At 44.1% G+C, this 70,965-nt stretch overlaps 2 protein-coding genes across 3 annotated transcripts; one reads left to right on the top strand and one right to left on the bottom strand.

Annotated features, from left to right (window-relative positions):
• Positions 1 to 19,777: 19,777 nt before the first annotated feature.
• On the bottom strand, positions 19,778 to 32,887 carry DIPK1C (divergent protein kinase domain 1C). Its single transcript, XM_010118646.2, has 4 exons — positions 32,600 to 32,887; positions 26,568 to 27,245; positions 21,716 to 21,880; positions 19,778 to 21,006 (listed from the first exon to the last, which is right to left on the bottom strand). Exons 1-4 carry the CDS (start codon positions 32,792 to 32,794, stop codon positions 20,791 to 20,793), a joined length of 1,254 nt encoding a protein of 417 aa, XP_010116948.2. The 5' UTR covers positions 32,795 to 32,887; the 3' UTR covers positions 19,778 to 20,790.
• Positions 32,888 to 49,950: 17,063 nt separating this feature from the next.
• Positions 49,951 to 66,854, top strand: CNDP2 (carnosine dipeptidase 2). Of its 2 annotated transcripts, none has more exons than XM_086740548.1 (12): positions 49,951 to 49,995; positions 52,670 to 52,759; positions 53,709 to 53,852; positions 57,481 to 57,643; positions 59,213 to 59,301; positions 60,217 to 60,417; positions 60,930 to 61,014; positions 61,585 to 61,745; positions 64,152 to 64,316; positions 64,847 to 64,988; positions 65,586 to 65,733; positions 66,164 to 66,854. In XM_086740548.1, the coding sequence occupies exons 2-12, from the start codon at positions 52,700 to 52,702 to the stop codon at positions 66,231 to 66,233; spliced, it is 1,428 nt and encodes a 475-aa protein (XP_086596674.1). In that variant the 5' UTR covers positions 49,951 to 49,995; positions 52,670 to 52,699; the 3' UTR covers positions 66,234 to 66,854. The 2 variants fall into 2 exon arrangements, with proteins under 2 accessions (XP_086596674.1, XP_086596675.1); XM_086740549.1 differs by lacking the exon at positions 49,951 to 49,995 and adding an exon at positions 50,655 to 50,673.
• The last annotated feature ends 4,111 nt before the right edge of the window (positions 66,855 to 70,965 follow it).

Genomic DNA, 70,965 nt, shown 5'->3' with positions numbered 1-70,965 from the left:
TAAGTTCTCATGCCCCTTCATCTCCCCCTTATCAGCATGGCTGCATTGAAATTAAAATAAATGACCTTAGAGAGGAGAACTTTATGTTACAAAAATACTCTTACAGCATGTATGGGAAGCATGTGAATATTCCTGAAATATGATCAAAACAAAACCCAGATGACTCAAAGAGATTGAAGTAACATTATCTTTGCTTTATTCAACCCAAGCAGAATTTAAATTGGCTGCAGGCAGTCTCTAGAAATAGCACTTAATGCAAGGCCAGAGTATCCTGCAGAAAAGATGCAGCACATTAAAGTACGTGGATTGTCTTTGGGTTCCTTTAGCCGTGTGGAAGGGCATAATCGGGTAACTGCACCGATGGTGATTGTGTAATGGAGTCATTCACAACAATTAGTTAAGTGCAGTGGTGTTCCTCCATGGTGGAGATCAACAACAAGAAGTTAGACCATTGTCTCAATTATTAAAACAAATCTTAGCTAGTTTGTTTTGTAGGAGTCTACTTTGAAACTCATATTAGAAAGATGACAGTAACTCTATAGAGTAGTAGTTTGCAGATTGTTTTGGGTTCTTTAATATGTATTTTTACTTTTCCTGCCTTTGCCCCTGGGCTCTCTCCCTGATTTTACATCTCTGTGGGCTTCGATGTTGGTGGATTTGCAAAACATTCTTGTTCTTTTCTTGGGTTTTCAGTATGGTGCCATTCATCTAAACCCAGCCTGTAACCAGAGAGCAGATGGACCCAGCCTGGTGTGCTGACATTAACATGGGGAGCAACCTTAACAGTTATTGAATCTGACAGGGCTGTGCAGAAGAAATATTTCAGTCAAAGCAGTAAAGCGTACGTTACCATTGAGAGCAAAATTTCCATTGGTTTCAATGGATGCAGACCCAGCGTTTTTCCTTCTCTCTGCTCTGTTTTCTTCATTTTACTTCTGGGCATCTGAAGCCTCAGTTTCTCTGTGCATCTTGATTTCAGGGTAGAGTTAGAATCATAGAATCAGAGAATCATAGAATAGTTAGGGTTGGAAGGGACCTTCAAAGGTCATCTAGTCCAACCCCCCTGCAAGGAGCAGGGACATCTCCAACCAGATCAGGTTGTTCAGAGCCTCATCCAGCCTGGCCTTGAATGTTTCCAGGGATGGGGCATCCACCACCTCTCTGGGGAACCTCTTCCAGTGCTCTACAAGTCACATTGTAAAAAATTTTTTCCTAATATCCAATCTAAATCTACCTCCCTCTATTTTAAAACTATTACCCCTCGTCCTATCACAACAGGCCCTACTAAACAGCCTCTCCCCATCTTTCTTGTAGGCCCCCTGGAGGTACTGGAAGACCACTATCAGGTCTCCCCAGAGCCTCCTCTTCTCCAGCCCCAACTCTCTTAGGTGTCCTCATAGGAAAGGTGCTCCAGCCCTCTTATCACCTTCATGGCCCTCCTCTGGACCTTCTCCAACATGTCCATGTCCTTCTTATGTTGGGGGCTCCAGAACTGGACACAGTACTCCAGGTGGGGTCTCACCAGGGCAGAGTAGAGGGGCAGAATCACCTCCCTTGACCTGCTGGCCACACTCCTCTTGATGCAGCCCAGGATAAAGTTGGCCTTCTGGGCCGCAAGGGCGCATTGCCGGCTCATGTTGAACTTCTCATCCACCAGCACTCCCAAGTCCATCTTCTCAGGACTGCTCTCAATCCATTCTCCGCTCAGCCTGTATTTCTGCCTGGATTGCCATGACCCAGGTGCAGGACCTTGCACTTGGCCTCGTTGAACTTCATGAGGTTGGCATGGGCCCACCTCTTCAGCCTGTCAAGGTCTTTCTGGATGGCATCCCTCCCTTCCAGAGTGTCAACGGCACCACACAGCTTAGTGTCGTCGGCGAACTTGCTGAGGGTGCACTCTATCCCACTGTCCATGTCATTGACAAAGATGTTGAACAGGGCCGGGCCCAACATGGACCCCTGAGGGACCACTCATGACAGGTCTCCACTTGGACATTGAGCTGTTGACCACCACTCTCTGAGTGCGGCCATCCAGCCAACTCCTTATCCACCGAGTGGTCCATCCATCAAACCCATGTCTCTCTAGTTTAGAGAGAAGGATGTCGTGTGGGACAGTGTCAAAAGCTTTGCACAAGTCCAGGTAGATGATGTCAGTTGCTCGTCCCTTGTCCACTGATGCTGTCACCCCATCATAGAAGGCCACCAGATTGGTCAAGCACGATCTGCCCTTGGTGAAGCCATGTTGGCTGTCACCAACCACCTCCTTGCTCTCCATGTGCCTTAGCGTGGTTTCCAGAAGAATCTGCTCCATGACCTTGCCAGGCACAGAGGTGAGGCTGACCGGCCTATAGTTGCCCGGGTCTTCCTTGTTACCTTGTTGGCAGAGAAGAAACAGCTTTCTAATGAAAATACAGCTTTTGAATGCCTTAGTTGGGTCTCTGAGGTTTTACCCTATGAGTTTCGTCAGCGGCAGGTAAAGCTTTGAGTTTTATTTCACTCTTTTCACTCTTCTTAGTCAGCCAGACTGTTGGCTGGTATTTCTTCTGAGTTTCCAGTGCTGTTCTGGCCTGCTCCTTAGGCAGTGGATTTCTCTAACTTCATAAACAGACACTTGAGGTGGACAAGAATGCAGATGTTCATTATACAAAGCAGAAGAACAAATATGTATTTTTTTTTTATTTTGCCAGTTCTCAATAATACTTGCCTAGAGAAATATTAAAATAAAACCATATGCTCATATAGTGCTCAATGCCTTTTAAAATACTATATAAAACACTAATTCAATGTGTTTTTTAATTTCAGTTTCTTTAAATAAGTATATAAGAAGTTTATAATTAAAAATGCTAACAACCATTCTTGCAGAGTTTTTTGCTTGAGCGGATGTAGCTTGCCAGTGCCTGACCCTGACTTACCCAAAGCTGTCTTACTTCATGAGAAAGACATTGTAAGAATAGATGGCTGGAAGCCAGCATCAGACAGATTTAATTGAGAAACAAGTGAGAGTGATTAGCTATTGGAACAAAGTACGAAAAGAAATGGAGGGCTTCCCATGTCTGGATGTCTTCAAATCAACAATCAAATCTCACATGGAAGAAATGAGTAATCAAACAAATGTTTTTCGGGCCTCAACAAAGGGTAACTGTATGAAAGTCAATGGCCTGTGATCTACAGATGATTACAATATTTAATGATTCCTTCTGGGCTTAAGTCTGAGTTCAGGGCAAATTAAAATACTGGTAACACAAGTGTGACTTTCTGAACCCTGAATTCCCTTGCAGTTCTTTTTCTCCAAGTCTGCCAAACTCCAAACGTCCAACTATTGAGTGAACATGGAAATGATTTTGAAAAAGCCCGGTTTTGAAAAGTTGTCAAGAAAATCATGGGCCCACGTGTCACAGGAGACATCTGTAGGTGGAAAACTTCTCACAGAGGGGAGAAGCTTGTTTTATCGTGATGGGCTATCAAGGAGCCCCACTGGAGATGGTCTGCCCGCTGCTGGCACTCTTTGGCCCAGAAAACCCCTTGGTGACTCCAAGTGTCAGGCTGAGATAATTCCTTGACTCAGTCAGTTATTTTAGACGGACATCAAATGGAAATGATGCCAGGATTTGACTGTCTTCGTGCTTGACAAGTCCAAGGACAGAACAGAACAGATTGACCAAACTGACTTGTAACTCATCACCAGTTCTCCCAAAGCACATTTTCCATCGAAGTATTGGCTCATGCGATAAAACATTTTAACATTTGATAAAACTGAGCTGTCAGGGGTTAAGGTACAAGAACAGGCTATTACATGGGAAATAAATCACTACAAGCACTTAGTGCATCACACGTTTGTGGTGATAGGGTCTCCACTCTGAGACCAGGAGACAGGCATTGCTCAGGACTGCTTGGGGTGGGCTCCAGCGAGTGCTGGCAGCATGTGTAACCCACTGCAACCTCCCCTCCACGGCAATAACTTCACTAGCAAGCATAGAGTTGATAATCGGTCAGGATTTAAAATACCCATATGAACAGTGGCACATCTTCTCTCCATACGTACCAAATTAATAGTAATTAAGGGAGGAACAACTCAGTAGCTTTTCTCTTCACTGTAAATTATTGTTTGTGAGCTATTAAAAGAGCTGCAGCTCTTTCAACCCATTTTTATAATGTTTCTCTTGCAAACTAAGCAGATATGTGTTTTAATTTCAGGCTAGCACTCTAACCAGTGGGTTTTTTTTTTTCAAAATTAGAAAGAAAACTTGGTTCCTTTGCTTAGTGGATTCCTGTGACCTACAGCCGCAGTGAGCCATTTCCCCTGCTATCAGTATGCAGCTGCTTGCTTTAAATCACTAACTTCTGAAACACTTTTTCAAACGTGCCTGCAATGGAATATTTCATGTGGAAATAAATGAGTTTGTGAAACCTTTTAATTATTTTACTTCTGTGAAAAGATTAAAATCTAAGTCGCTCTCACTCCACTTCCATGTTGTAACTTAAAAGAATATAGAAGAGATTAATCATTTTCATGCCAAAGACAGAACAAAGTCTGTTTTTCCCTTTCCCCTGCACAAATCTGAAAAGCTGTCAAATTCCCCTGCCCACCTGCTGTGGGTATGAGTTGAACGTTGTCAAGTACAAATTAAGGATCTGATCTGGCAATTGCCTCTGAACGCAGCCTTATGAAGCCATGCCGGCTGCGGTGGGGAATCACAGGCTTGATTCAAAGTCTGCAGACCGCTTCCCTAGTACACTGGGGATCAAGCACGTCAGAGAAATAAAAAGGCTCTGAATCTGCAAATATGGCCTATATCTAACTGTAACTGTAAAGAATCTGTTACTGACTCAGTTTTAGAAAAATTTAACACCATTTAACAATATAATGGTTTTGGATGGGAGGATGCACACATCATGAGGGGCTCTTTGGGAATCAGGTCAATGAGGAACTAGACCTCAGGATTTGGGTCTTTTTGTGTTCCTATGGTCTTGTAGTGCCGTTTGCTCTCAGCGAACATCCTAAGCCTTCTACCCCGCTCCCAGGGAAGCCGGTTGCTGGGAATAAATGAAAGAATGAGGGCTTAAACATAGCCCACTGGCCCCTGGGCTACAGCTGGTGAATACCACACCACCCTCTGCAGAGCTGTGAAAATGGTGATTGCGGTTGAGTTGGCTGTAATTTGTACTTTGTATTTGTGCTACGCATTTTAAATCAGGTTCACATTAATGCATCAATTATCCAGAATGAGTAGCAGAGTGTTGAGCTTTTCCTAGAGACTTGTTCAAGGCTAGCTGATCTTTAATGTGTGTGTTTAGTTGCCACTGAAATTACAGTAATCAAAATAAAATTATATACAAAACAGAATAGGAAGCTTTTACATAAGAATGGGACAAATGATACAACAAATGCCAGATTTTTTTCTAATGCTGGCTCAAATAAAATATTTATAAGAGTCACTTATGCTTTGATCTCAGTACTGAAAAATGTGAAGATTTTGTTTATTAAAAAATCCTTGAAAGCTATTAAACTCTTTGTTAATGTAGGGCATGCCCATATTTGTAAGTGCTCTAAAGAGTAACACTAAAATTGGGAGTTTTATGCCACATAGTGAGCATCATTCGCAGCAACAAAGGCATCCCAAATGTTGTGGGGAGTTCTGTATCTCAAGGTCCCCCTTCACTCAAAGTCTCCAGTTCCCAAATGGTGAATCTGTTCTCTGAAAAACCATCATTTGAGTGGGGCTTCTACAATGCCAGTTTTGGAAACAGGTTCTGGAAACTGTGGGGTCATATGCGTTCAGGCAGGCAACAAATTAGGGCTGGGCTGCTCCTAGGTATGAAAATATCGACATCTTGCAGGACCACCCCTTTTGCTGCGCAGTCATGGAACAAAAGATCCCAGACATTAAGTCTACTAGATAACTTTGCAAAAAAAGAGAAAACCACAGTAGTTCAGTGCCATTTTTTTTTGTTCCTGTGGATATTTCTCACAAGAGATATAATTTTTTTTCAAAATATTTGCTTTGCTTAATTGGTATTTCTCATTCTTTAAAAAGTTGCTGAAAAAAATTCCCAAGCAGCTGACTGTGGAGGCTTTACACAAGAAATAATACTTAAGTACCCTGGAATCCAATCCTAAGAAGCACTGCACTTCTTTAGAGCAATTTATCCCCAGAATCTTCTGTAATGTCTGCTCGATGGTGGTCTGTTTTCTCTGGCTCTGGTCCCTGCCTTTGAGTAGTTTTTCTCACCACCTCACTCAGTGGCTTCACCGGGAACAGATTTCCTGCTAAGCGTCAAATTTTTCCTGTGCCCCTCAGGTATTCTGGGTTTCCTAACGGAATTAGTTTGGGCCCCTCAGCTGTGATTTGACTGACAGCAAACAGAGTGTCTGTTCCCTAGATTCTATATTTGATGTTTATTCACCTGATTCCCCGTTTGTGCCCGCTGCGTGCATGTTTCCACCCGTTTCATCACCTCCTTTCCTCTGAAACACTGCCAAATGCCGCTTCACCTTTATAGTCTGCAACGGAAAGTAAATGATCTTGCACCAAACTTGGTTTTGACCCCGGGGAGGCCAACTTCAGCGTCTGAGCTAACCTGCCTGCCTTACCTCCAGTCTCTGCAGCTGTAGGGGAGGCACTGCTGCAACTCCTCTCCTCCCTCCTGAAAGGACTGAAGGAGAAAGCCACAGAGATCTCCACAGAGATCCCACCACCTGACTTTTTTCTAGTGCTGCAGGCCACGGAGGTGGCTGGTGCTTTAGAGACACCAAACCTGGCACTGCTTTTGGCTCTAGGGTGCTTTTCCGGGCAGGTAGGATGCCAGCCCAGGGTGGTCGTGCAAGGCATGCACAGGGGCTCGAGGTTTCAGGCTGAAAATGCTGGCCCAAAGGTCAGGGTTTCACTCTTACCTTTCCTCTAAGCATCTAGAATCATAGAATGGTCTGGGTTGGAAGGGACCTTTAAAGATCATCTAGTCCAATACCCCTTGCAAGGAGCAGGGACATCTTCAAATAGATCAGAACCCCATCCAACCTGGCCTTGAATGTTTCCAGGGGTGGGGCATCTACCACCTCTCTGGGCAACCTGTTCCAGTGTTTCACCACCCTCAGTGTAAAAAATGTTTTCCTTATGTCCAGTCTGAATCTACCTCCCTCTATTTTAAAACCATTACCCCTCATCGTAGCACAACAGGCCCTGCTAGAGAGTCTTGTCTCCTTCAGCTTGGCAGTTCAGGCAAGGCTTAAAAGATACTTGGGCAGGAGATGCATACTGGAGTATCTGCTTGGAGTATCTACCAGATCCCTATGACCATTAATAATGCAAATAGCAGTCTAGCTACTCCTTTTTCTCATTAAAAGTCATTACAAATGAGAGCTGTTTGAGATCCATGGAACAGTAGCAGAGCCCTGTTCCGCAGAGGTGTTGCTTAAGGATAAATGCATTCATGCTCAAGGGGTTCTCAGCCTCTGTGTCCAGGGAGCTCTAACAGTGACAGATGAAGTTGGCAATTCAAGCATGGGAAAATTCTAAAACAGGAAAAAAAAATCCAAATCAATAGGTTGCCTTCATGTAATTTGGAGGCAGGATATTTGTCACATCTTTTAGAAATGGGCTGTGAACTTGCTTATTGTGGTGGCCCAGCCTGTAACACAGTGAACCCTTTGCACGGCTCTAGACCCAGCTGTGGCATGGGGTTGGCCCTTGGGCTGTAGGTGATACAGAAATGACCCTGTGCTTAGTAAGAACTGAGTGTGTAAAAATTTCCCTGGGCCATAGGAATCAGGTTTTTAACTGCTGAGGCTGATTAAAGCTCGAAATGTGTAATTTTGGTAGGCTATTTTGGTTTTGTTTTTTAAGGAAGGACAAACCCTCATGAAGGTTGCTGTTAGATGTTACCTTCTTATTTCTCATTGTTACAAATAAATTTATTTCTCTGCCTTGAGGTAACAAGTAACAAATATGAGGTAGTGCATAGCAAATGCAAATGTCAGAGCACAACTTGACTGTAATTTCACTTGCGACGCTAGACGAGATGTGAGTCTGTCACTAGGATGATGCCAGATTGCAGCCAGTGAGGATCTGACTGCTAATTTTCCTCTCCCAATGGTCTGTACCATTTTGAATAGAAGTTTTCTTTCGTGAAAATTCCACTATCATTCTTCCCTTTCACTGCCATTAGCTGAGACGGTTCCGCTTACTTTATTAAAAAATCATTTTAAAAATAAATTTATTCTGAGGTTTTCTTGTTCTGATGATGAGAAAGTCTCTGAATAATGCTACAGGAATAAAAATGTGCTGCCCTTTTTTTTTTTTTTCCTATCGCAAAAGATGCTTACCAGCTCCACCAAAACTGTTTTTGTGAGAGCATTTGTGGCTTTCCTGATTGCAGGGCTGTTAGACAACTATTTTGTCTGCCTCTGAGTGGCCCTCTGACATGTCCCATTTGGTAACTGATGAGACTGCAGAGCTAGCTTAAAATGTTCAGTGCCAGATCTTTGGACTGTGTAAAAAGCCCCAGCTCCTTTAACTTCACTGGAGATGTATCCATTTACATCGGCTGGCACAGTGTGAGATGCAGCTCTTGTCTGTGGAGGGAAGAGGATATGAAATGTCCGAGAGGCAGCCACTGACAACTAGATTATGTTTGACAGCAGAAGAGGAGCAGAATGAAAGAGGACTCTTCTAAGGCAACTCTCAACTGAAGGTAAATCTCAGGTATTTGCAGGTTGCAACGAATTTAGGCCGAGATCCTCAAGTATTCATCCCAGATGTTAAAAAGCCCAAATGCTGCTGTCAGTGGTAACTAAACAGATAGTAGTCAAATTCCTGGGAAGGCTGTGCACGTACTGAGGAGTGTTTAATTGGCTTCTTTGTGTGGCCACACCATGTTCTGGTCCAAGATGGGCACACCACAGATGCAGCAATCCATGCCAGTGATTTCCAGCTGCTTACTCGGTGGATGACAATATCCCTAATTCCCAGCAGCAAGCCTTTTCTCTCTCTCTGAGCTCACTGTCTCAGAGGGCTGGTTTTGTTTTCTTTTCAGCAGGTGCCATTCTCTGTTTCTTCTGTGTTGGCACCTGCTGAAAAGAAACAGCAACATTCTGCCATGCAGCAAAGAACACATTGCTGATGAGGAAATAAAGGTTTTTACTGCCTCCTCTGCAAATGTAATAAGGTATGACAAGGTATATGTTACTTTTATCCTTTCTGGCATTCTAAGGAACTGCCTCTGTTTTTTGGCAGTCCAAGCTGCCCCCTCACTGCAATGGAAGTGGAAGGAGAGGCAGGAGCATCCGTGGCTGCAGTGGGCTAGATGCCATTGCAGCTGCAAGCAGAGGAGGAATCCCAACCTGCCTCAGCTCGTTCCTACCTAGAGACCCAGGGGACACATTCAGTCCTCTCCTTCACCTGATACGGGTAAGATTTGTGAAGAATTACTTTTTTGCAACATTGCAAGGGGTCAATTTTAAGGTCTCCAGCACTGTTTTATTAGTGAAAATGAAATGGTTGAAAACTGTGCTAATTAGGAGATCTTAACAGCCTTTGACTTAATCTTCAGATCTGTTGTAGGTCGTATATGGGGGAATATGGTTTCAGACAATTATAAATTAATGAGGAGTGTGTTATTAGTGACAATGAACTCTTTGTGGTTTACGGTTTACTGAAGAATATTTTTTAAAAGAAGACTTTGTGCTCTCAGGGAGATTTATGTTGGAACAAGAACGTCTGTAAACTGCAGGTGTCTCATTAAATTCTGCTGGGGATTAGAAGAAGCAGCCATGTGCGGAGATGTTCATCAGGGATTCCATGATTTGTGTTGTCATGCTCGGTTTTTCCCTAATAGCTACACACTGCTTGGCATTGATGCTCAGCTGCCGCGAGTGGAACTCTGCAGAAGTGGTCGGTTTCCATTCAGAAGCGAATGGCATCGAGCCAGCTATTGATTGACAGACTGACACATACTCCTTTATAATGACCGTGAGAATGTTTGCTCCTTACCTGATACCTTTCTTCAGGAGTACATTAAAAATAATTTTCCACTTGATAAATGGAAGCATGCAGCGTGGTGATTTTATGGGTCATTTTCATAGAGAGAGCTGCAAAGGGCTGCTTTATACCACTGCACTGGAGAGAGAGAGGTTGAGAAAGTTTGTCAGTATTCCCAGTTCTGGTTAAATGGTTTGGCCTGAGGGCAAGATGGATACATGCCCATTTCCATTTCTTCCCAGCATCGACATTTGTTTGAAAAAAACTTGGCATAATGCTTAAAAAAAAAAAAAAACCTAAACACAAAACAAGAACTGTTTTGTATCTGCCACATATACTACTTCTTTGGGGAGAAAAAGCAATAATATTCAAGCTTCTAACAATAGTGATACATTATTTAGAATCTCCCTATGTCTTATTCATCTGAACAACTGAAAGTCACTTATTTTTATATTTCTGCAGAATTTATTTTATAATTCTCTGATAGATGACAGCTACCTTTTAAAATCTTTATACCTTCAGGGCCTGGCTGGTCTCTTTTAGTCCTTAATCTTGCAGTTGTGCCTAAGGTAAAGGAGAAGCAGTGGGCTTTTCTCAGCACTGAGTTTCTGTTTGGGAGGAAGAATCTAGGTCACACCAAAAGGCACCCAGCTATCGGGCTTGATTCAGATTTTTTCACATGTTGAGGTCTTGCAGTGGACATAGATTATACTGATGTCCACTGTTGCCCCTGAAGGTCTTTTACAGAGCTGGGTTGAGTGGTTCAAATGTGAATTTAAACTCAGGCATTGTTTATTACTCTGGTCTCATACAGCACCTCGCACAATGAGGCCCTTATCCACTTAGACTGAGAGAGACAACAAAACGTTTAAACCATGATCCTATGGTCTTAGACCTTCAGATGGAGATGAAGTTTTGGGATTCAAGAATTTTGCAGAGGATTCATACTGTTTGCAATGCAACCTTGCAGTTCCTTGGCATTCATGAAACTCTTGAATGAACTCTTCCTCAGCTTCCTCGAAGCCTGAGTTGGCTTTGGCTAGGTCAGAGCATGAAATCTGTACTTCTACTAGAGTAGAAGATGCCTGCAAACAACTGGATGGGGAACTTGTTAGATAGAGACCAAATATATGCTTTTGGCTCCTTCACATAAAGAATATTCACAGCTACATTTGGGTATTTTGTGTAATAATAGAAAGACCATCTTGTTGCTCTGATCTTTAAACTGTGGTTGACATTTTTGAAAGGCTGCATGCTGGCAGCAAGACATGGAGGTCACCTACTCCAGCCCCCTGCTCAAAGCAGGCCCAGCTACAACAGATTTCTCAGGAGCTTGTCCTGTCAAGCTTGAATATCTCCAAGGATAAAGACTCAACAACCTCTCTGGGACCCTGTTCCAGTGCTTGATCCTCTTCACAGTATACAACTTTTTCTTAATATTGAGTTGGAATTTCTCATCTTCCAGCTTGTACCTGTTGCCTCTCTTCCTGCCACTGCACACTTCTGAGAAGAGTTTGGCTCCATCTTCTTTAGACGCTGTACACACAGTCACTTCTCAAGGCTAAACAAGCCCAGTTCTCTTTAGCCTGTTCTTGTAATAATCTTCTCCATTCTTATGCAGGAGAGAGGCTGTGTTCTTTGGTATGGCTTTCCTCTTCTACTGAAAAGACCATTATCTTCTGTTTTCAATAGCACTTCATAGTACCAGAAGTGTCCACAGAGATACATGCAAGAACCCTTTAGAAGCCCATACCTATTGATCTGGCCTTGCTCCAGCTTTGCTCTGCACTCCAGCATCCTTCCGGCTTGAGAACACGCACTCGGAGCAGCTACTTTAAATATTTATAGCCATGTAGCTGCACACTTCAGCTACCAGACTTTTATCCAAATGCCCTAGCAGATATGTGTGCGTGCCTGCAGTGAAATCCCTGTTGCTTCCAGAGACGGCATCTGACCTGGCTGATGGCTTTGTGAACCTCCTGGACCAACAAATGAGACACAGCCTTGCCATGCTTTTCTGTCTGTAATATGAAAGGATGGAGCTGAAAAAATTCCTTCTCTTCCTTTATGCTTTCCAGAAAAGCTGCCTTATTTTCTAGTGATTATTCAGACAATTCTTATCTGTTTCCCACACGGAGAAGAAGATAGTATTAAATTCACCCCTGCAATCTTTTTTTGCAGCAGCCTACACTATAAGAGTAGGTCTTTCTCAGCAAAGCTTGTGTCAGGCTGTCAAAATCCTGGAGCTGTGGGAACGGGGTGAAATCAATAAACGAGGAACTTCCAATGGTGCCGCATTTGTTTTGTGTTCTTTCACTGCCCTCCTTGACATGAATGCGGCGCTCCTCCCAGGCGCCAGTCTTGGCGTGGGAAAAGCTCTGGCAGCCCGCGCTGGAGGAGCTGAACGGTGAGCAGTGGGGCGAGTTCCCCCCTCAGCACCCCACCGTTGTGCCGGGACTGGGAAGGGTCCCAGTTAAGGAGAAAGACTTCCCTGGAGGAGACACCTCTGCACTGGGAACGGTGCTAGGGACTCACCCTCCAGCACCCTATGAAGATCCATTAGAGAAGTGGCTTTTATCTCCCAGTGAGCTTGCACTGAAGGGCTGGGAGAGTGAACGCTCCTAACTCGTTGCCTAATGATCAGTGCTGTTGGAGGAGAGGGGCCAAGCTACAGCCTTCAACCAGGGGGTTGGCCTGATCCCTCTGCTCATCGTCCAAGTACAGGAGAGAAGGAGAACCCAAGCTCCCTGCTCTGCCCTAGAGCCAAGAGGAGGTGGCTGAGGTGCAAGCGGATCCGCAGCCCCGTCTCCAGTATGTCAGATGCCATGGCTGAGCCAGCATCTGTGGAGTGATGGCGACAGGCAGTGCCGTGGTCCTTGAGGAGCATCCCTGGGTCGCTTCTGAGACAGAGCAGCAATGCGTTGCCCTTTCCACAGAGATTTCAGCTAGGGAAAGAAAAAGGCTCTGGGCTATAGCAAAACTCCTGTATTTTCACATTTGTTAAACGAGCTTGTTGCTCGTATTACTCCTACCTCTGCCTATTTAAAATGCAAGGAGCTCCTGCTCTCCTGCTGACGTAAATCAAGAGCGCACACCGAAATGGCAGTGAGCTAAGCTGGTGTAAATCTGACTTGAGCCTTAAAACATGCCAATATCAGATGTGAATTCATGCAAGTGTGTATGCAAGGGAAAACAAATGCAGAAAGGACGAGGTGGGACTGAAGATCTGTCCCTGCTATTTAATGCAGAGTTCCTTTGTGTTTCAGTGGTGCTTATCACTGTCCTGTCCTCTTGGCTTCATTTCTTCGCTTTTGAGAGATATCTACCAAAACGGCAATGGAAATTCATGCAGGGTACTTGCATTATCTAACGCCTCTTCAGCGATATGGCTTTGGCTAATATAATACTGTTCATCTGGTGTTTTCCAAGAGCTGGAGACTAGAATGTGATCCAACAAATTTAACTCTTTAATCGCTTAAGAAAGCTGAGTGAAATAAATGGGTAAAAATGCAGAATTTGGTTAAGCATTCAGTTAATTTTTCTTTATTTCTCTGTGCTCATGTTGCTAATTACTTTTGCATTTTCCCAATTTATATAGACTATAATAGGAAAAATAAAAATACCGGGCATTTGTGGACTATTCACTGAGCATTTGTTGCATGAAGTTGCAATTCAACAAACAGATACATGAGTATCTGTGTGCACACACACTGCCTTTACTCCACAAACAATTTAATATGATGACTAAAGACTGGATATAAGTTTGTAAGGGTTATTCTTTGTTCCTCTCGGCTGCAGTCCAGATATGCAGTTTTGCCAAAAGTGAGCTGTAGTCTGAAAGCGTATGTGAATACAAGTTTGGCAAAGCATTTACTTGCACATATGTAATCTAGAATCAGATAGGATAACACTGGTATCATTCAATTAATAGCGAAATTCTGAACACTGGCGTAATTACATGGATATTTATTTAGTTATTGTTACACATAGGTCCATTAATCAGGCCCTGGTTTCATGTAATAAATATTTAACCATTGATAATTCTCTGCAAGATTAGACTGATGCTTAATAACCCTTGAACAAGATAAAAATAAATTTTTTAAACTGTATTTTTCCAGATATTGACGTTATTGGGGTAATGGAAAAAAAATCCATTCCTAAGGATAAAGATGCAACCTGAAATGTCTGACATAGAAATGGGAAAGGAATAATCAGCATATCTGTGGAATTTGGAGTAGAAAATACATTTTGCTTTTTAAATGTTCTTTCTAATGGGAAAGGAACAGAGGGCTTTAGATTATGCAAATACAAACAAATGTTAATTCATAAATGTACATGGGATGTTGGTTGAAACATCTATTTTTATTCAGCTACTTAAATTTAGCCAGAAAACATCTTCTTTAGAAATAAAAATTAACATCTGCTCTTTCCTGAAGCTTTGCATGTTGTACCTTTAAGGGAATGAACCCATTCTGAACTCGTTCGAGCTTGGTCTTTTCCTGCTGTAGCACAAATCTTGGAGAGATTATAACCAATTTAAGCAGGATGGGGGATTCTGTTTCTAACTAGCTACAACCAAACTAGTAAGGAACCAGCAAGTGAAAATGAGAGGTATTCACAATGGTCTCCAGCTCGGATTACATGTATCTTGAAAGCACTGGCAGCAGATGCTTGTGGAAGTGATTATGCACTGGATCATATGCGCATCCTCCTGGCTGCTGCCACCGCTCAGGCACATCTGTAGTGCAGGAAAAAGCCCCTTCAGCCTGCAGAAAAAAGGAGCTCGAGGTATAGTGCAGAAGGCACCGATAATCGTGGAGTTTAAAGGGGCTCAGCAATTGCTCTGCTGCTTCGAGGAAGCCTGCAGGATCAGATTTTTCAACAAAGCACAGGATTATGGATCATGGCCTTCCAGGGATTTCAACATTTGGCCATACTTCAATTTATAGACATAACAACACTTTTATTGAGAAAAGCACTCTTTTCTTCTTTTTTGGCTGACATAGGCTGTTACTAATTAGCTCAGTTTTCTTTGTTTATGTAAAATAGCAGTTCTAAAAGCTTTTGCTAAGTTATTTTATTTTCTCTAGCCTTTAGGCTGCAGATGTTCTTATACAGCTCCGCAGTCTGCTTGACAGATCTTTAGACACATGCAACAAATGGCTTTGGAGATGCCTCTACTATATCCCCTGTGCTGTTGTTCTTTTATTTTAAAAAACTACAATAGAAGTGTTTGGGATTTTTTTTTTCCCCCCAAGTAATTTATTGACATTCTCTGATTTTTCAGTACAGGTTCTCTTATTAGCTTCAGTTCTGAGTTCAGTTGTTCTGGATTTTCATTCTTCCAAGCAACTCATTCTTTCCCTCTCTACTGTTGCTGCCTTTTTCTGCCTCTCAAAGCCTCGTAGCCTTTCTCTTAATTTCACTGAGGATCCTGGAAAGTGGCAGCGACTAAGACTCCTGCAGAGCGACTCTGCCTATTGCGTGGACTCACCGCAGGTCAGCCCCCACAGAGGGATTTCACCACTCGTCTGTACAAGGCTTCTGAGAGCATCTGCCAACATGCCTAATCTGATTGTATGCTTCCACCGCTACCAGTCATGGGTTTTGTTACAGTTGATTGTCCAGATGTGTAAACCGATAGTATAACCACAAGGCTCTGATGTTGCAGCCTGACACTTGTTAAAAGCTGCAATTTATCACCTTCCTGCCCACTACATGCAACAATACGATCTGCTGAAAAACAGAAAACATGGTATGTAGCTTCTTTCATTATTTTTTTTAATCTACATAAAAAAAAATAATAGACCAGCTTGGGTCTACACTTTTTAACCAAAGTTAAAAAAAAAAAAATCAGTGAGGATTCTCTAACTCCTTCAAGTTCCTGATCCCATTTTTCACCAGTAGGAAATGTTTTCTTCAGTCAATGTGTCTAATTAAAAGAAGACACACTCTTCCCTTTCTTCTCTCTGTACGAATTATCTGTTGTTGTATCTATTTGCTGACTTCAGCAATGTATCTGAATGGTCTCAGTGGACAGGGGGTCAGTGAATTCACACTAGAGAGTCGCTCTGTATGAAAAACTGTGGCTGTAGCAATGCTGTTCTGGGTTAGTCACCATTAAGTTAAACTCAAAACACAAGGGAGACCATGTAAATCCTTTAGGACAAGGAGTTTTGCTCTGTTTCATATCACTCTAGCGCAGGACTATTGCTTGCAGATATTTTTGCAAAGCATACAATGCCAATTGGACAACAATCTGTATTTAAGAAGTAGTTGTTCTGTGAAAATCTTGAGCAAAGGGTTGAGTTTATCTTACCTAAAGATTATGAAGTAGACCTCCAGCTGGACTCACCTCTTGTAAAATGTGGGAACAGATAGTGCATTTAGATTATTGCAGAGGTGAAGCACGTGCTGCTAACTGGGATGCAAAGAAGCGACAAACAATGCTATTAGTGACCCTACATAAAAGAAGCCATCTTTTATACGGAGGGGAAAAACAGTGTGAAGGATCTTATGTAGTCTACGATTCCTCAAAGCTGTGATGAACTAGATACCAAACAGGGATGCCAGCAGGCAGGAACCTTAGAGATACCTGAAAGCGAGAGAAATGGAGCAGAAACCATTGCAGCCCAAGTTAAGATCACAAATAGTGCGCAGAAATTAACTGGGAAGCACAGATGACTTCAAAAGCTCTATGTGGCCTCTTTTCCTGATCTGACCACTGGGGTTGGGTGAAAAAGTCTCTGCAGAAGATTTTGAGCTTTCACGAGATCTCTCATCTGAATCTGCATGAAAAGTAAACACCAGAAAGCGATGAGGGTACTAACAAGCTTCACTGCGTAGACCAGACAAAACACAGGTTTTAAGATTGTGATTAATTTCAATCTTCATCTTTTTATTTTTCAAACCTTTTCATGAATTAACTAAAATTGGGGAAAAAAACTTGCAGATTTTTCCATATAGAAACTGTCAAAACTGAGTATGATAGACATTTTCAAAATTGACTTAAAAGCATTTTAAATCAAGAGTTTTGGTATCTTGGGTTTTATTTTAATTAGAATCTTGTAACGCATGATACAGTTTTTGACAACTTTTGATTTTATGACCATGCCCCAGGACGATTTCACTGCAGAGTTCCCCAGCTATCACCGATGGCTGCTGTATTGCAACAGACTGTGCCAACAGCCCAGGTTCACCAGCACACAGGACCCCCATTCAGTACCCATCTGACCCGGCCGTGCCCTCTGAAGTACGTGCCAGCTGGGCATCGCTTGACGCCAGTGCTATTTTTGGTGGGCAGTGCTGCCAAGGTGGTATGAAAAGGGCTTTGTCAGGAGGGATATGTGAGCCTGGTTCTTCATTGTCAAAAACCTGTATAGGTATTTCCACCGTAAAACGTATGTAAATTAACGCCGTTTGCGCTTGCCTCATTAAGGTATAATGGCAACTAAACCAGCGTCTTCATTTTCTTTTCTTTCTGTCCCAGGGAGATAAAGGCATGGCTACTGTTTTATTCCTGTTTTGGTCACTGGTGTCTGTGCTAAATTAGTTGGAATATTTTATTTGCTTCACCGGTAGTATTTTTCTCTCTCGTTTCCCAGGCTTGAGTGACTTTACAAGGTGGACATGGGGCAGTGAAGAACCAAGCCCTGTGTTCACACATCCTGTCCGATTCTCCGCATCTTCCCGCTCACTGGTGCAGGCGTATCAAAGCCAGCCGGAGCTGTCTCCATCAGTGATATGCAATCTCACAGCCCAGCCAGGTACAAATAACCCATTTGTTTGGCTCTTGAGAGGTTTCTGAGGATTTTTCTCTACATCCTGAAAAGAAGTGGTGAAACCTAATGACCTGGGAAAGTGTGTGGTGTGGGGGGAGGAGGTCCCTGCCAGGTGGAGGTGGCTGCAGCCAGGCGCTGGGGGGTTTGTAGAAATCTGTTAAAGGCAGCTTCCCTTCCTAAATCCTGCCAAGAAGAACCTTCTGAGCAAGGCCACCCACATTTGGCTGCCACTGGGTTTCATTTTGCTATTTTTTTCCATCTGTTTTAAAACTGAAATATCACATCCAACAGAAATCTAACCTGACCGTTTGAAACGCAAACCTGAAACTGGGAAGAAGGACCCTGCCACGGTAGAGCGTGACACTGCTGCAAAGCACCGAGTGCCTGCAGGATACCTGGTTTTCGCTGATGGCACCCTCGGGGACTGGGAAGGAGGAAAGAATTAATGGCACCAGGGAAACAGGAGAATGATAATGTAGAAGACCTTCAGGATCCCCAGCAGTGTTTGGGGTGTACACTGAGTCACTCCTGACCTAGCAAGGATCAGTGCCTTCAGTAGGGAGGTCACATGGAGAACCCTGACCACACCAACTGGAGATCCCTGTGCCTTCCCTTCCTGGGGGAGCCCATGGATTTGCACATACGAGGTAAAGGAGACTTATCTATCTCCATGTCTCAGAAGGGTGGATTTTGTTGTGAGGGAGCAGCAAGAGCGCAAACATAAGCAGCTAATAAGAGAATCACAGGACTAGGGGATAAAAGGCTACCTCAAGGCAGGATCATCAGCATTACTGCGCATGTATCATTCCTGAGAAGCACTCACTCTGGCCTGTAGTTAAAAATCATGACTTATGAAGTCTGAAGTTTTCCCAAATGATCTATTCCATAGCTCCACTGTTCCTTACCATTAGAAAGCCTGTAACAAATGTCTAACCTGAATTTTCCTTGCTACAGTTTAAGCTCATTGCTTGTCACATCCACCAAGGAAATCTGGATGGGGCAGTTCACTCCTATTCTCTTTTCATCAGCTACTTTCTGATTCTGAAGAGTGTTATCATGCTTCTCTTCAGTTTCTCCTTCCTCAGACTAAATGCCAGTTTATTCAGTCTTACATCATAAATCAAGTTTTCACAAACTGGACCACATTTTACTGCATTTTTCCTATTTCTCCTTCACCTCTTTTTCCTCTTCTTTTCTCTACCTGAAACTTTATTTGCCCCCAACTCTTTACCATAATCTGATTCTATCCTTAATTATTTTCTCCTCTCTCAATTTCACAACTTTGCAACAGGACTTGTTCTGGAATTTGGGCTTCTTCTGATTCTGTTTTGCCTTCCTGCTTTTGCAAAGGATGATCTTAAAGTATTGAAACATATTGTCTCCCTGGTTAGAGGAGAAGCATGGACTGAGCACAACTTCACCAGTCAGGAGCTCCTGAGCTGTAGCTCTGGCTTAGCAGCAGCTGGTCTTCAGCAAAGCCCCAGGCAAGGAAGCTCACCTTCCCCTCCCTTTGAGCTTCTTGAGGGCCTGTGTTATTTTTTAAATTACAGTGGTTTATTGCAAGAAATAGAGAAAAAGTAGCACTAGTCTGAATATTGGAGCTAGTTTGGGGTAAGCGTCAAGGTTTCCTAAGCAGTTCACATTTTTCTTGTCACAGGCAGTCTTTAACATCACTTTAAAGAACCACTCCAGAAATGGAAATTTAATTTATAATTAGTGCGCACAGACTTCAGGGCTGGCACAAGACTGAGTGATATAAAGACAAAAAAGACTAGGTGCTGTTATGTGTCTCACACCCACAAACCAGTATTGTCAGTCTTCATATTGAAGAGTCTTTCTGACCTGAGGGCTGTCACAGGCTGTTGGTTTATTTTTGTTTGTGGGGTTTTAACATCTTCATGCTGAAAACATCTCATGGGTATATCGCCCAGTATTGGACCTAAATACAGGCAATGTCTTCTGAACCCATGCATTAAGATTCTCCAGCCATAGCTTCACACAATTGAAAGGAAAGTTAATGACTTTAAGTTAGTCTATGGATCTTTATTTATGTAACTGATTGCAAGATAATGAATTCTTACGGAAAATTTCCTTTTGTTCATTAAAAAAAATACCATGTAAGAAAACTCCGGGTCTGGATATTGTTCTGTTCAGCGCAAAGGACAGATTGTTGGCGCTCCTGGGTAAATCTGCTCTCTGGCAAAGGAGTGCTTCTTATCAAGCGCTCTGATGTTCAAGTGCCTGAGGGCTTGTTCACAGGGGAAAATTCATTGGCATTATTCATACCTCTCCACTGCAGAATATGAGTACCCACATGGGAACTCAATAAGGATAGAATTATTTCACTCCAGAAAAGTCCTAAGCACCTTCATACAATTTCTCCCCAGAAAGTTAGCTATGGCACAGGTAATGTAAAACACCAGAGAAAATGCGTTTGGGGACATCAGAGAGGACTGCTTTGTACAAAGGCAACTCTTCACTTGTGTGACAATACATTTCCCTATTTGAGGTTTTAAACTATCCCTAGTTTAAAAACCCTCATTCTACAGAGAAATTAAAACAAACATCATGCATGTACTTATCTGCACTCACCCACTCGCTATTTTAATTATTGATATTAGTTTTGCTGCACTTACACTTCTTGTCTTCAAAGCATTATCCAAATGTAAATGCATCCTCACTCTGAGCACCGCACTCGGACAGATGCTATCTAAGCAGCAACTACAGCTCTTGGTAAGGCAACGATGTGCTGAATGCTGATGGAGAACGCTAGTGCTAGCTCAGGAAAATAAGCAAGAACAGAATCCAGGTAATGTAAAACAATTTCACACATCAAAGGACATTAACAGGATATGCTGCACCTGCAGCCATGAATTTCATTTGCATAGGAGAAAAACAATCTCTGTGCTGTAAATGTAGTACAGTGGGCAGGAGGGATGAAAGAGTGAGAGAGAGAAGGAAAACACAGGCTGCCTTGTGTACAGCAACCCTTAGCAGGGGCTGGGATGTGGCCTTTACAATCCTGCCTTTCGTGTCTACTCTGCCCTTTGCAGTTCTCGCTGAGTCACCCGCAGCAGGTGGTACAACTCAGAGAGAGATTTCAGAGTCCTCTGGTGCCCACCAGCATCCACATACCCCGGCTCCGCGCACTCCTCCACAGCCTTCTGCAGCTGCAGCTGCAGGGGGAAGAAATCTGACGGTCCTCTGAGATTTAGTGAAAACCAGCGACGGAATATTTTGTCACAAATTACCTGAGGAAAGAGAAAAGAGCAGATTGTTGTCGTTCAGGAGCCACAACTAATGCCCTGCTGCTTCTCTGGCGCTGTAGCAAAATGTCATCTGAATCCAAAACGCCTCCAGCCATTCAAAGAGGGAGGGATAGAAAAGGAGCATCCGTAAGGGCTACACGCCAGCTGAGAAGCCCACTTTTTCAGACTGCTCTTGCGCTGCTGCGTAACAACTGGTGAGGGTGAGGGGGTGGCAGAAGCAGGCAAAAAGGCTGCCGAGCTACATCTGTGCTCCCCCAGCTCGTGCCTCGCCCCAGCACAGGCTGGGTGAGCTGTAAGACACCTTATCCCAGGGCCAAGGACCTCATGGACTCCTTTCTCTGTGATATCTGCACAGCACATCTGTAGCGGGGGGCATCGCAGCTGTAACTCTTACTTGTGGACAACCACGACTACCGTTAGCACTGGCAGCAATGCCCCTGCCTCTCCTTCCTTCACTCTCTTGTCTAAGGCACTGGGAAAACAGCTATGTGAAAACACAGCAAATAAGCTGTAAACATAAAGATGTGTTTGCGTGCCCCAAGGTGGGATTTCTGAACAGGACTGGCACTTACATGGCCATGTTTAAGAACCTGACTGCCTTCATCTCACAGCCTTCTAGTAGATACCACGCATTTTATAGTCAATGTTATTTTAAAAGAAATGGATGCATAAAGCAGCTGTGTCTACTCACTTGCAAGTTGTTATTGGCTCTCTGTGCTCCACATTTTCCGATTTTCAGATTGCATTTTGAAAAGCAATCAAAAAAATTGCAGTCTTCGTCTCCTGTACAGTTCTGTTCGAGGATGTCCCTCATTTTGGGTTCAAAAAAGGCCATATCCACATCGATGGCCACCACCTGTGGATCAAAGCAACCCATCAGAACCGGCACAGCACAGCCTGCGGGACAGGGCTGAGGAAGTGTTCCTTGCTGCTGACTTTTGGAAATGCTGTGCTGAGAGCATCTGCCAGTGGGGAACTGGAATTGCAATGAAAGGGTTTTGTTTCACTTAACTAAGATGCAGTGGTCTTACGAATACCACTTCTTAAACAAAAACAGCCAATGCTTACAACACCAGGAAAGGGAAAATTATTTGTGGACAATATGCGTCCCTGGGGTCAATTGGATTGATTTGCCTTACTAGGACTATCCACTTTGAAGATTGATCTGCTTGTTGCTGCAGCTTATGCAGATGGCATCTCCACCTTTTAATTATATGATGGTGCAAAATGATCCAGAGGCCAGACAGTATCACTTCAAATTCACCATTCAGACTAAACCCCTGACTTTATCCCCTCTACTCTGCTCTTGTGAGACCAGACCTGGAGTACTGCGTCCAGCTCTGGAGCCCCCAACATAAAAAGGACATGGACCTGTTGGAGCAAGTCCAGAGGGGGGCCACGAAGATGATCAGAGGGCTGCAGCACCTCTCTTATGAGGACAGGCTGAGAGAGTTGGGGCTGCTCAGCCTGCAGAAGAGGAGGCTCCGGGGAGACCTTATAGCAGCCTTCCAGTACCTCAAGGGGCTTATAAGAAGGGGAGAAACTCCTCAGCACGGCCTGTTGCAATAGGATGAGGACTAATGGTTTTAAAATAGGTGGAGCCAGATTCAGACTTGATATAAGGAAGACATTTTTCACAATGAGGGTGGTGGAACACTGGAATGGGTTGCCCAGAGAGGTGGTGGATGCCCCATCTACGGAAACATTCAAGGCCAGGTTGGACAGGGCTCTGAGCAACCTGATTTGGCTGGAGATGTCCCTGCTCCTTGCAGGGGGGTTGGACTAGATGGCCTTTGAAGGTCCCTTCCAACCCTAACCGTTCTATGATTCTATGATCATCAGGGAGAGGACCAATGGGATGCACAGAAGTGCCTGCACCTGGTACAGCTCCTGCAAACCTGACATTGCATTCAGGGTGTTGGAGTCTGTTCAGCTGTAGAAAGAGATCCCTGAGGTTGCTGAAAGTCAGGACTGGATTTGCCCAGTCCTGTTTGCTATGGTTTGACTCACTTATGGTTCTTGTCCTGCTTGTCCAGAAATATGGGTCCATAGCAGCATCCAGCCAGCAGCTGGTCTCAGCAGAAAAAGCAAGGACTGAAGGAATCAATCCATTTTCTTTCCCTGACACAAGGCTTTCAAAATAGTGAATATGCAGCACAAAGAGGTCTGCAGAGCTGCTGCCCACGCTAGGTTTGAGACCATTCTGGGAGTGAAGGGCTGTAGTCTCAGTTTCTACCAGTGTCACCCCACCCATGAACACTTCACTTAAAAAAATCACAGCAATAAACAGGGAAAGAACGGAAGCCAGTAGTGGGATGGCAGCTGCTTGACATGAGACAAACTGGGTGACCACAGTGAACGCAGCCCATCTTCAGCGCCGTGGGTGCAGCCACCAGCGTACATCCAGAGCTGCGCTTAACACTTGACAGCCGGGGTCAGAGACTCTGCCTGGCAGCGGCTAACATGCATTGGCACAGAGGGAAACGCCACAGACCTGGGTGAAGCAGAGTTACTCAGGCTCAAACAATAGTTCCATTTTTAAGATTCGACCTCCCAAATAACAGGGGAAGCTGAGCTGTGAGGCTGGAGCAGCAGCTGGATCAACCCCAGGAACTAAAGATGTCTGGTCTGGTATAAGGCCAAATAAACCTTCCACAGGCAAAAGAAAAAACAAGGTCTAATCTTCATTTTATTCTACTCCTTTTTCTCCAGGGAACATCTTAAAGAGTTGAGGCATAGCTTAAAAACTCAAGTATTTTTAAGCTTCTTGGAGAGCTTGATCATGATGATGTAGCCTAAGGAAATTCACACGTTTGGACAGGCAAATTTTTTTTTTCTTTCCTTCTTTACTTCCTTAAGCTCTCTGCAGTTTTGCAGTTCACTTCTTTGGAGAAGCGGCAGTAAAAGCAATGCAGGATTTCCCCAGTCCTTGGGCCGCTGCATCAGCTCCCAGGTGGGGTCTCTGCCAGCACCGAGCACTTTTTACAATCCGATCAATTGCTCTGCCTGGAAAAACAGCCCTGGTTCCCAAAACGTGCGGCTGCCAAAGGATTCAGTGGTTTCACTGAAGTTCACCTGTCACAAAAATGTGTGAGCATCCAGCCAGACTCTGTGAAGATAGATCTGGGTGATGCTCTACCTATAAATTCTACCTTGGTGGGGTTTGTTATGGCTGTAATTGATGATGAAGGTACCCAAGGAAATGCAGGAAGGACCCAACTTGGCTCCTGACCTGATTTAAAGTCACGTTTAAGGTGCTGTAATCTTTCTAGTTCTCTCTGAGGTGCTGGTTCCATAGGAAGCTCTCCCAGGGCACTGTATATTCACGCAGACCTCCTTCCAACTCTGCACCACGGGTAGCTCCACAGCAGCTTAAAGTTCCCCTGGATGATCTACCAGGCGGTGATCTCTGCCCTCTGTGCCGCAGGAACAGCACGTGAAGGCTGGTGTGAGGGCTGGAGGCTTATCCCCACCTTTTAAAAATAATCCCCAAAGTAGAGCTATTGCACTCCAGGCACATTTCTTTGGGCATAAGCAGTCTCGTTGCCGGGATGGGGAACAATGATACTGTTACGGGTGTTTGTTATTATCCTACACAGAGCACAAGAAACAAGCAAGTGAAAAAATTACTTAAAACAAACATGGGGGACAAAATAAGAGGGTGCCTTGCTGTGTCCCTGTTCTGACACTGGTTGATAAAACCACCTACAGTTTCTGCTTCTCACTCTCCTGCCTTCGTCACTGATTGGAAGCTCTCTCTGTTCCTCAACACCCTGCAGCTTTCTGACTGTGTGTATCTCCTGTCTCCCAGCCCAGTGGGCGATACCAACAGGCCGTAAGTAATGTACAACTGGGAGAGCCACATCTGCGCAGCAACTCACTTTAAAAAAAAAAAAAATAATTCTCCTAGTACTTTCCTATACCAGAAGGTGACTGCTGTCTCTTTGGACCCCAGAAGTCACAGGAGGATCTGGGAGAAGCAAGCCTCACCAAAAGAACTTGTAAAGAAAAACACATCCAATATTCGTTCTGTTCCTAAATTAAACCTCTTTCCCTGTAAGTAGGCTATAAACCAGACAGTCACAGGCCTGCATAACTGAAAAAGATGGGCAAAGCCTCCCTGGAGGAAACCCTGCCATACCTCACTTTGCTTAAATACTGGTACGCTTGTTTGAGTTTCTTGCCACAGCTCCTCACCCATTCCCTGTTCAGCTGCTGTATTGCACCTGAATAAACAATGGGAGGGGAGGGAAGGGTGACCGGGAAGCACTCTAATTGCTCTTGATGGCTATATGTTTAGGCAATGTTTGCCCAGTACTCTGAAATGAGAAGGTTATATTAACACTTGGTGAGTACTGAAAACGGCATTCAAGTCCCTGAAAACGCTTTACGTTCACTCAAGAGTGCAGAAACTTCCCGATGTCACTGTAAATTGTAAGCCTAGTTCAAACACACACTTACTGCACAGTGCCTCCAGTCCACACACACAATTCCCACCGCAAGCAGTGGAATTTCTGCTCGCAGAATGAATGCAAGAAACATTCAGCAACGTGGTGCTGAGCTACATCACTACTTAGAAAACATGTGTAGCTATGCAGGTCTGAGTTACAGCTGCATAATGAAAACTCAAAGAGTAAGAGTACCAGGGAGTCTCATGTCACTGTCCTTGGATCATTTCCAGACCAGATAAGCTGAACACTGAAGCACAAAGACGTACATGTTTGGATGTGGGAACCTCCCCTTTTGTCAGGCCAGAGAATTCAGCCTTCGCTTTCAAACTCAAACGTTTTTTTCCTTTCAGCATCACTACCAGAAATAGTTGCTGTGACTCAAATTACAGCTTCATTTACAGCTTTTGAGATCTCCTTGCCTTCAGGAGGTAGCCCTCACCACATCCAAGGGACACTGTCATGGGTGCACATATTACAAAGAGGAAAAGCAGTAGAGAAGGTCCCCTTTCACTTGCAAACTCATCTGTTTTGTAAAAACTTGGCCATAAAGATGATCAGAGGGCTGGAGCACCTCTCTTATGATGAAAGGCTGAGAGACCTGGGGCTGTTCAGCCTGGAGAAGAGAAGTCTCCAGGGAGACCTTATAGCGGCCTTCCAGTACCTAAAAGGGGTCTACAGGAAAGACGGGGAAAAACTCTTTAGCAGGGTCTGTTTTGATAGGACAAGGGGTAATGGTTTTAAAATAGGAGGAAGCAGATTCAGACTTCATATAAGGAAGATATTTTTTATGATGAGGGTGGTGGAACACTGGAACAGGTTACCCAGAGAGGTGGTGGATGCCCCATCCCTGGAAACATTCAAGGTCAGGCTGGACGGGGCTCTGAGCAACCTGATCTGGTTGGAGATGTTTCTGCTCCTTGCAGGGGGGTTGGACTAGATGACTTTTAAAAGTCCCTTCCAACCCAAACCATTCCATGATTCCATGATTTTATAAAAGCTATACGAAGAGGGAAGTGTCATTTTTACACAGCCACTTTCAGAGCAGAATTTGACCTCAAATTGCTGCACCACCACCCCAAAGACCCAACTTACAGTGAGATCGTGCCTGATAGCGAAGTTTTCTGGTTTGATGTCACACAGGTGAAGTCGGTGAGAGAAATCATTATCAAAATGCTGCACCATGTCCAGAAAGCTGAGTGCAATGTCAATGATGGCTCTCACTCTGCTTCTGTGGCCAGCAAGGGAGGGACCAACTACATTTTCCAAGGGAAAAAGAGTTTTGTGCCAGGCATGTCCAGCTGTGAGATACTCCACAGCATAAAAGTGTCCACAAGAGCCAATAATTCGTAGCACATGTTTGCTGAAGTCCTGCAGCAAACTGAAGTAAATGTATTCTTCTTGCTGGAGCAAGGACCACATGCTGGCCACCTGTGCTTTCCAACGTGGTCCCTTCTTCCTTGTCCACAAAGGCCCCATGGTATTATTGGACAATTCTAGCCCCAGGGCATTCTTGACCTCCAAGGCTACCATCAGCAGAAGCTCTGTTTCTGGAATATCCTGTGTTTCCACCTCCTCCAGCATACTGAGATGCTCGTAGCTGGAGAAGACTTCCTTTTTGGATTTCAGGATGATGGGCTGGCCTCTCCAGTCAGCCTGGATGACCTTCTTACCTCTGTCATAGTAAAGGCAGTGTTTGTACACCAGCTTCTGTTCCACACACAGGTCTTCACAGAGGTCGCCAGTCAGGGCTCCACTGCTGTAGTCAAGACACTGGAGTGAAAGAGCAGAATATTCATAGCACGACCATACACCCATGGACCACTTAGAAGAAAGGCAAAGAATCAGCAACAGTCCTAAGCTCAAGAGGCTTGCAGCAGTCGTGGTACCGCAAGCACACACCTTCTCCAACCGTTGAGTTATTCAACAGTTTTTCAGAAGTCTCTAGAGACCTTTCACTAGTGGGGAGCCTTGCTTCAAAACAGGGATTCTTGGGATGGTGAAGGACAGGCTTTTGTGGGGCAAGGAAATGGACTAGATGACCTGTTACTCTGCAGTTCTTGCCACATATTAATTCAGTGAGACAAGCTTTGAAAACACTTGGCTGCACTATGTGAGATTCTGGGCTGTAACACCTTGAGGCATAGGAGGTAACTTCCAGTGTAACGCAAGGCTTCTCTGTAAGATTCAGGGCAGCGTAACTGAGACGTCCCCACTTAAACTACAGGAAAATCCATGGGCGGCTGAATTGCTGGGACCTTCCACAGCCCTGCATGTTTCAACCTTGCACTCAACATGCCCTGAATGAAGCTTTACGAACCTCCTTCTGCACTACCAGGAAACAAAGATTTGCACTCAAAGCCTCTTGGACCAAGAACTTTCAGAATTTTTAGATATGTAAATGCTGTAGGACAAAATTACTTTTCCAGTTTTTATATGTAATTATCAGAAATGACATTTTAATATGAATTGCGTAAATACTTAAAAAAAAATTGAAAAAAAATCAGCCTGTGGAAACATGGGAACTGCTGCTTGATAGTTAAGTGGTCACTGCAAATTCATATAAGAATTGCAAGGATTCCCTCACCAGTCCTTCCCTCCACCCATAATCTTTTCCATACCATCATTTCCAAAAGTGTAGGCAGTTGATATATTCCTATGGGCCTTCAGAAGTGCAGCTGCAGGGACTGCTTTGGGCAAATCAACAGAAGGGATGATCAGAGGTCTCTGGTGAAATGGGAACAGACTGTGGTGGTGCAGAAAGCCAAACATCTGGGAGGCGGCTTGACAGTGTCAGCCTTCCTCATTGCTTTCTGGCATTTGACCCTTCATTTACACAAGTTGGCAGCTCCCCCTGCATGTGGAGTACTTGCAACGCTGCCTGACCCCCACCTCATTTGTGACTTCGTTACATACACAAGAAACATGATCATAAAATTTGAGTGATGCATTTTCTTAGGACAATCTCTGAGGTGTGCACCAGAGGAATATGTTCTGATGCTAGGCAATGTTCAGAGTCCAGCCTTAAACAACACACTGGGGAATGGATAGAGGATTAAGTCTGATATCCAGAAATTGTGATAATTTGGCTAAACTAGTTCACTGAGGGCAGTTCAGACAAGCCTAAAATTTATTTATACTCTAGTGTTCTCACAGCCCAAATGAGAACATTCAATGCCAGCAAGGAAAGCCAGGTAGGCAAACTCTGGCATGAATGTCCTGACCCTGAGTCCAGGGTGATGTACCTGTGTGAAACACACACGTCTGCATCTGCATCCCCATCAGGACGGCCAACCAGGCTCACTGGGTTGCGCTCACTCTGGGTTGCGCTCACTCTGAGCGCACAGATCAATGCTCTTGCTTTTGAAAATCTGCTCCAATGAATGTAATACAAATTTATTTTCTCTTTTTAAGTAGGAAATGTAATTTTCTCAACAGAAGTAGTTTAGCAGTTCCTACCATCTGGAACTCGAAGCAATTTTAGACAGAAGATTACAAACAGAAGGAATGTGGGGGGTTTTCCTTGGAGTATAAGTATAATCACATTTAAAATCATTGCTCTCCTACTGAGAAGACCACAACCTAACTCTTCTTCCATTACAGTAAAAGAATATAGGACTTAGTTCTGTAATTGGGTCCACATGGGTGAACACTTGCCCCTGTGGACAATTTTACTGTGGTCCACCAAGTTCACTCTTAGATGGTCCATATGCATGGTTCTCTTGCATCTAGAAGAACACATCGCAGAAGACCTGCAGTCAAACATGTCAACATGCAGTTTGTTTTCTTGTGTTGCCATCAAGTCATTCTGAATGGCACTAATGAGAAAAAGTAGCTGTGGAAAAAGCAGACTCACACTTCCCAGACATAGGAGGTGAATCATTTTTGTACCTGGCTGCTGTTTAGGACTTCTCTGCTGTTCCAGTTGAACCCATAAATCTTTGATTATTAACCTAGTATCTGACAGTGTCTGAACTGGATTCTTCTTACACTGAACTTGCGCAGTGTCTTGCAAACTGGGGTCTGTGAAAGGGGACTTGACCAAGGAGCTCCTGGTCTCACAGTGATGAAACACAGATCAACCTTCCAGAAGTACCATTCTCTGCTGGTCACCAATGCAAGCAATAATTTTAAAAAGGCTTCCTCAAATAGGCAATCAAGAAATTTGAACAATTTTGAAGGTGTCTCTCTGTACTCACAGAATGTAGTGAGTTGTGAATCACTCAACAGCTTTTAAAATCTCCTCAGTTTCCTGTTCATTATAACCTAGAACATCAGCAAAGACTGACTGCACCTTTACATCCTCACTACCCACCTCCCCATTTTTCCGACTTTTAGTGTTTCATGTTTTGCCATAAGCATAGTACACTAAGTAAGTTTAGTTCCCCAGCCCTCCCTCTATAATCCTTATATTTTCAGCCCCTGGATGATTTTGTGTTTTTACTCTCTCCCTGTTTCTTTTCTCCATTTTTCCCTCCACCAGCCTTAGAAGGACAGACATCAGAACTGAATGCTGTTGTCCAGTGCCGCAAAGACAGCCAACAGCCCTTCCCTCATTCTCCTTTCTGGAGACATCCAGAGATTATATCAGCCTTTTAGACACAGTCTGCACTGGTAGTTCATGCTGAAGCAATTATTTGACCGCTACATCCTTTCCAAGGTCATACAGAGAAGACAAGAGAGTCTTCCATCTTAGTGGTATCACTTGTACTCTTGTGCTCCCCAGTGCACTAGTTTGCATTTTATTCTATTAAAATGCTTTTTGGTGGACTGAAAACATTTAACCACGTGATTCAGATTACCCTGCAATGAAAAGATGGTCTGTTTATTATTTACCAACCCAGGAACCTTCGCACCAACTGCAAACTTCACCATATGAGATTTTATATCATCACGACGACTGCTGATATAAAGAAGAATCGATTCCCCAGAGTAATCTTCCAGAAAAGGTCCTCCACACTGCCACCCCTGTCTTAATGACTGCATTTTGAGATTTGTCGATAAGACAGTTTTAAATCTACCTAACCTAATGTGCGTCCCTTGAATGCCAATAAGTGCCAGATTCTTAAAATTAAATATGAAAGTGATACTAAGCCGAAAGCCTTACAGAAAAGCAGCTGTACTGCACAAAAATGCAAACACAAGCACAGTTCGGACTCACTCATCTGTTTCTGTTTAAAACTGGTTACATAATTTTTAATATCCTTAGTACACTTATCAAGATAAGTTTAAAAAGCTGGGTTTAAATTCATATAAGAGATTAAATTAGTGTAAACCCCACTAAGGATTTATATAAATTTAAATAACTTGCTGTACCACCATCACTTTTGTGCAGATCAGGCCTGAGGCTGAGTCCTGCCTCGTTACCGAGTACTTCTCTTATGTAAATGCAATACTGAGCAAGGTTTTGGAAGGCATCAGAATGAATTCATTTCTCCAGAGAAAACAGAATTGATCACTGTGATTTAGTGCCTTCAGTGTAAATGAAGATGAGACTGGCATTAGGAAAGAGTAAGTGGTTTTTTGGACAGTTAAAATTGGTCTCTGCAAAACGCCCAGTGCTACTTCAGCCTTCCCAGAGCAGTGCACATCTCCGCACATTTACATCTCACTCAGTAGAAGGAAATAAACCTTCAGAGATACCACTTGCAAGGGTACACAACCATGCACTTCTCACCTACTTGCTTAAAATAGCTCATCTTATCTCCTACTGAAAATATAACAGGTGACTAGTAAAACAGTTTTTCTTGGAAGTCACATTTTGCTCAATAAAAGGCGTGAGACTCAAGCAATCAGATTATTTGTTTCATAGATCAGTGGCACTTTCTGTAACTGCGAAACTCATGTCGTGCTCAGAAGATGTATAAAGACTTATTTTGGGGCTGATGAAGATAAGCTGGTTTTCTAATTGTTCCCCTGGAAGGACGATCCCTTTCTAACATCATCCGGGAAAACAATCGCTTACAAACCTTGACGATACTAGGGAAGACTCACCTATGGAAACAGATGAGCACAGCAACCTCCACTACTCTTCCTCTGGAAGAAGGTTCTGAAACCGCACCATCACACAGCGACAGAGACAACTTTCCAAGCTCGCCCCTGAAATCTGACCCCTGCCTGGGCTTTTGAAGCAGTGCCTAATGCTCTCCAAGCTGAAGAACAGCAACAAGCCTCCGTCCATCTGTCCAGTGGTGAGTGTGATGGCAGGGGCCTGGACCTCCCTGAGTGCGGTGGCTCCTTGCAGCTCCGCACATCTCAGCTCTTCCCAGCCGCGAAAGGAGTGGGCAGGATTCGCTCTTTCCGCTGCAATCCCCAGCTCAGCTGTACTTCAAGCTGACTGCTGGAGTAAAGAAACCGCATCTCACTGCCGTTAGAAACACGCTGTCAGGACCGATGCCTAGAGTTTCTCTTCCTTTATTATAGAGGATTTAGGGAAAATTTATGATCAGGTTTTGCTTGCTGCAGTAATAGATTATTTAGTTGCCATTAGTATTCCTCCCTTCCCACCTAGCCATTGGTGCTACAAATACTTAAAGAAACAAAATTAAACTCATCTTTTCGAGGTGTTTCCTCCACAAAACCCTAAATCTGCTTCTTTTTCTTTTCTTTTTTTTTTTTTTTTCTCGGGAAGAGCTTTAGGAATACTCGCAAATCCTTTCTTCAGTTCCGAACAACCACATCGCCAGCGCCGGTCCCTGCCAGGCGCAGAGGAGGCGTTAGGAGCTGTGCGGCGTTTCTGAAAGCCGACTTTCCTACAAACACCTTTTCGGGTCCGTCAATAAATAGATTTAAAAAAAAAAAAAACAAAACAAAACAAAAAAAAAACCCAACAAAACAACCCAGAGGGAGGTTTCCTGCCCTATCGCAGCATGCCATATCCCAAATCCCAAACCGCCCGCGAAGCGCACCCGCACCTGCCTTGGTCCCGGGAAGGGAGGTTGCCGTTCCCCAACCCCCAAACTCGACCCTCCAACCCCCTCACCTCCACCGAAGCACCGCCGGGGCCGCTCCCCCCCGGCCCTGACGGACTCCCGGCGCCTCCTCCTGCCGGGCAGCCCCCGTTTTCTTTTAAGGTTGGTTTTCTTTTTTTTTTTTTTTGCGGGGGAGGGGGGTGCCGGGGCACGTACCAGCCTGGCCAGGATACGGTGGCTTTTCTCGTCGGTGCAGCGCTCGGAGAAGCCGCTCCGGTGGAGGAGGAAGAGCAGGGCGCTCGCCGCCAGCCAGCAGGCAGCCCCGAGGAGGAGGAGGAGGAGGAAGAGGGCCAGGGCGCGTCGCCGCCAGATTTTGAGCCGCAGCCGCTGGAAGCCCGGGACGCCCCTCATCGTCGCGTCCGGGCTGGGGTTTGGGGCGGCCGCTTCAGCTGCCGCGGCCCCCAACGCGCCCGTCCCGCTCCCCACCGGCCCCCATGGCCAAACGCCCCCCGCCCAGGGCCGGTGCTGCCCCCAGGGAGCCCGGAGCGCCCCTTTCGCATTTAACCCACGTAGTTCCGCCGGCTTTTGTCTGCTCCTCGCTGTGCCCAGCGGCCCCTGTCCCCGCCGTCACTTGGCGGCTGCTGCCCTCACCCTCTCCTCCTCCCTCCTTCCCCCTCCGAGTTTCCCACCCGAGAATAAGAGGGGGTCGTGAAAAGGGGCGCGGGGCGGGGGGGTGGGGGGGGGGGGGCGGGTCTATGGGAACCGTCCGGACGCCTGCCTGGCACTTTGAGAGAGGCAACCTGGAGAGGGACTGGTCCTTCTGGTGAAAGCTTCGCCTCCCCCCAAATTGGGGGGTAGAGGGAAAGAAAAAAAATTGTTTATTCTGTGGTAACTTCTCCAGTTTTCTCCGCCCGGGGCTAAAGGAGGAAGTGAGAGGAGCGAGTCAGGTGCCCATTCACTAACGCAGCCCCTAGCCTCCCGCCATGGTGGGTCACCCCTTGACTCCCCAGCAGCTTCCGCGGCACCCCCTGCCCGCTCCTTGCCCGGGAGCTGCGCTGCCCACCCCCGGCGTCACCCCGCTCCCGCCCGGCACCCCCACGTCCCGCCACCCCCGCCAGCCAGTGCAGCGGCCCCCTTCCCAAAACAGCCCAGGGTGTGCTGGGTCCCGGGGTGCTGGGGGTGAAGGGGGGGGATAAACCGTCTCCCTCCGGCAGAGAAAGGGTCTGTGGCTATGTCCCTCTCTGAGGAGGGGTCAGCTCCATGCGACAGCCCCCGGTACATTTGACTTTGTTAAAGGGGTCAAAGACCCAGATCCCAGATATTTGTTCCTGTGCAGCAAGCAAGATCCTGGCATCCTTTCCTCAGCCCAGGTGCAGATGTTCCCTGTCTCTGTTTAAACCACTGCGTTCACTTTTTTTCTCCCTTGACTCTCACTAGATAGCATCTCACCATCACGGCTTTCAAAGGGAAAATTCATATTCTAAAGTACAGCCCAATGTAACAAGGGTATCTGATTCAGATATGATATCGGGGTATCAGTCAGATACGACGAAAAAAGACCGGATCAATTTTCTTTCCCTTGTATGGATGGTTACCTCAGGCTACTCTCAATCCCATAGCAGGAAGATGAATTGCAGTTAACGAAACCGCTCGGAGGGTAAATTATTTACCCAAATGAGTAAGAACAGCAGAATCTGGCGCATGGATGGAGAACTGCAAAAAAATTCAATAGACTTATTTTAATGTGCACCTTCTGTAAGTCATTCTGGTGAATGTTTTGTTAGTAAATTAATGTTAGAAAAGGGAAAGCTCACTGTTGGAGAGCTGGGTTCAGGGATATATGTTCCGTACCATCATGTCTAACATAATGAAAAATATCTCCCTGTACAAGTCATTAAAAAGAAAGATGTGTTTACTGACGTGACCGAATTTTACCTCTCAAAACAGCGAGGGGGTGAGCACAGGTGCAGCAAACTTGTTGCTATCCGCATGTTTTGCATGGTCTGTATGCTTCTCCCCTACATGGCAGAGCAGGGTTTGGAAAGCAAATGGAAAGGTAAAAGCGTTGCTGAAAATACTACTGCTTTCTGGAGGCTTGCAGTGGGGAGGCGGATGCAAGAAGAGCAAACTCACTTTCATCTCCAAAGAGTTTCAGAGGCAGAATCGTTATCGCTAGCTACGTCCTCTACCGGTAGTGTGTTTTGCTCCCTCTCTTTGCCACCTCATTTTTTCACCTGCACAAGCCATCTATGACCATATTTTTGATATTTGCTTTCCCCTCCCTGATCCTTTTCCCTAGAGGAAGCTTCCTTTTGAGGCACTGGGGTTACATTCTGTTTCTTGGGAATGTAGCAAGCAGGAAGGACTCACTGGTCAACTAGGAATGGAAAACTTTTAATCCTATTTCTCAGTCAGATACAAAATGCTTTCAGAATCTGTCTCTGACCAGTTTTGGGTGTTCATCCTGAAATTCCTAGAATGATAAGTGGGGACGGGCAAGAGGGCCAGTTACCTAGCCAGTAACCAGCTAGGCTTGAACACATCTAACCATCACCAACTGCTGCTGCCACTTTGGAGGAAAAACTGCAGATCTGCCATGTCAATGGCTGGAACAATCCTGAGACGGAAGGAGATGTGTCCCACATGGAAGAGGGATGCAAGTGGTGGGGGAAATTCAGGCATCAGAGTATCTCCCTACAGCTTGGTCCTAAGCTGTCTAGGTAATAGTTTAGGCACTACCAAAACTATAGGTATTTTACACTTTATTTTTTAAGTGTGGATCTTGACTTCTCTGTGTGTCAGCATTCCCCAAAGGATATTATGTATTATTATTTCATGAAATTCTGCATATGTATAATTTGTGTTTTAATGATAGTTCTGAAAACAAATCTTAATTACTCCTGACTTTGAGCTTGGAACAAAGTATGGAGACTTCAGATCTGGCTAGGTGTCACCGCTGAGCTGCTTTAATTGCTAGTGAAAGAAACAAGCATGTTCCCTCCTCCTCCTCCTTCTCCTCCACCATCACCTCCCTGCTTTCCTCCTGTTCTTGGCTGCACAGCCCAGTCCCTTCCCCCAGTAAAAGATGTGTCTCACTGCCCAGTGAGTTTACTCAACTCACTAACAGGACAGAAAACTGCAAAGCTGTTCTTTGATGAGATTGTTTTCAGACAGGTTAGAAAGTCCCGAGGATGCTGCCAGGCATGCTGGCAGAGCTGTTGCAGGGAGGTGTGATGCAGGGCCTGGCACTCTGGGATGCTGGAGGCAGAGCTGTCCCACTGGCTCAGCTGTATCCCAGGTCTGCTCCTTAAAGATGCAATGCAATATTACGGATAAGGTGATCTAAGTGGGAACGGTTGCTGAAAGAGCCAGTCCTGTTCCCATTTTCACCCCAGCCATATGCTTCCACTGCTTTCCTTGGCAGCAAGCACCTGTAGGTTTCAAAGCGTGCTTTTCATTTCCTCCCCAGGTACCAGCTAAAATTCACTGGATTTTGGAGTGTGTAAGGAGCCCACATCTTTCCCTTTCGTTTGGGAACAGCCGCTACACATAGCAAGTGCAACTCTACCTTTAACATACAAGTGCCTGCTGCTTTAAATTATGGAATAAGAATAAATAGACTAAGAAAGTAATAATAATTTTTAATATAGTTTTAGCAAAGTTTTTAGTGATTTTAATAAAAAATAAAAGGACAAGGTGAAAGGAACCTAATGAGGCAAATGCAAATTGCATGACACTCAGGCCAGACTCTTTGCCATTTTCAGTTTATGGTAAATCCCACAGGAGGCATTTGCAGGGAACAAAGCCCTGTCTTCCCAAAGGACTTTGATACAGCATTCAGACATGGAAAAGGGTTTGTATCCAGTTGTTCAGTCTCTGATTTTTCAAGTATCCCACTGACATTAATGGGAGTGAAAAGCTGGACATCTCTGGTAAATATATGCGTCTGTGTACACATAGCTACATGTGTGTATACATTGCTTCATGTGTGCACCTGTGTACATGCACACATAGACATAGACATCTTCAGAACAGATCAAGAACTGACCCAGAAAACTGGGATTCAGTAAAAACCAAAAGCCTAGGTGCTTTAGGATAAAGGGGTTTCGCCTTTCATAATGATCTGTTGCTAGCTGCAAAATTCAAAGCTCGTTTTACATTTCCCTGAACTTCAAAGTTCTTCAGAGTAACAGAGTTAATTCTAGTCCATCCTCTGTAAAATATGTGTCTCTCTTTCCCATAGCAGTTTTCCCTTGGGAAAAAGAACCTCTTCATCAGAGAAACTTTGCTTCCTGCATATATTAAAATGTGACTATTTCACGTTGCATTCCTGTGTTCCTAAAGGAAGCCATATTGCTATTCTCATTTAACTGAGAATGAAGCTTGACGGAAATTAATTAGTGGAAGCTGAATTAAAGCAAGTGACATCAAGGGCAGTAAAAATAATCCTGGACTAACTGTATTAGTTCCTACCCAATTAAATCACTGCAACATTTGAATTACTGCTTGGAGCATGATGACAACATCAAGTTGGGGGTCTCCTCTTCATTGCTGTGTTGGGCATATCACAAAATTGTGCATGACCGGTGACAGTTGAGCTGGAATAACTACAGGCTTCAGTGTCCAGGAGCCTTGGCACAGCCAGGCAGAGGAGCCTGGCATGGTGTCACCCGTACTGTCTACCTACATGTGAGCTCAGCAGCTCCTCGATCCAGGACTATGTGTTTCTCATTGCCTTCAGACACAGACTGCATTGCAGGCTCAAGTTGTATTAGGCTGTTAGTCTTTGTTTTCCTAATCACTTAATTCTTTATGAGACCTTAAAAGAAAAAAATAAATCAGTCATTAAGAACTACCTTAGCACTCAAGTTAATGAAATGTAAAACTGGTTCATTAGGAATTATTGTTCTGTTGGATTGATTTTATCACCTTCTGTCATGAGCACTAGGTTGTCTATGGAAATAGGGCACAGATGAATCTCCTATTTTCCTGCTAGAAGCTCAGGAAACTTTCAGGAGCTGTTCAAATCTACCTTGAAAATATATTTTAACATATAAATATTTCTGTCTGATTTCCTGTGGCGGAGTTACTGAAAAACATCACAAGGTTTGACATAGGTTTGAACATGTCCTTTAGGCAGTGAAATTCCCCTGAAGAGTGCTGAGTCTACCAGAGGAATCCAAAAGTATTTTCTCATTTATGCCATTAATCAAAAAGAATATGTTGCAAACTACTCACAGAAGTTTTACTGCATCAGCGTGCAGTGAGTTTATTGGGTCACATTGCAAACCAGAAGCAGAAAAATGGCACAATATAAAATACAGAGTACAGCTTTGTGGACAAGGGAAAAGCCTAGGGTAATTCACTGATTTAAACAAGGCAAAGTGTTTAGACAGAAAAAGCTTTCCCATATATATATACAGAATAAAGAATTTGTAATATATTTTGTCCTGTTTGCTTTTTACTTTCAGCAGATATTTCTTAGGCGTAGTTGCCCATGAAAGCCAAAGATATTTATTTTCTTCTTCCCTTTTACTGCTTTCTAGCTTCCACACTGCAAATTTTAACTGTCTTGCTCTTCTCATATAACCCCTTCCAATTAATCTCTTTATTAATCTCATGCCAACTTTTCCCTCTCATTTGGGAACAACATCACCTGAAGAAGCCAGTGAGATACCTTGGCAATTGCTGTGGCAGATTGCAGTTTCCTTGTAATTCTTTGGATTAGCTGGGACAATCAAGATGTAAAAATATTCTGGAATTTCTCTGCTACATTATTTGTCTATTCATACTACCAGTCACCAACAGGAAAAAATAGCTTAATTAGCTGTAAAATGAACCTGAATCAGTTTGTAAGTGGAATTATGAGTGGAATTACCTTTGCCTGAGATCGCAGTCAGTGACATGAGAACAATTTTTCTAGGCTAAGAGGATGCTCTCCAATGGAATCTGCTACTGTGTGGCATGTTGTATGTCTGCCCACGGTGCGTGAAAGGGAGAAATGTCTATCCACAGCATGTGAAAGGGAGAACAAAGAAGGCAAAACACTGCAATTCTTTTCCACTCTTTCCATACGCAGTTTCTATTCTTTGCACCAAGTTCAGGCCAAGTGATCTCATTATACCAACACTGAATCTGGCTCTTTGTAGCCTCCCTTTATGAGAGTCTGAAGCAATTCCAGAAATATTTTGAAGTTGCACAAAGGTTATGTAGAAAGAAAGAAAAACACCATCTAATAAGCTAATTCCCTGTGGCCTCTTGCGTTGTGCTGTTACTGACATGAGCGATCTGAAGTAATTTGAACTGGGAAATTATTTTACACAATATACGTATGACATTCACAGGGCTGTGATCATTTAGATATGTGGTAGCTCAAAAGAGTAAGCGAGTTAAGTGTCATTGTTTGTAGGCTAATGACTAGATTATACACGACAGTGTACTGACTAAGAAGACATTTCCATGACCGATACTGTCAGAGAAGTTACCGTGTTGTCATACAGATTAAAATCGGTTCAGTTCTATGGGTACAGACTCTCCGAAATGAGTTTATGTCAGGAGTTTGCGCCAGGCTGATTTTAAATTTGTTTCACTGGCAAGAGTGAGATAGGATAGCGAAAGTCCACCCATTTGCATCTTGTTATGCCATAGACTTTAAAATGCAGCCCAGCTGTTTCCAAAGGCCTGCACACTCTCTTGTTACTAGAAAAGAAATGGAAAGCAAAGAACTAATTCTTGGAGATGGAAAAAAGCATTTACATCGTAGGCACAAGTGACCACCAAGTGGATACTTTCGATATTGCACATGAAAGGTTTTGTAAACTGTAAATAGACCTTCCAGAGAGAATCTGTGCTGCTTTTCTCCATTTACATAAGCAAATCTGAATTTATAGCATTTTTCTGATTGTTTTGCTTTGTTATTTTGGCTTAAAGGCTGTGCATTATAGTCCCCTATGTTTGAAAATAAAATTAAGTGTAGCTATCACATATGACAGATCATAGCTCATTTACAAATGGGTATATGTAATTACACCAAGGTTAAATACCATTAGTGCGAGTGACTCCCGTCTGTTACTCCTGAGCAAGAAATCTGCGTGTGCAATCCTGTCCAGCTGCCTGAGCAGTGGCAGTGCCACTGCTGTACAACATTCCTCCTGTCACATAGCAGCATCCTCCAGGAACCTGAGTAGGACAGGCCTATTTCTGAGGGGATCATTGCCACACAGGCATCACTAGCCAGTATAATAAACAAGGAGTGCCACGGCACTGCCTCCTGCTTTGAGCAGAGTTTTCTGCAGCTGAGAAGCCTCGGAAGCGGATTTCCATAGCTTCTTCTGCAGGCACAATCTTTGTACCCTACTTGCAGTGCACCCAAAGAGAAGAGAGAGAGAGAAGAATTTCCTTCTCATCAAAGCCGAGGTGGTGTGTATGGTTTACTCGGTAGATGGGTCTTCCAAGAGATTTAACATTCCCCTTCGTTTCTTCCAATGCTATTTTAAAATCTGGCATTGAGTCAGCTCCTCCTACCAGGCCACACTGGTTTTTGCGAGCTGTCTTTTGAGGAGAAGCTAAATTAAGAAATAGTTTATAAGGCAGTAACATATCTTTTGAACAGGCTTAATTTGTTATGGGCCAGAGCCAATGGCCACTGCAGTAAGTGGGAGTCATCCCATGGTTTTCAGTTGGTTTTGGCAGTATAAGTATCTTTCAGCTTTAAGGATATGTGACTACAAAAATCCACACTTAAGTTAGCTACCCAATTGTCCCTATCTGCACTTCTCCAATCGATAGTCAAAATTTAGCCTTTTTTTTTTTCTTAAAAGCAGAACTTCACAGAAGCTTAAAAAATGCCTTCATGTAATAAAGCTTTTGCTTCAGAACTTCTTACAACTAAATTGTCATTACTATTCCTAGGGTTTTTTTTTCTGAAGTGATGTGTTGTCATCCTTTTCCTATCTTCTGTTTTCTGTCATTTTTCTTCAGTATGATCCCATTATCCTCCCCACATATATTTTTTTTCAGTTCTCCTTATTCTCCAACGATTTAGCCTTTCTGTCCTTCTTGGCCCTTAGTTATTTACCACCAACAGCACCTGTCAGTCATCTCTCTCCTCAGAGTAGTTTGTATGTTGTAGAAGGAAGCCCCTCTTCCACATCCTTAGCAAGAGGCTTCATCTAAAAAAAAAAAAAAGAGGCCTAATTCTAACCCAGTATCAGTGGAATTATGTTTGATTTACACTAAGGGACAAAAAAGGAGGAAAACACAGAAATGCCATTACTAGACAATATTTAATACTCCTTGTTTTTGCAACTCCATATTTCCTGCATATAACTAAGTTGTGCTTTCAGCCCATGCTGCACACAGGCACACACATATGTTCTTACCCAGCAAACTCATAGCAAATCTCCCAAAATTAAAACCAGGGATTGCATTATTTTGGATGCGATCCTCAATCTGGGAAGAGGGAGATCCACCAAAGGATGGGTAAAGGAACCACGGTGAAACCACAACATACACTGAAGAGCAGTCCTGCAGAGCTGCAACCCTAGAGGAAAATTCCAGCTGGGGAAGCACTTAAGCTCCGATTCCTTGAGGAGAGCATGCAGCGCTGGCCAAGTCTCTTTAATATTTCTCTTTCACTTTGGCAAATCAACAACTTATAAAAGACTGAAACAAAGTCCCCCAACACTCCAAAACATATTCAAGGAGAAATTGAAAATGACATCTACTCACGCACACAGCATGTTCCATGCGCTTTCAGCATGGATAAATTGGGCATGGTGTTGGGATAAAAAGCTGGCATGAAATACAGGGTAGTGGAGATTAAGTTGCAGAAGGGTAAAGGTTTTGGCATTTGGGCTCTGTGGTCATTCCAAAGAAAAGTGCTGGACTGAAGCAGTCTCCAAGGGCTGTGGTTCTCATTTGCAGTCAAACTGCATCTAGCCGGGCTATTGACCCTTTGCTTGCCTGTCTATTGCACTTGCTTCTTACGTGACATACGTTCCCCCTCCGTTCCCATTTGTGCCGTTGCCTTGTTATATTAATGCAGAGCATCGGGGCAAGCAGGCAGAAGCACAGAGTGCTTTAGTGACTCTTAGGCAGAGGAACAGGCATTGAACAAAGGGTCGTAGGTGCATTTTTTACTCCTTTTAGAGCACTGGCACAGCTAGCCTAACACTTCAGCAGACAAAGAATCATTTGGCATGGCCATTCAATGACTTTCCAAGATATGTTGTCTCCACAGTTTGTGAGCCAGTCCTCCAAGGTGCTGGGGAAGAGCAATCTACTCACAGCCTCTCCCACCATTCTTTCATCTGTGCCTCAAAATCAGAAGAGGGAACACTACCTGCCCTCTCTGAGCCTAAGATCCCCAAAATAGAAAGACTGTTCCTGGGCAATGTTAGGGCAGTGCAATGTGGAGCGTGCTGCCAAAAGCACGTTAATATTTGGGCAATCTGCACGTTAAATTTAGGAGAGTTTCTTTCTGTCTGGCACTCTGCCACTCTCTCTCTGATGAGACACACTCTCTCCAGCCCTCTAGACAGGTTACCCAGTCTTCAGGTTTATTCTGGGTTCCTAACAGCGACATTTCCAGCATGCCACTACTGCATCCTAACAAGAGGATACAGAAAACACAGCTTGCAATATGGCATACAGACTCAGCAAAATAGCACTTACAGGGAGGGCCAAAACACTTTGCATAAAGCCATGAAAAAAGGAGTGAAGAGTTATCCAGCAGTGCACAGAAAGACCCTTGTATTCTACTTTGTGCTGTCACGGTTTGTAGATATAGTGCCTAAGATGAGAGACTTCAAGATTTAGGGTGTCCTGAATAGGATTAGTTTGGCAGCTGGTGACTACTGAAGGCTTAGAGTAGTCAAGTTTTGGTACTTTGTGAAGACACTGGAGGATTTGAAGTTGCCACAAGCTTTTGCGTGTGGTTTTTAGCAGGAAACTTACAACCTGATTGATATAGTGGCTACCAGAGTGGCAGAAAGGTTTGATGTCTCGATCTCTGAGCCAGGAGGCTGGGGACAGGAGGTTTGTAGGAATCAGTGAGGAAGGAGAAGAACCCTGAGCATCCTGAGCATCTAACCCACCATTGCAAGACACAGACAGGAGCTCCTTAAGCTTGTGCCAGGCAAACCAGGATGTTAAGAATTGCTGGAATGTCAACAGCAAAACAATTTCCAGATGTAAGCAACTCTGTTCACCTTTAGTCAACAAAGTCAAACCTGGGCGAAGTGGGTGTAATTCCATCATTGGATTTGGCCCATAAACTTTATCTCCTTCTGCAGGGTCCAACACAAATAGTAGCCTGCTCTGTTCCCAGGGAAGACTTCATACTTGGCCAAAAATAGATATTGTGACCAGAAGGCACAGAGAGAAGTAAAGTCACTTAGAAAGCATATTCATCTTTTCACTGACAAACAGCTAGCAGAGCATGAACCAAGCTTCATTATACAGGCCTCCATCCTGCAACAAGGTTCTCCATGGAACACTAAACTGCTTCCACATGCCTTATTCCAGAACTGTGGCCATCATGAGTGGAGAATCTGTCTAAAATAATGGGGAAGAAAAGCAAAGGATGATGTTCTGGAACAAACTCATCATTAAAATTGAGAGAGGAAAAATATAACAAAGGAAAATTACCATCCTGTAAACTCCTGGGAAGAGTTTTATCCAAAATCTGGTAACGTGAGGAGTTTTTCTTGATGCTTCTAAATGCTAGAACTGTGTTTCACATCTCCTCCATGCCTCAGACAGCTTCTAGTGCTAATGGTTACAAAACACTTAGAAAAGGTGAACTGATCCACTGTCACTGATCTTGGAAGACATCAGAGACTGAAAGATGGAAAAATATGACCCAAAGAGACCTCAAGAGCTCATTTAATCCATCCCCCCTAAAAACAGGCTTAATCAAATCTATCTTATGCTGATAGTTTCTTGTCTAATTTGTGCTAAAGACTTTTACAATACCTCTAACATTGGAAAGTCCAACATTTCCCCAGGCAATCTATTTCAATGTGTGGTGGACCAGCCTCGACTAGCATCTAAGGCTCCTCCCAGTCGCTCCAGAAAGATGGGGGAGAAAATTAGAAGTGCAAAAGTGAGAAAAAAATCTTGTGGGTCAAGATGAAGACAGTTTAATTAATGAAGGGGAAAAGGAAAAACAAACAAACAAACAAAAGCCAAACAAGGCTGTGTCCCCTGCCAATTTCTTGCCCACCCCCAGTCTACTGGGGTGGCAGAGTGAGAAGCAGAGAAAGCCTTGACACCGTGCAAGCACTGGTCAGCAATAGCTAAAACACTGGTGTGTTATCAACACTGTTTTGGTAACCCATCTAAAACACATCCCTGTACAGACTGCTATGAAGAACATTAACTCCATCCCAGCCAGACTCAGTACACAATGCTTTGTAATCCTTACGGTTAGAAAACTGTTTTCAGATTCCCAGTTTCAACTTTTTGGATGTGATGTAAACCTGTTCTTGTTCTGTTCACTTTGGAGAAATGATCCCTTTTGCATGCTGCAACAGCTCTTTAAACATTTCAAATTAATTACCTTTAATTTTCAAAACATTTAATTTAGTCTCATGCTTTCACTTGGGATTCTTCTCTTCACTCCAAGTTTTCCTTCAAGTACCACAGTAAACAGGCTGAAAAAAAACAAAATAAATTTTGATTGATATGTCTTCCAAGCCTTCTAAGACTCTTTGTCCAAGCCTGGTCAAACTGTAGATTCTTGGAATAACAGATTAGTTTTGGATGGAAGGGATTTTTGGAGATGACCCAGTCCAGCACCTCCAGCACCCTGCCCAAAGCTCTAGCCCTGCCTCCTGGATGGACCTTAGACCTATGTTTGTAGATAGGTTGTCTCTTGGTAACCCCACTGTCAGGGCACTGGGTGGGCCAGGGGCTCCCTGTGGGCCCAGGGCCAGGAGCAGTGGGGACTCCTCAGGTAGTGTTGCAGGGCATGTCCTCCCCAGCCAGGGCCTGTCCCACCATCACCCCTCTGGATGGGCTGAGGCTGGGCCAGGACGTGGGCCTGGGGGTGAACTGGGTGTGGGGGATCCATGGCTGGGCAGGGCAGGGCCATGGGGAGCTAGAGACCAGCCGGGCTGGGGCAGGGTCTGCTGTTTCTGGGGGTCTGAAATGGGGTCCTGGCCACGGGCTGGGGGAGGGAGGGAGCCCTGTGGGCGGGCACGGACAGGCAGGGCTGGCAGTACTTCGGGGCATTGTTGTTTGTTTCCCATACTGTCCCCATACTCTGGCTGAGCTTCGGACCCATGTTACACCTTTGCCTCCAGCCTGGTCTCTGGCTGCATCTCCTTTTCCTCCTGATATGACTCTCTGGCTGGAGCAGGCTCATCGCTTGCCACGTCTAGGGCTACCGATGGACCCTGTCATCCACCCCTGGCTCTGCTTGCCATGTTCAGATGCTGTGGGCCTGCGCCCCTGTGCTGGGTCACACTCGCTGGGTCACCTCAGCCAGTCCCTGCTGCTCCCTGGCAAATATCTCTACGGGTGGAAGCTCCACAGCCCCTCGCACAACTTGTTCCAGTGCTCAGTCGCTTCCACCCTGACAATTTTTTTCCTTGTATCTACTCAGTATTTCTCTTGCTGCAGCTTGTGACTGTTGCTTCTTGTCATTTTGCTGTGTACCTCTGAGGCCAATCTGTCTCCTTCTCCACTTTTGCTTTAGTTAGTAGTAGACAGCCATTTGACAACGCTCAGCCTTCCCCTCTTTAGGCTGAAGAAACCCGACTCTCTTAGCCATGTCCTCCAGCCCACCTAACCATCTTGGTGGCCTGCTGCCACCAGTCAATACAATTTGTCCATATCTAATTTGTTCCAGTTTGTCAATATCTCAAATCTCTTCTATCAGGAGAAGGGCAGGAATTAATCTGGAAGAAAACCTGATGTGTCTCAAACGGCTATGGACTTCATACCACAGAGTCTGCATCTTAATGTGCACATCTGCAGAGAGGATACAAAATCCAGCAAGGGTTAGTATAAGGTGTTGAGGAACATAAACCTTACAGATACATCAAGTTAGTTGTATGTATTCAATAATAGAGCCTGGTGACATCTTAATGGCTTTCAGACTCCAGAAGAGTGGAAGAGAAGTATGTTTTTTAGCACAATTATAACAAGGTATTCCCAGGGATCATGGTCCTAAAAGAAGAGTTAACATGTACTTTTCAAAGCTCTTTTACCTCATAAAAGTGCTCTGGGAGTTTAAGTTGATTTCATGAGGCCTGTGAGGCAGGTTAGTTGTACGAAACACCCACCTGTCTTGTGAAGCACCTGGGAAAAACAGATAATTCAAACCTCAGTGAATCCCCTGGACGTGCCGGCTTGACTACTGCACACCCATGTGTGCAATCTGCAGAAGTTCATGCACTTTGCCTTCTTGTGCATTTGAAAGTATGGAAGGAAGGAAGACGCCACAAAAAAAAAATGTTCTCTTGAAGCTTTCGAGTCATTACCCAGATTAGTGTATTTAAGGTAAGCCATGTTAATGGGGTCAAAATGTCCACATAGGTTCATGTCCATGGGTGTGACATAAATAGGACACACTTCAGTTTAGAAAGGATTAAAGCAATCAGGAAGGAATTCCTTAAACATCAGTTGCAACCTGCCTGTGCTAGTCCTTTAAATTTACTGTCACCAGTCCAAAAACTATTGTGTGTAGGAAAGCAAATAATTTCAACAAAGCTGCATTGTCCTGCAAGTTCGTATACACAATCTTTTCTTTCAACCTAGCAGATCACCTAATGTAGTGTGAGCACCCGATATTTAGAAAGTTGGGCTCTTAGCCCACCTAAGCAGAACCATGCAAAATAAAAAGGGAGTAGGAAATAGCAAGATACAATAACAAGGCTGAAGACAATTAATTTACAGTTTTTTAATTTACAGACAATTAATTTACATTTTTTCCCCTCAGAAGTGTAAAGTAACTGTTGTGTGTTTATCTCAGGGGAAAGGACAAAGAAATTGAGCAGTGTGAGATTTTTAGATGGCGTACACCTGCATATAGGGTCATGACCGCCACTTGAAATTCATTTCAAAAGAAATGACAGTGAGATTTTGTAGGTTTACTGTAGCATCCGTAGAAGCTTTCTGTCCCATTTCATGGTTTCGCATGGAATTTTTCAGGAAGGATGGCCACAGCTACTAAGGAAGTGGTATCTCTGTTGTCCTCCCACAGCTCTCAGCCTGCAGCCATCTTGCAAAGCTGATTTACAGAGCTGTCTTCTCCTCAGACCAGTGCTGTGGTTTCAGGCCCCTCACCTACTCAGCTGCTCTTGCTGCAGCTGCCTCATACATGCTACACCCCCATGGTTCAAATGCAATGGCACAATTATCTATGAATTATTTCTTTAGAACAAAACCATTTCAAAGATATGCAATAGAGCAGCTTAGATGTTTAGATAGCTTCACCTGGACCAGAAAGGCTGACCATCCTTGTATTTTCTTTATAAAGTACCTTGCTTTGTCACCCTCTGTCCCTAAACCATTTCTGATAAATGTGTCTTTTTCTATCTTTCCTTTCTCCTCTGTTCCCAAAGGATTTTTATGCATGCATAGATTCTTTTCACCTCTAAAATACTAGCCTTGTAAAACAAAACTGCAGTTCCTTAAAGACAATTTACAAGGCCTTCAAAGCTGATAATTGGGCACACCTGCTTTCAGAAAAGTTGTTTTTTTTTCACTCGGGTGAGCTACTGTGTGGTTTTCGTGTTTGTTCTTCACATAATCCTTTGTGGATTTTAGATCAATTGAGGCTTGTAGAAAACTCTGATAACACAGTACACAATATTTTCATCATATGCTTCCCTAATGCTTGCCTTTTTTTTTTTTTTCTCCAGCTTGTGTCCTTGATTCCTATTTTCGACTTGTGGGGATTATTTTCAATGTGGGAAAAAAGTACCAAAAATTACTTCCATGTAGGAATGGAAAGAGGTCACCAGGAATCATCCCATGTCATGTCACGTAATACCTTTCACAAATATAACAAACTACTTTTTAAAAGCAGTTTCTTTTCCTTCTTTTTAAGAAAACTTTTTATTTCCTACTGCTTCTGAGGAAGATTTTTCCTAATATAAGTGTGGATAGAAACTTTATTCCAGTTTCTAAGCTCCTTTTGTCCATGTGCAGTAGATTTGGCCATCTGCTCTTCCACCAAGACAGAGCAGTGCCGCGGTCATGGTGCCAGGGGCTCCCCCGGGTCTGGGGTGCCAGGAGCGGCAGGGGCTGCCATGGGGGTCTGTCAGGGCAAGGCCTGGCAGCCAGGGCCCATCCCACCCTGCAGACAGGAGCCGGGCAGCCAAGGGGCACCGGGGCAGCCCCAGCCCTGGGCAGTGGCATCTCCGTGGGGACAGGCCGAGGCTGCCCAGGTCAAGGTGGCCCATGGCCAGGCCAGGCAGGGCTGTGATGGGGGCAAGCACTGGCAGCCCAGACAAAAGCAGCTCCCATGGGCCGAGGGCAGCTCTAGCCATAGTTTCCTCGCAGGCTGCCTGGGAGCCTTTCCCCACCATCACCAGTGGGACAGGGCAGCCACCGAGTTCCCAAATTACGTAGTTCTCTCCCATGGCAGCTCCCGGTAGCTCACTGACCTCCCATGACCAGGTAGTATGCCCTGCTCCTTCTCACTCATTTCCAACTCATGAGCTCCCAGTTACCAAATTTCATCCCAGTTTCATTTCTGTGAGCCTCAAGGTCATCATGTTGTTCCATTTTCCTTCTCTGTCCTGACTCCACATCCCAGCTTTGCCCTCAGCAAATTTTATCAGTGCATTTCCTAATATTTGTGGTACTATGGACCATACTGCCCAACAGGTTTGACTGAGTGGTGAGCCTAGAATCATATCATCATAGAATGGTTTGGGTTGGAAGGGACCTTTAAAGGCCATCTAGTCCAACCCCCCTGCAAGAAGCAGGGACATCTCCAACCAAATCAGGTTGCTCAGGGCCCCATCCAACCTGGCCTTAAATGTTTCCAGGGATGGAGCATCCACCACCTCTCTGGGCAACCTGTTCCAGTGTTCCAACACCCTCAGTGTAAAAAATTTTTCTCTTATATCATCTCAATCTGCCTCCTATTTTAAAAACATTAGCCCTTGTCCTACCACAACAGGCCCTACTAGAGAGTTTATCCTCAACTTTCCTATAAGCCCCCTTTAAGGGGGAACTTATGGGGGGGCTATAAGTCCCTACAAGCCCCTTTAAGACCACTATAGGGTCTCCCTGGAGCCTCCTCTTCTCCAGGCTGAACAGCCCCAACTCTCTCAGCCTGTCCTCATAGGAAAGGTGCTCCAGCCCTCTGATCATCTTTGTGGCCTCCTCTGGACTTGCTCCAACAGGCCCATGTCCTTCTTATGTTGGGGGCTCCAGAGCTGGATGCATTACTCCAGGTGGGGTCTCACCAAAGTGGAGTAAAGGGGCAGAATCACCTCCCTTGACCTGCTGGCCACGCTGCTTTTGGTGCAGCCCAGGATGCAGTTGGCTTTCTGGGCCACAAGGGCGCATTGCCTGCTCATGTTGAGCTTCTCGTCCACCAGCACTCCCAAGTCCTTCTCCTCAGGGCTACTCTCAATCCATTCTCCACCCAGCCTGTGTTTGTGCTTGGGATTGCCATGACCCAGGTGCAGGACCTTGCACTTGGCCTGGTTGAACATCTTGAGATTTGCCCAGGCCCACCTCTTGGCCCTGTCAAGGTCCATCTGGATGGCATCCCTTCTCTCCAGCGTGTCTACCTCCATAATTCAGGTAACAAACACTTTTATGACACCTTGCAGCCAACCACTATTTTTACAGTTATTTTAAGAATGTCTGTAAACCAATATGAGTTACCAAATTAGTGTATCCATACACAGCTAACAGCTATATGTACCAGAGCTATCCAGTTACTCATGAACAGAAGCAGCTTCAGCAGCTCCCATCTTACAGGGTCTTGCTCCTTTTAGGTCAGGAGCAGAGCAACCACAAGCCCTGCCTGAACTCTTTTTGCACTTGGAATGACTTTACGCCTTTCCAACAGGGTTAGGAGCTGAGGAAACTTCGCTGGGCGAGCTGCACTTCTGCCTTTGTTACGCTTTCCTTTTCCAATCCATCTCAACCACTCGAGCTCTAAAAGTCTATCTAAATCACAAACGTAGAAAGGCCATAAGGACACTCCCACCTTTAGTTGGAACAATTCAGTTGTCCAGACAGGCTCTGACCAAGACCTCTCAAACTTCTCCCATATTCTATTCCCCCTTCCTATCTCCCGTAGTATTTCTCATATTTCTCTCGTGCTGCTTATGCCCTTTGCCTATCACGTTTCACGGGAGAGTGGGAAGGCCGATAGCATCCCCCTGCCTCCAGCTGATACCCCCACGCAGGACAGCCCACCCCCGCCGAGGCCCCCGCCCGCCCCTAGAGTCCCGCGGCCCCTGCGCCCGGAAGCGGGAGCGGCGGCCCCCGCCCCTTCTTGCTACAAGCCCCGCCCCGCGGCCGCGGATTGGCCACCGCGGCGTGCGGCGCGGGGCGGGGCCGGCGCGGGGGTATTTAAACCGCCGAGGCGGCGGCCGGTGCCGGCTACGCGGAGCTGGGAAGGGGAGGAGGGGGTGAGTGCGGGTGCTGGCGGTGCGGGGGTGGGTCCGGGTCCCTTCGTGTCGTGGCGCCGTGCCTCGGCGCGCAGGGCCGCGCCTGGCCTCTCAACCGGCGGTTGCTTCCGCGCCGCGGCCTTGCGGGGGGGTGCCGGGTGCGCGGCGTCCCCGCCGGACCGGGCCTTGCACGCTGGCCCGCGGTGGGACGCGCCTGCCCGGCCCCCAGTTCCGGCCCGACCGGCTCTCCCGGGGCGCGGCGGCTCCTCAGAGGGAAGCTGCCGCTGCCCCCCATCCCCACGCTCGTTCCCTCTCCCCGTGAGCCTCCCGCCCGCCCGGAGGCCGCCTTCTCTGCCGCCGCAGAGCCGGGAGCTGCGGTGAACTTTCCCTTTTTGCTGCTGCAAAACCTTGTAAAGCCTCAAATTTGACCTTTAAGTCAACCTCAGCCCAAAGAGCAGGGCCCGTCATGTGGACGTGGGGTTGTGTGCTGTGGCTTGTGGAGGGCGGTGAGTGCTCTGCGATGGCTACAGACCTTGCCGAACCTGGTTAAATGCTCTCGCCTGGGCTGCTTGTCTTGCATGTGGACAAGGAGGGCAAAGTTGCCATAGCGCACTGATAGGCCCTTGCGGTTATCTTATTTCATGGTGCAACTGTTATACTGTTGTCAAAAGGTAGAACTGCAGAGCCCCTTCCACACAGGTAAGAAGGATTCTGTTCTCCAGTCTGAGGGACCCTACAGGAAACTTTAGCCCTGGTTTTCAGGAGGGGAGGGGAATTAATGTCCAACCTTGTGCTGTGCAGTAAGCAACATCTGCTTTTCCAAATTTGAAGCTTTTTGGAGCAGACTTCTGCAGCTATGCAGTGAGACTTGAGTGATTTGATGCCCCCTTAACTTTTAAGAATGTGTAAGTATGTTTAAGATGATAAAGTAGTCCCTGACTTGGCAAGCAGTTCACATCTTGTTTGTGTTGGACAGAGTATCAGCCTCCAAGTAATATGTTGTATTTTGTGTCTGTGCTGTGAAGCTATAGAGCCTTGATGTTGCTATAGGAACTGGTTAAGTGAAGGGGAGGGTCAGATGCACAGGGCTGATGCCTGTCTGCTGGTTTATCTGAAAAGCTCCAGATGAATCATGCCTGAGCTTTTAATTGCATGTGAGGATGGTGACTTCCTTAGGGAAACCAGTCTTCAGTGAGCAGCATTGCTTTAACTTGCTTATGTCTATATAGTCCTTTGAAGGCATTCACTTTCCACTGTTCATGACTGTTGAAGAGAATGCTTGAGCTGTCTGACAGTTTGATGTTGTCCTAGTTGGTACTTAAAATTCATTTTCCAAATTTAAACTTGATGGATGCTGTAAATGTCGTGGTTTTGTTAGTAAGGGGGGGCCTAAGGTGGTAGCTTCTGTAGGAAACTGCTAGAAGTCGCTCCCCTTTGTTCAGTGGACTCAGCCGGGCCTAGGGCGGACCCGCTGCTGGCCAAGGCTGAGCCGGTTGGTAGTAAGTTAAATAGAAGCAGTCTCCAGTGAGTGGAAGGATTTTTGTATGTGAAACATCAGTGATGTATGTAAGTACAACCCTATTTGAAAGAAAATGCATTCTGTAATTCTTTTGTAGATTTGGGGTGGTAGGATGTGCTTATATCACAGTATCCTGTGTGCGACAACCTGCAGCTTGAAAGTATTCATTTCAGCTATGTGGAGTAGTCAGCTGTTCAAGGCAAACAGTTGAGTCTGTCATACTTGTCTTGTGACTTCCATGTAGAAGTGGAAGAAAGACTTAAAGGATCTGGCATAAACCTGAACAAAATACTGAATCACAGCAGTTGGTGCTGCTGAACATGCTTGTTCAGTGTGTTACACAGGCACTGGAGTTTTTCCTCATAGTCCAGGCACTTGTATTTGAGGCATACTTGTAGAACTAATTTTCCTGGCTTAGAGGAGGTGCTATATCTTTAGTTATAGCTTGAGAACTAAGTTTAAGCTTGGTTTTTTTTGGTGGAGTGGACAGTATGTCTTTTTAATATGGAGTTTGGATTGATAAGGAAGACAGAAAACTGTGGAGGGGGGGAGGTCTGGAATTTTCTCACACAAACTTCAGTTGAAACTAAAAAACAAGGAAGTGGTAGCACTGAACTAGTTGCTGACCACTTGCTCCTGGGCTGGTTTCTGTTCCCGTGGCTTCCCTCTGACCTTCTTTGAGAAGGCTGAGTGGCAGGTTGAGACTTTAAAGCTGAAGAAAATGCAGTTCTTAAACTGCCTGTTTTTAACCTTTGTAGAGCACAAAGCGTGTTGCTTTCTTGGATCTAGCTACAAGCATTGGTACACTATTACTTGAACTCCTATTATGAAATCTGCTCTTTGAAGTTGCATTTTACTTGAGTATCATTTTGCCTGTAATTCTGCAGTAAAGTAAAGTACATGATTTGATTGAAGTATTTCTATAGACAAGCTTGCACAGTTTAGCTTTCAAAGTTATTTTGGAGGGAAGAGTCTGAAACAGTGGTGTTAAGATTAAATATGCTTTTGTTTAGTTACTTCACTGGGTGATTCTGTGAAAGGGAGTGGTCGCAGGTTTTATATTAGCACAACTTGGTGTGTGGCATTAGCAGTTGAAAGGTGAAAGTCTTCTGTGGCTGCTCAATTACTGACTGCTGCTTCTTAAACCTTGAAGGCTAAATTATTTTTCTGTCACAGATTCTTCAGCAACACTGTTCTGGCCAGAAAATGTCTGCTCTTGAAACCCTCTTTAAATACATTGATGAACACCAGGACCTCTATATTCAGGTATGTTTTCTTTGAGTTTTGTCCTGTGGCAGAGAGCACTATGGGATATTAAAAGCTGCATGGTCAGCTTCAAGCTTGTTGTTACACCTATATAATATGCCCAATAATAAAGTACTGCCAAGTAACTGGGGAGAGGGGGGAGCTGTTAGCAGGTGTGACTGATTTGAGTCAAGCTAGAAAACTTAAGAAACAAAGTTTAGATATAGTTCTGTTCAAAGACCTCAATCTCCATGGTAGATTTATTAGGAAATGCTCTATTACTGTGTAGTGCAAGCAATGACTTATTTAGAGGTACAAGAAGTTTGACACTAGTTCCTCAGTGACAAAATAGGTTTATACTGACTCTCCCTTTTCAAGATGGGAGAGGAAAGATATAAACAAGGCTGGAATAAAGCTTTTTCATATGAAACTGTTCATGTTGGGTACAGAGGGAGAGGTTACCTTCTGTGCTTTGCTGTTTAACCTGCAATTTAATTGTGCCTTGTATTGTAATCCCTTTCACCTGTGAAGGAATCAGTGGTATAGTGTGGTAAACTCTCAGGCAAGAACTATGCCAAGTGTTCAAGTTCTGCCAGTTGCTCTCAGTGATCTCACATGGTGGGGAAAAAGCTGAGGCAGCCTTTCTGAGAAGCCTGAGAGACATTAGCTGGTTCTGGATGCTTAAAGAATGGCAACCAGAAAGGCACAATATGCACAAGCTGTTGTACTCTTAAGCTTACCTTATGTATCTGTAGACTTTGTGTTACACTGCAGGGGTAGCTGTAGGAAAGCGATGTTTTAGAGAGCTTTTGAGTACTGCTCCTTTGAGCAGAGGACAGAGCTGATTTGCCTCAAGTTTAAGCTTGACTAAAACAGTATTAAATTAATTGCAAGGTGTTTTAATTGTATCATACCTCCCATGCTGTAATTCATGCGTAGTAAAACCTTTAGCTTTTCCATCTTTCTGTAGCGGCTGGCTGAATGGGTGGCAATCCAGAGTGTGTCAGCGTGGCCGGAGAAGAGGGGTGAAATCAGGCGCATGATGGAGGTTGCTGCAAAGGATATTGAGCGACTGGGAGGCACAACCCAACTTATGGATATTGGGAAACAAAAGGTATGTGAGCATCTCCATATCAGCTTAGTAAAAAGTCTCTTTAGAAGACAAGGTATTTTGCACTAAGACGTGCTACCTTCTTAAGATCGCAGTGAGAAAGGCACCTAGACTCTATAAAGTATCACTTAAAATGCTGTTTATTAGAGCTACCACTATGAAGACAGAGGCTAGTATAGATAAGATGTTCCTTCAGATGCTGGGAACCCCAAGCTGTCCAGCATATAGTGGGCATCCAGTTAGTGTGCAGCATGCTGATCCCATTCATGGAAATGTTATCCCATTTTATTTATTCAAGCTGTTAGATTCCACTGCCAAACAAAAGGGATATTCACATGAGAACTTTTTTGCTACACTTCTAGATAAAGACAAGGACATGCAGGTGGTTTAATCACCAGGACCAAGTGGGAACTGCCTGCAAGCTACAGTCAACAGGCTAAGTTTATCTTCCAACCCAAGGACAGCAGCACAGCACAATACAAGCAGGAAGGCGAAGCTGTGTGTGCAGCATAGTGCAGCACAGGCTTGGGTGTACTTGGGTTAATGTCGTAGTTCAGCCCCGATGGGGACCAGACTATGCAGTCTCTCTCTCACTCCCCCCACCCTCCAAGAGAATAGGAGGAGATGATATAAGAAAAACGGCTCGAGGTTTGAGATAAGGACAGGGAGAAATCCTTAAAGTTACCGTCACGGGCAAAACAGACTCGACTTGGGGAAAACTATTCATTTATTTCAAAAATTAGCAGGATAATGAGACAGGGAACAAGATAACCTCCCCCCCACCCCTCCCTCTTCCCGGGCTTAACATTATCTCTACTACCTTCCCCTCCCGAGCGGCACGGCGGGGGGGGGAAGGGAATGGGGGTCGTGGTCAGTTCATCACGCGTTGTTTTACGCTGCTGTATCATCGTCGGGGGAAGAACTCCTCACTTTCCTCCTCTGCTCCATCGTGGGGTCCCTCCCACAGGCCACAGTCCTTTGTGAAACTGCTCCGGCATGGGTCATCTCTTCCACGGGGTGCAGTCCCTCCAGAACAGCTGTCCCAGTGGGCCCTCCATGGGCCACAGCCTCCTTCAGGCCTCCACCTGCTCCGGCGTGGGGTCCTCCACGGGCTGCAGGTGTATCTCTGCCCCTCCGTGGACCTCCATGGGCTGCAGGGGGACAACCTGCTCCACCATGGTCTTCACCACAGGCTGCAGGGGAATCTTGGCCAGGAGCAGCATTACTCCTCCCCCTCCTTCTTCACTGACCTTGGCGTCTGCAGCCGTTCTCACAACAGGCTGGCAGACGCCTCTCAGGATCCTTTTTACATCTTATTCACTTCTCATCTCCTCTCCACTTCTTGCAGCCCGGCCAGGCTGAGTTGGGCCCAGTCGGCTGCCTGGCAAGAGGCCAGAGGGTGAGGCCTGCAAGGCCAATGAGGCTCGCGCCTCCCCCTCTCTGCCCCTGCTCAGCTGCTTCATGTCTTCTTTTCCCTCTTTTTCTGTTTTCCCCTACTTAAATACGTTATCACAGAGGCGTTATCATGGGACATTCTGCTACCAATTGGCTCGGCCTTGGCCAGCAGCAGGTCTGCCCTAGGCCTGGCTGAGTCCACTGAACAAAGGGGAGCACCCTCTAGCAGTTTTCTACAGAAGCTGCCACCTTAGGCCCCCCCTCACTAACAAAACCGGAACAGCTAACTATGTGGATCACTAGTTCCTTGATGTCTGATCTTCTGGTCAGGATCGTTGCACAAGGGTCTTGTGAGTGGTGGCCTAGAAAGGCAGTAGCATGTAGGTGCCTTTCCTGCAATGCAGTATGAGCATCATGTTAAAATAATTTTTTTATAGTAACCCTTGGAATCCAGATCAGTTAAGCATGTTGTATTACATTTTGGACTGTGTAATTAAATGTATTTTAAATACTCATGTAAGAGCACCTGCAAACAAAAACGTTAGACATTTTTAACAGCAGGCTGGTGTTGGGTGTTAGACCCATAGACTGTAAAGTTACTAACTGAAGTTTCAATAAAACTTCCAAAAGATTTTTAGGCTTTTCCAGAAGTGTTACATTTGTCACAAGATTGCACTGCTCCCTTACAAGATACAGAAGGATCGTTAATAGCATGACTTCTCTCCTTATTTTTAGCCATCTGGACTGCTTTTCTTCACCTGAAAAATGTATGTGAGAATAACAGTCTCATCCTAGGGAACCATCCCCTTGATATGCTTCTCTTTTGAAGTGCCTAGTGGTTATGTATCACATAATAATACCCATATCAAAATTGTTAGACCAGCATTTGGATAGTGGCATTCAACATTGTGTTGTACTGCAGTGTTGCTAGTTTTAGAAGATCATCATCATAATTGGTGCTAATGACTGCTGGGTAAACCTATGTGTATCAGGCCCTTCTGAGCAGTTTTTGCTTTTGGCAACTGGAGTACACTTGTTTGTAGCACTACAGGTCCCAGCAGGTAAGCAGCTGTTTTCATGTGCCCTCTTGGGAGGGAATCTGTAGGATAATTCTAGTGCTGCTACTACCTACAGCCTAAAATCCCATCAAAAGTGCTTCAGTTAATTCAGAGACAATTTGTTCCTTTCATCAGTGTAACTTTTTAAGAGCAAGAACTGATTTTAGTTTACTACAAGTAACATTACTTAGAAAACTCTTGCAGCTGGATTAAAATTAACTTTAGTATTTAGTTTTATATTAAGTATAGGCAAAACTAGTCAGTGTATCAATGTAAAGATACACTGTATCAATGAAAGACCATGTAAAGCAACTGGTGAACTTGTCTGATCTAACTTAGTTTACTGCTGCACAGGAGTTTGTACTGTGTATGGATCACTGTAAGTGTACATTCTTGCAATAATGCTTTAATCAATTAAAGCTGCAGCTGGCCAAGGACCATAGAACCTTTTGATAAAAAAAACCCAGAGCTTAGAGCCCATATGAGCAAAAAGTCAAAGCTGATCTTGATCTACTCAAACGTGTCTAGGAATATGTGTTAGCTCACCAGAAGGGAAATAGATGCTGACTGAGAATATCAAGTGAAAATTGCTTATGGAGTATTCCAAAGGACTAAGCCAAGTTCAACTCCAGAACTAAGTTCATCAGCACCACCCTGCCCTTTGCTTAACAGTCTAGGCTGGTATAGGGAAGTACAGCTGTTATGCTGACCTTGTTTGGGGGTAGGCATGTGTTACACTCAGTGATAACCATTGTCAGGAAATTTTTGTCTAAAACTATACTGTGGACAGGATGAAAGTGCAGTGACAAGCAATGCAGAATGCAATATTGAATGGAGTTTATCACTTATGCTTAGATCAGCATTAGATATGGCAGTTTGGCCTGCAGACAGCTTGCTCCGCTAAAATCTGAGGTAGGATTAATAGTTTAAAGCCAACAGTTCTGAGTGGCTTGGAACATTTTACTGGGACTTATCAGGAAAGTTCTACTACCATGATGCTGTCATGCCTTCATTGGCACACTGCTTCTGGCAATCAGTTTAAGTACCTTATTTTTATTTAGCTGTCTGTGCCCCTAATCTCATAACCTTCATAATGTTGAAGTAATTCATTCATCTGATAAAAACGTGCCAATCTGACATTCCACATTTGAATAAAACTTCTTGCCTCCTATTTCTAGCTGCCTGATGGATCAGAGATCCCTCTACCACCAATTGTTCTGGGAACACTTGGCTCAGATCCACACAAAAAGACTGTGTGTGTGTATGGTCACCTGGATGTTCAGCCAGCAGCACTAGAGGACGGCTGGGACAGCGAGCCCTTCACGCTGGTAGAAAGAGAAGGTAAGGGCAGTGGACTTCACAAACTGGTGAGCGCTTCTTTAACAAGCGGGGTCTTTCTCAACTGTTGTAAAGCTGTACCCTTGACTGAAAGGGGGAAGGAAAGTAAGAACAGACATGGGTGTTTATTTAATACTGTTGAGGTAAAAGATGCAGGAGGGGAAATGGTAAGCAAGTAGAGCTGAAAAATCTCAGCTGCTCTCAGGGTTTGTTTCCTTTTCTGATAGCGTAGACTGTTCTTGCACGTTATCTTCCTTGTAGCTACAGCGAAGTCTCAACTGCTGCCTTCTGCTCTAACAACTGGTTGCCAGAAAGCTTTCTAGAACTAGTTTCTTGTGCTGTTCACAACTTGCAGCCTGTAAGGTCATGTCAGACTGGAGGGATTTTTGAACTACTACAGGGGACAAACACTCAACGCAGCTGCTTTATGCCTGGAGACAGCGGTGGTATAGCATCCTCCCTGGGTCGCCTTATGCATTGTATGTGTTGTAGCATTCTGTGCTACAATGAGTACTGCAGAGGCTGTGTTTTACAGAGGTAGTGCCCAGACAAGTGTCTCCCCCATAAATGGGGATGAAGAAATTGTGCAGTGACTCCTGTTGAAACAACACATTGCCAGTAGCCAAGAGGAAACAAACTTTCTTTTCTATTTAAAGCTGGTGCTACCAAGAAGCTTCATTTGCTCAGTATTGAGTGTCAAAGGTCATATGAATAGAAGGACATTAGACATTCTTGTTGCAGAGGTGTTAATCATTGCCAAGAAAAGAACTGTCTGTGGCAACTAGTATTTCTACCTGGTTACTTGGTTATAGGCAGCAGAGTCCAAGTGACTAAAATAGATTCTTATCTGATAGCAAGAGCTAGACTTGCCTCAGGCTGTGGCTTATGTCTATGCAACCTGGCAGTGCAGGAGGCATATTTACCAATGGCTCCTTGCCTTGCAAGCTGCCTGGCCTGTTCTGTCACTGTGGTTACACCTAGTGCTTAGGGTTGTAGCCACAGCTCTGAGTTGCAGCAGTATCTGCCTTTACTGTGATGCCATGTGATACCATTTCCTGGGACTTCTCTGTAGCTTGTAAAACTTGTCTTTGACTAAAGCTCTTTCTGAGGAGATTCCCATTTACCTGGAGAATCCAGAGAAGTGATTGGTCACTAGGTACTGAAGTCTTGCTCTTCAACAAAGAATTGTTGAATCAAAGCTAATAACTGGATATTTTCCTGTAAAAGGAGGTAGCTTGTTTCTATACCCTTAGTGATGTGTTTGTAGAAAACTATATTGTAGTGAAGGATATGGAACAACTTAGCCCAAGGCAGTTACATCTTTTCCAGGAAGCAACTGAGGGAAGAGGCAGGATAGCTGTAACTGGGAGAACTATTGTAGTCTTGCACCTATCCTGCTTGCATGGGTGTGTGAAGTGTGATGTAAAACTGCTACTTCAGAAGAAAAAAAAGAAAGTTATTACAAGAGTAAAAAGCTTATCCAAAGTAAAGTTTTCTCCTGCAAGCAAGAGATGACTGAAGCTTCATCCTAATTTTTCTCCACAGTGGTTAATTTGTATCTTGTTTCTACAGGAAAGCTGTATGGGCGAGGATCAACAGATGACAAAGGTCCAGTGCTTGCCTGGCTGAATGCCTTGGAGGCTTATCAACAAACTAACCAGGTATGTGCCCAAAATGTATCCTACTTTTTTACATACAGCTGAGTCTAGCAATAAATGCTATCCAAGCCACAAACCTTTGTGAAGCAAGCCTGCTTATTCAGCTGCCTGGAGGAATGATGCAATAGTCCTGTAAATTCCCTGGTGTCCCAGTAGAGTTGAGTTGACTTGCTGACAAGTTAGTCTTGTAGATGCTTAGATTGCACTTCAAACATTTTTGCTATAATGCAATGTCTAGGAAGGAAAATACATATGCAAGCATCTGGAGCAGGATGAATAATCAAATATGATCCCTTTCATGTAAGGATGTCAAATTAGCTTGGCCTTTAGCAAAGCTTAATGTCTCACTGCCACTAAGCTCTAAGAGACTAACTTAGTAACATTAAACTGGAAGCTTTGCTGTTTCTGTTCAAGAGAAAGTGCAATCAGAACTAGCTCAGGATGTCTGCTTTGTCTTGCAAGGCAAGTTGCTATTACTTGTGAGAAGAATTAGCAGTTCTCAAGTGCTGTCTAGACATAGAATATGGTAGACTGGATAGACAGGGTAGCTCTGACTCTACGACTGTGGCATCCAATGTCTGCAGTTAATGTTAGTTTTCCTAGCCTTGTGACTTACCTTCAGCAACAGATTTTTGCTGTGTTCACACAGTTAAGAGGATTGGGAACAAGTTGTTCTAGAGCTTAGCTAAAGCTTTTTTGAAGAGTTTGAATTCCATCAAATGAAGGGTGGTGTAAGTGCCCTGAACATAAGCATAGTCCAAACTTTGATACTTTGGGTATAATTAACAAATTCCACTGTCATGGAACTAATTTACCCATGTCCCCTTTTCTGCTTTATACATGACAGATTAAAATTACTCATCAGAGGAGTCCAATGTTTTCACATACTTAATCTGTTCTTGTTTTTTATTTTCAAAGGAGTTTCCAGTAAATGTTAAGTTTTGTCTAGAGGGTATGGAAGAATCAGGATCTGAAGGCCTTGATGAACTGATTTTTGCTCAGCGAGACACTTTTTTCAAAGATGTGGATTACATTTGCATTTCTGACAACTACTGGCTAGGCAAGAAGAAGCCTTGTATCACCTATGGCTTGAGGGGTATCTGCTACTACTTCATAGAGGTAAGCACCGAAATACATTGCAAAACCAGTATTATTAAGCTGAATTTTCTACTGGAGGAGAGTGGTACCTCAAACTTTCTTGTTAATACCTTTTCTTCAGAAAAAGTGAAACAGCCTACTTTTCTACTAATTGTCTAAATAAGTTCCTTTTACTACCCCATATGATACTTGGGTGGGAGGCATAGCTTTCAGATGTATGAAAACAAGGTACGCAAGCACCTTTGCTGGAGGATTCTCATGACATAGATATCTTCATCCAGATGTTTCCTTGAGTGCAGGAAGAGATGTCACCACTGAAGTCCCCAAGGTTGGGACAGTCAGTACTAAGGGCAATGTTCATAGAGCAATAAAAATCATATCTGCTTTTATGGACTACAGCTGGGTGGTCTGGTTTCAAAAACAGATGCATTCTCAAAATAGGTGCAGTAAAAAACTAGGGTAAAAGTCTATCTGTACATTTGACAATGTGCTTATGCTAAAATTAACCTGAATCTTAATTCGCTTCCAACCAGGTGGAATGTAGTGACAAAGACCTACATTCTGGAGTTTATGGTGGTTCAGTACACGAGGCCATGACAGATCTCATTTCTCTAATGGGTAAGAAAAAGCAGGTTTCACTGAATGGATCTAAAATGAGTAAGCCTTTAAAGTGTGAGTTTGTTTGCAGTGAAGGGGGGGTTACTAAGGGCTGCTTATACTAGTAAAGTAATGACCAACGGAATTGTCCTTGCCAGCTTAGCATAAAACAGACTTATGCCTTAGATAAAGAAATATGATGAAAGTCTTGCAAAGGAGTGTTCTCTGTTAGCTTCCCCTAAAATCTTGCTGCAAACTTGTATGTTAAGTAAATCAGCTCTTTTTTGCAAACTCTTCTACAGATGCCATATTGAACAACTCCTTGGGAATTCTGCCTTCAAACAGCCAGGCAAACACGTAGCAGTAGAATTAAATGCATTTGCAAGGAAGTGCACATTTTGAATAGCTGCAAATTCCGTAAGGGCCTTCCAGACTTAGTGGAATAGACTCTGGCAGATAGAGGTCAGAATTAATTACATTTATGGAGTTTTCCTGAAGGCAAAGACTTCTGTTTCCCATGGAAAGTGTTCCCAGCAATGACATCTTGTTTCTTCTGGTTGAATCCTGATACTAGTTGCTTCTTGTTTACAGGTTCTCTCCTAGACAAAAAAGGGAAAATCCTAATCCCAGGTATTAATGAAGCAGTGGCACCTGTTACTGATGAGGAGCTGACACTATATGAGAAGATTGATTTTGACCTGGAAGAATATGCAAAAGATGTAGGAGCAACAAAACTATTGCATGATACAAAGGTATACTGTGCTCCTCCCTCTCTGCCCTGGTTAGCTGTGTTAGTTCAAGCTATCTATATTAGTAGAAGACAGAAACAAGGTTCTGTGGATACTTGTGTAGTTACCAAGTAATTTAGTAGGCTGAGAATTCTGATGTCTTTGGAAATGTGAGATTGCCTTGAAGATAATTCCACCTACTGGACAGTTGACTGCATATTTAACACTAGCAGTTGATCTACAAAGTTTTAGGTGCTTGGAAACTTAGTCTAGATTATCCTATGTTTAAGGCAAGCAGTCTAGACAGCTTTAAATTCATTCCTTAGTCTATGTATAAGTGGCATTTCAAACTTGTACAGAACTTCCTTTTCTAGGGCTGTTCTCTTAATGCTAGATAAGAACTGCTAGCACTTTTCTGGAGGTCAGTTACCACATCTGCACAAAGCATCTGATTTCCTATGGAAATCAGTAGGCAGTTCTGTAGGAAGTTGTTGTAGTTCAGCCCCAATGGGGACCAGACTACGCAGTCTCTCACTCCCCCGACTCTCCGAGAGAATAGGAGGAGATTTGACAAACAAGAGAAAACCAGAAAAAAAAACCAAACACGCGGGTTAAGATTGAACAAAAAGTAAATTTAACAGTAATGACAGAAGAAAACAAGAGAGTGATGGAACACAAATACAGTACAATAGCTCACAACAGATCTCCACATCCAGTCTCTTCCAAGTAGCAGGGGGCCTCCCTTCAGCACCCTCCTCACTTATATACTGAGCATGATGTCAGATGGGATGGAATAGCCCTTTGGCTAATTTGGGTAAATTAACCCCAGCTGTTAGCTAATTAGTTAACCATCCCAGCCATAGGGGCTACCAGCTTCAGTTCTCCACCCAGCTCAGGTAAATATTAACTCTATCCTGGCCAGAACCAGGACAGAAGTTCAACAGGTTATCAGAAGTAAAGATGTCTTTGCATTAGGTGAGAACTACTTGAGATCTAGCTGTGATGAACTGAAGGTTGACATACTTAACATCTTCCTAAACCTGGCAGACAAGGATTGTTTTCTAGCCATGAACTAGGCAGCCACCTAAATCTTTGAACAGGCTCAAGTTCAATAAACTTATGTCTGAACTTCTCAAATCTTCACCCTGGGAGCTTTCCAAATGACTGCTTTTAACAGCATTGAATCTTGCAAGGTATATGTATTACATACTAATTTTAAAGCCTTAAATTCTAGATGTAAATACATGTCATATCATAAAAAGCAGAAACAAGTGCTGTAAAAGACAAGTTTACATGTGCAGGTCTGTCTTCTGTCCTAGTACTGTCAGAAGGAGACTTTAGACTCAACTCAAATATATAAGTATAAGTAACAATTTTATATCCTCAACCTTGTCTTTATATGTTGGGGTTTATATCAACTGGGAGCACAGATTTCCTTGTTTAGCCTTGTCCTATAAAGTAATGGATGAAATGTGGCTTATATATAAGAAGGAGCTGGCAAGGTGTTCTATATGTATGTAACTGAACTAAAGCTGTTCAGTCTTGGCTAGACTGAAATTCTAGCTAACTTTCCAAGGGAGTTCCAAGCTGCATGCATGCAAGAAGGATCTTTGGGCTAAGGAGAGATATGGGAGAGAAGGCTGTAATCTCCAAGTGAGAAACAATCTGCCTGATATTTGAACTGTGACAGTTAAATTTGCTTTGAGAGAAGATTAGAGGCAGGTTGTACCTGGAGAAAAACAGCTAACATTAAAGCTGCAAAATTTCAAAGTTTCCTGAGTCTCAGGTTTGAGATACTGTAGCTGTCTAAGCAGGACACAAATGTGTTGAGTTCACAGTATCCAGTGTACTGAACAGCTATGTCCAAGGCAATAAGGAGGAAATGCAGAAGTGTATCTGAAAAAGGTGCTAGTGCTCACTCTAACCCGGAGTTCAGTCAGTTTAATAGAACTGATGGTATAAATAGTAGGAGCACACTGTATGCCTCAGTCTGCGTGGTGGTGAGGCTTTTAGAAAACTTGTGATCTTCATAAGCGTGTGATTTGGTGATGAAGACATCTGCTTGACTTGAGGCAGTGGGGACCAGAGCTTCCAGTGCACTTCTGACACACTGTACTTGAGCACCTAAATGGTGCTTGTGTCATTGTCAGAAGCAGACTGGTCATGTCCCATAAGTTCCATAGAACTAGGAGAAAGCCAAACTAGAGCTACTGAATCTTTTAAGGTGCTGAAAACCCAGCTGTTGTATCAAAATGTGTGCTTAATGGGAGCAGCAGCTTCTGTTTATAACTGAGTGGTCTTGAATGAGCTGCACTTGTCCATGGGAGAAAACACTGTTTCTTGCAAAGTCTTTATTAGATTGAAGAAATTATTACTTTAGGGAACTGTCAAACTTCATGTAACCTTGCATCTTTCCCTTTGCTTCTGCAGAGAAATATCCTTATGCATAGGTGGAGGTACCCTTCCTTATCTCTCCATGGAATTGAAGGAGCCTTCTCAGCCTCTGGAGCCAAGACTGTGATTCCTAGGAAAGTGATTGGCAAGTTCTCAATCCGGCTTGTGCCAAACATGACTCCTGAAGAGGTCACAAAGCATGTATGTTGAGACAGACTGATGATCTCAAAACTACTACTGTCTCTAAGCTTCTGTTCTCCATGCCTAGGGGAAGAGTATTTCTGGTTTCTAAAGCAGTTCCATTTATTAACTTTGCTACCATCTTCCCTGTTTTGCACCTCAGCTCACATAATTGAGGGACTCGCTGTATGGTCCCACACTGGATCATCATGGCCTGGCTATTTAATTTCTCTCAACTAACTCAGACAGGGCTTGGGAATAAATGCTACTTTAATTGTAGGGCACTTGGATTGCCAGAAGTGCATATTCAAAAGCATGGGGGTTTGACATATTGGGTAACTGTTCTATGGTATACAGTTAACTTGCCCAAAGGAGATATTTTGACTTCAGAGCAGATGTACATAATAATATGAAATAATAGTAGTAATAGGAAAAGTATTGCTGCACAGTAGTAGTGACCTGCAAGTCCCTAAAATGCTGTTATTATACAGTCTTTACCAGTGTTCATACAAATGCTAACAGTAGATAAGACTGTTCAACCTTTCTTATAGGTTGAAGACTACTTGAGCAAAAAGTTTGCAGAGCTGCAGAGCCCCAACAAATTCAGAGTCTACTTAGGCCATGGTGGAAAACCCTGGGTGTCAGACTTCAACCATCCCCACTACATGGCTGGTAGGAGGGCCATGAAGACAGGTCAGTGAGTTTTCCACTTGGCTTTGGGAGGACTAGAGAGCTCTTGTTTCAGTGCCTCAAGAAATACTGAGGAGGTCATGCTTGCAGAATACTTGGTGTTCTGCACTTTAAGTTTGGCTCACTGAGTAATGAAGCGTGTCATGTGCAATCCTTAAACTCAAGTGCAGGAAGGAAAAACTCATTCTTACTATATTGGAACAAGTCCACTGGTGTGGTGTTGTTTTTGCATAAGGATGGGGCTATCGTTAGTTCAGATTGCTTGCTTAGCCAAAGCCCACAAAGCTTAGGCATTCTAGCATCCTTCTTAATCAGTTATGCTAGGGCAACTAAAGCAAATCTGTGCTGGAGTACAAACAGGCTGTCAGATGAAGTGTTAGTTGTGTAACTGAGCTCTGAAAGTGACAGTACTCCAGCACTGCATCTAGGGGGCAAATGCCACAATTTTGCAACCTCTGCAGCCTGGCTAATTAAAGCAGCAAGATTTGGTCAGCACATTGTACAGAAGTGGTTGGTACTTGATTGCTTAAGCAGCCGTAAGGATCTGTGTTGGAAAAACAAATACAATTCCAAACTGACTAGAGTATCACTTTGTTCTAGTTTTTGGAGTTGAACCAGACCTGACAAGGGAGGGAGGAAGCATTCCTGTTACCCTTACTTTTCAAGAAGCAACAGGCAAGAATGTCATGCTGCTTCCTGTTGGAGCTGCAGATGATGGTGCCCACTCTCAAAATGAGAAGCTAAATAGGTAAGAGAATATGCCTGTGCAAGACTGAGTACTACTGTGGGTCTTGGCGTGTATTATGAAAAGGCCAAAGAAGAACTGAGCTCTTTTCTTTAATTCTTTTGAAGGCAAAGTGCCATTTCTCCCTAGCAGAGAATGACCAGCTGGGTAACTAGTCTGTAGCTGAATCTTGATCTCATTACGGCTACTGGTTTTATACACTTGCAACCAGAAGCAGTCCTTATGCTTTGATCTCAAAGCTTGGCTAGCCCTTACCCCAGGGGTGGCATTTCTGTCTTGCCAGGGGAGATGCAGGGAGGTTGCGAGGGGTGCCTGTTGCCTGAAGCGGTGATGCCTGTAGTGTCTGTGTGCATAGGACTGACTGCAGAAAGCACCACTGCTAGAAATACAGCTCAAACTAAGACAGTGCTAACGGAAGCTATCTTCTTTCCAGGCACAACTACATCCAGGGGGTGAAGATGCTTGGTGCATACCTATATGAAGTCTCCCAGCTGAAGGACTAAGTGTGACACCTTAGCTTCTGGCTTAGGGATCAGAAGTCTAAATTCCTTATAAAATGTCATCAATTACAAAGTTTTACATGGCTCCCCTTTTCCATCAACACTCTGCTGCTTTGGTGGGGGAGAGGGAAGCATGCAGTTCCACTTCACAAAGAACACTGTATCAAATATTTCTTTAAATGCATACTTCAAGTGAGACAGACTATTCCTTATCTGGCCAGCAGTCCTGAACTGCATCTTTGTCCCCTCTGTATCACTTCAAAGTTGTGGTTTGCTGTATTATCTACTTTTCCTGTAAAGCAGGAAGAACTGTTTGCTCTCAGCAACCACATCAGTTACAGAAATGCCAGCCAAGTTTAAGGTTTTTATTCCTGGATATGTCCTGGAAGCAGTCAAAGTGACAGATTATGGGGCTATACTGGAATGTGTTCAAACTGTAGTGAGGCATCTGTTTTGAGTGATTTGAAGAGCAATTTGTCTCTTGCAGTTTATACCTGCCTGCAGGTTTCAATGTACAGTGAATTAGGTTATAACAAAATTCACTGTGGTAATGACTACTGGCCATCTTTTTGTAAAGCTGCCTTTGTATTCCCTGAAAAGGACAATAAATAATCATGCTCTAGAGTTTGGCTTTTGGTCTCTAAGGATGAAATAATGACTGGGGAGGGAAAGCAGCTTCAGATAACTTGGGAGGAACTCTTCTGTGGCTATAGAGGCAGATGAGCAACATGGCTACACAGACTGTACTTCCTGGGAATCCACATTTTTATTCCTTAGGCTCTGATTCCACAACAGCTTGTTGACTTGAAGCAGCTGTTGCTAAATCCTGCTCTCCTGAGGGAAGACAAGCTCAAAATGTTCTGTTTTGACTCTGTAAGCCAGACACTGTAGCACAACTGATGATACATTAAGGGAGTGGGTGGAATTTATAGGCATAAGTGGGGGAGAGAAGAGCATCACTCATTGCAACTACTGACTGAGGTCCAACTTCAAGCTGTCTTTTTGGAAACATTCAACTCTAACACTTCTGGTATTATGTCAAAAGACAAACCCTTTTAAATGTGTGCTAATCTGAACTGGAGTTGGCTGACTGTTTTTTAGTTCCCTGACCAGCACTAGCAGACTGAGCTAGGTAAGTATTTCAAGTGATGATGCTTTGCTCTGAGAATTGCCCAAGAGCATGGTGCAGTCCTGTAGCCTGACAAATAGGTGAGCAGCATGTGATGCCTCCTCCCTTGGGGGGCAGAAGGCAGGAATGTCTTGTCTATCTGGTTTTCACTCTTGCTTGATTGGGAGTCTTAATAGTGGATGGCTGTTGGGGCAGGGAGGATTCTTCTCACTGTGAAGCTTCTAAAGCTTGTCTTGCTTGTTTTGTTCTGTTTGGTTTGTCATGGAAGTCAATGACTGGAGGTAATCTGGTACCATTAAACTCTGCACTTGCAGCTGGGGTACAGGCTGAGACCCGTGTCCTATGCCTGTGTCAGTACTTGCTAGCACCAAGCATCTGTGCCAACACTGGGTAGTGGTCTGCTAGGTTCTCACCTTTCAGTGACAGTGGAACTACTTTGATATAACACGCAGTCTGTACATCAGACAAGACTGGCATGCCTCAATATTTGAAGGTCATCTGTATGCTGACATCAATTGATTTTTCAGGATAACTAGTCCTAGCAGTCAATGTGCTTAAAGCAGCTTCCTCAGTTGTTGAATTGACACCTCAGACTTCTCTGAATGGGGTAACTTACACAAAAAGACAATTCCATGACTGTTGGTGAGTTGTATTGCTTATTTTCTACTTATCAATTTGCAAAGCATCAAAACTTAAAAAAAAAAAATCTAGCTCCTGGACCGAGGTCATACTAGTTTCTCACAATGTAAAGAAGCTTATTTGGGCAGAGGACACCCTGATAATGTAATGAACTATGTTTAGAAAGTGAGCATGTCTGTAGCTGTCCTATTTGTTTGTAACTATTTTCTTGAGAGTCACTTAATTATCTCAAGTTCCGCACTGAAGACACTGCATCAAATCCTGCACTTCCTGAATAAGTACAGCATGGCAGAGTTGTGAAGGATGCCCATAACAGAAGTGTGTTAGGAATTTGTAGAAGAGACTGGAAAACAGATGCAGTTGGATAGACAGCAGAAATATTTTCATGTGGAGTGAGTGCCAGAACCTTGTGAAAAGGAGATAAAAATGTGGGGACTACTTAAGCATGCAGGAGTAAACTGCTAAAGTAATGACCGCTGAGACTTGATGAGATCAGTTTTCTTTAGATGTATAATTTTAAAGTTGGAAATCATCAGTATTTGTTACCTTGCTATGGTAGAGCTTGTGTTAGCTGTAACCTCTCTTGTCCCTGCCTAAGGCTGACCACAAGCACAGTGAATGAACAGCACAGGCAAAAAGGACTAGTGGTGCCAGCTTGTTTCTGTAGCCTGCCTGCTTCAGACCTGACTCCTTGGAGACTTCCAGAAAATTAGTATCTGTTGCAGACATCTGGTTTGCTCCATCTTGGAATGTTTGTGCATTGTATGAAGAGTTTGCTATCCAAGTTGTTTGGATTACAGTGCTATTGTACAGCACAGAAGTGTCTGACGTAAAATGTGAGCTAACACAAGAATGCATCAGTGAAGCACAGAACCTTACAGCACCATCTGCTGGGTGTACAAAGGCTGCTTGGTATTTTCGACACAGAACTTCACAGCACTCTTTACCTGTTACAGTTTACTGAAAGGCTTGGCCAGCTCTGGTTAGTTGAAGATGTGCCTTCTCCTTGCAGGGGGTTGGACTAGAAGACCTTTAAAGGTCCCTTCCAACCCAAACCATTCTATGATTCTATGAAAACTCGTATAATTAATATCCATCATTTGCTCATTAGGGGTGAGTATGGCCAAGAAGAGGGCAAAACAGCAGACGTTTCATCTGGCTTTGGTTAGCCTAGGTAGCTGCTATGTATGTTTACTGTGCTAGGTAACTGCTGTGCAGTGGTAAGCACTGGAAAAATGTTCTGGCCGATCTTGCAGTTTCTTCCTCATGGTCTTTGCCCACAGTCACCAAAGTTTGTCTGGGGTGGAGTTATGCCTGGAAGAGCTGTACAAATGTGAAAAGCTACAATCTCCAGTTTTTGAATGCTAGCTCTATTTACAAGCAGGTGTAAGCAAGGCTGCGGAAAGTGATGTGATTACAAACTTCTCTAGTCTGGCAAGTGTCTGAATCTTGGCTGGGCCTGTCAGGAGTAGCACATGCCTGCTTAGCTTAGACTTAATTATTGCTTAGACTATTGCTTCAAGAGGTTCTTTTCTTTTACTTGTCTACTACTTGCCTCTTAGGGGTAAACCAGGCAGGAGCCAGCTTACTATACCAGTTGACCCAAATAGCATGTGGCTGTAAATTGGTGAAACTTTTTTTTTGCAAGCTTCTGTTTAGCTAAGTTATGTCAAAGTATGGCTAAACTCCTTCAAATACTAAAGTAAAAGTAGTTGGATCACCTTTGTACCATCTATGTGCCCCTCAACCCCAAGATAATTTTGCTTTTCTTGTCCAGATTCCCTTCCAATCAAACTTGATGGAACTGCCCAACTCAGCTTTATTTGAAAGCTGGAGTTATATTAAAAATGAGGTTTGTGTACTCTCACTTAGCTATTTTTTTCCCCTTGCTTAAGAAACTTAAGTCAGCAGCAGTGTTTTCCCAGAGACTAATTCTGGGGATCTGGGAGGATTACTTGCAGAAGGAAAGTTGACTTCATAAATAGGCAGCTGGGACGAAAAAGGAATATCTATATGCACCAAAAGCAAAATACATTCTTCTGTCCTGTTTCCTAATGTGGAATAATAGCTTGATTCCTGGTAAGAAATTTAGAAAAGCTCTTGCTGTTTGCAAGTCTAGATGGCTTGTACTTCCAGTTCTCCCACTCCAAGAATCGAGGGAAATCTACCATGTGCATTTTACAATCACTTGTCCACAGGGTGAAACTACTGCAAGATTGAGAATGCAGGTTTCTGGTGTGTAATACATCATTGCTCACTAGATTTCTTGTGTTTTAGCAAAATCCATGACAGTGCATTTTGATACAGAATATGCACTTAAAAGAGCAGCTGGAATTATTACAAGCTATTATCCCTAAATGAATAAGCCCTAACTGCCTTTTAAAATGTCACTGTTCTTTATTTTTGCTGTGCTGGGAAACAATAGCTTGCAGATTGAAAACACAGTCCTGATTTTCAGCTATGTGGCAATCTATTTTAGGCTTAAGTACAACGTTTCCTACTTGGAAACTGCTTTTTAACTTGCAAAACAGACTTTGGTTTAGCGTAATGAGTTTGGATGCACTAACTAAATCAAAACTTACTTTTCCATAAAGGTTACATGGTAGACTTCAAGATAACTTCATGATAACTTCGAGAACTTCAGCTTTGTGATCTTGACCTTGAAGCAATGTGAAGATTGGAGAGAACAGAGCTAATCTAGATAGAGTATGGGAGTTCGTTAATTCTGTTAAAGTACTAGCTTAAAAGCATTACCATTTTTTTCAGTGTCAATGGAACCCATTCAATTAAAATAGAATAGATTCATGTGTTAAATATGCTTTTACATTATGAGCAGTCATTCTGAATAAATCACTTTCCTGATAATTAATAAAGTTACGCAGGGGATTTAAATCACTCTCCAGAGAATCTGCTTAGGCTACACAGGAAAGCTTAGTAGTGGATAATTTTGATTCTAGTCCGTTGCTA

This window comes from Chlamydotis macqueenii, chromosome 2 (genome assembly GCF_036417535.1).
Source record: "Chlamydotis macqueenii isolate bChlMac1 chromosome 2, bChlMac1.mat, whole genome shotgun sequence".
Taxonomy (NCBI): Eukaryota; Metazoa; Chordata; class Aves; order Otidiformes; family Otididae; genus Chlamydotis; species Chlamydotis macqueenii.
Note: the sequence above shows the minus strand (reverse complement) of the source record. Positions and strands in the feature narration are given on the sequence as shown.

Bases quoted from the DNA above. Each gene is read 5' to 3' on its own strand.
- DIPK1C (XM_010118646.2), bottom strand. From the start codon at position 32,794: ATGAGGGGCGTCCCGGGCTTCCAGCGGCTGCGGCTCAAAATCTGGCGG. The intron at 27,246-32,599 runs GTACGTGCCCCG...CTTTCACTCCAG, and splicing joins ACCGTATCCTGGCCAGGCTG to TGTCTTGACTACAGCAGTGG. The intron at 21,881-26,567 runs GTAAGTTGGGTC...TTTGATCCACAG, and splicing joins CTATCAGGCACGATCTCACT to GTGGTGGCCATCGATGTGGA.
- CNDP2 (XM_086740548.1), top strand. From the start codon at position 52,700: ATGTCTGCTCTTGAAACCCTCTTTAAATACATTGATGAACACCAGGAC. The intron at 59,302-60,216 runs GTATGTGCCCAA...TTATTTTCAAAG, and splicing joins CTTATCAACAAACTAACCAG to GAGTTTCCAGTAAATGTTAA. The intron at 64,317-64,846 runs GTATGTTGAGAC...CCTTTCTTATAG, and splicing joins CTGAAGAGGTCACAAAGCAT to GTTGAAGACTACTTGAGCAA.